Consider the following 72089-nt stretch of genomic DNA (forward strand, 5'->3'; position numbering starts at 1 on the left):
AGTTTTTTGTAAATTAAATATTGAAATTAGTATAATAAATATAAATATTGGTACTAACGTATTTTTTATTTTAAAATCTTATGTAATATTATTTTTTAGTTTTAAAATATTTATTACGTGGCATCAACTTTTTTAAAGAGAATTTATTTTAAAAAATTCTTAAAATATTAATTTTAGAACTTCATAAAATTTCTATAACATTTTTCACACAAATATTAATGAATACAAATGTTAAAAAAAAATATTAATTTTGAGAATTTTCTAAAATAAATCCTTTTAAAAAATTTTACGCAACATAATAAACATTGTAAAACTAAAAAGTAATATTACATAAGATTTTAAAATATAAAAAATAAGTTAATACCGATATTTATATTTATTATATTAATTTTAATATTTTAATTACATTTTAAGTTACGAAAAACTTTAATATAAATAAAAAAATTATAAAAATGTTAATTGGTGTATTGAAGTATGATGCATATTTCAAGTATTATTTTCTAAGCATTTTCAAATTATAAACTTTAGATTATTATTGCGTAGTACAATCATATGTAATTAGTGCAATTCGATTCAAAATAGTGTAATTCAGTTCAAAAATAGTACAATTCAATTCAAAATCAATGCAATCCGGTTCAAAAATAGTACAATTCAGTTCAAAAGGAGTGAAGTTTATTCAAAATCAATGCAATTCAGTTCAAAAATGGTTCAAAAACAGTGTAGTTAAGTTAAAAATTAGTGTAGTTCAGTCCAAAAATAGTGCAGTTTAGTTCTGACGTAGTGCAATTCATAAAACAGTTCAGTTTATAATAGTTCAGTTCAATTTATATTATAGTGCAGTGCAGTTCAGTGCAGTGCAGTTCAGTCCAGTTTATTTTTAAGAATAACATTTCAGTTCAGTTCATCTGAATTGTTTTCCAGTTCAGTGCAATTCATGCAAACAATTTTTTAATTCAGTGCAGTTTTTGGTAGTGCAGTGCAGTTTGGTTTATTTTGCCCAACCCTAGTTTCACCAATGCACGTCAAACTCCCTCCAATAATTTCACCAACGCACTAGCAGCTACTCCTACAAACTATTACACCACTAGCACTATTTTCTTCTGCAATTAGATCGAGTAAATCATGCAACATAAGTGCTCCCTTTATTTGAGGTTTCCAAGAACACAATAATTCTAAACATGTAGCATAAATAGGCATTGAACCTATTAAAATGTATAACTGACCAATAAATTTTCGGACTGCATAATCCATATTAAAATAGAATAAAATAATAGATTTGACTAAAGGAAACAATGTGTCAATGATCAAAAATAATTGCCAATGTTGTTTGTTACTCTCTCAATTAATTATTTTTCTAACCATGTCATTTCAAAGAAATAAATTATGGCCACGTAGGTATAATGATCATGAAAAGTGAATCTACGGTTGATTTCTTCCTAAGTAGAACTAATCAAGAATATAAAAAAAACTAATAACATGTATAAATGCATAGACTACTCAATGTTAAAATATTGAGCCAAAGGAAAGATATAAATTCTAAAATCCCTATGTTCACATTGATACAGTAAAGCCTAGGAAAAGATATCAACACTAAAACAACTTATGTTAAAAGCATATGTCTGTCATAGCAGGAAGAATTCCAACGTCCCATAGGTTTAAATAAAATAAGATCACACATCTTGGGACCAAGAATTCCTCTGTTCTGGAAGCTCTGCAGTTCAGGGAATTAAAGCTTAAGGGAAAATTGAACATCACCAACAATTGCATCCCAAACTAGAACAAAGCATACATGCCTTAGGATAAAGAATAAAGATCAAATGCAATTTTCATTTAGAAACCACAAATTAGAAACTCCTTTACCGGAAGTTAACCGCACAATATGTTTCACTTAAGTCACAAGATAGTGAACAAGTGAGGACCTAATTTCTTCACAAAAAAAAACATGAAAGAAAATCACTCAAAATTGACTTTTTGTTGACGTGGATACCACCATTTTAAGGGTATAACACTTATTATTGTTAGTTTTGAAATGGTGAGTTTAGCCAAGAAGGGGGGTTGAATTGACTTCATAAAACTTTTTCGAAAACTTAAAACCTTTTTCAATTGAATCTAATAGACTGGAATGTTTGGATGTAAATGCAGCAAACCAATACACTTTCAGTCGATTAAAATATAAAAACAACAGACTAAATTGTTCTAGATGCTATGAAACAATCGATTAAAAAGACAAATCAGTCGGCTAAAATACTAGAGAATTATACAGAATGCAGAATTCGCGAATTCAACTCAAACAACAATCTTTTACATACAAGACATGTTCCAATCAGTATTTATAACATGTATAAAACCTCAGATTACACAAGAACGCATTGAATCACACCAAAGATCAAATTGCTTGGTTTTCTTGATTTTTTAAAGAGTTTTAAAGAGAGGGAGATCAGGGAAAGAAGAATGTACAGCTGTTTTTATACTGGTTCACTAAATCATAGAGCTATATCCAGTTTTCCAGGACAACCTGAGCCTGGTTTTCCACTATATTCAAAAGTTTTACAAATCAAACATCAAGATTACACTTTTGAACACAAAGCACACAAGACTTTTGACTCACACAAAAATCTAGAACCTCATCCTACAAAAATCACAGTTGTAGACCTGAAATCACATCAGGCAAACCATCCAGAGGCACAAGAACGTCCAAACCTGATGGTGGCTGTCCCTAGCACACCATACATGTGTTCTTCAAGGTATTCACAAGCCAAAATGCCTCAAAGATCAACCAAGATCAACCAAGATCTTCAAACACGAGTTGCAGTTATGTATTGCAGAGAGAGAACGCTTCCTCGAGATGAATGACACGATTTCGTTCAGAAAAACTCAGATTCGCACCTCTGCTCGCGAAAACACAACTTATATAGTTTGGTTTAAGTGAAAACAATCGATTGAATTTTCCGTACAGTCAGCTGATTTCACCTGACTTAAGTGAAATCAGTCGATTGAAAATTAATTCAACTGACTGAATGCATTCATACCAGAAACTATATACAGCAAGCCTTTTAACTTGTTAAAACCCATTTTAACAGATTAAAAGAGACACACTAAGGCACACAAGACATCTAACCTATGTCATATAGCCTATCAACAATGTATAATACTAACACATTACATTTAACATGTTATATACAGATTTAACACACTAAAAACATAATCTTCAAATGGATCTTCATCAATCTTCATCAAACACTTAAGATCTTCATGCACGTGGCTTTATCAATTCTTTGCTTCAAGCTTGCTTGTGCCAACAATCTCCCCCTGAATTGATGAAGCCAACACCCTCCAGTTGAATTGATGAGCTAAGATCCATAGAGAAACCTGAAAAAGCTTTTGCATACAAGATATAAATATTCCAAATATACAACCAAGCAAAAGCACACAAGCATACATACATATCACACATGCATATGTTCCCCCTATCATTAATAATATGATTTAACAATAGATTTTAGATTAAGTTTGCAGTATTATATGATTCCAATATATTTATTTCAGATTTTCCAATTTTAACACAAATTTACTCATTTTAACTCATTTTTCTCCCCCTTTGGATTCATCAAATGAAAGTAAATGCATAGATCAATTTGGAAAGATGAAAATTTTCATTAAAGCATTAACATAGGGGTGTACTAGGCCACCTGGCACGAATACAAACACACCAGAACAGAAATAGAAATTACAGAACATCATGAAGCTAAAAACTGATATAATCAGCCGACTGAAATGAGAAAATAGCCAATTAAAAAACTGGAACAGACAGCAGACACATAAAATGCAGCATGAAAATGCAATGCATGACCTATGAGCCATCCCCTTCACTCATTCATAGGGTTGTCTCTGTTGTAGACATTGGAGAGGAGGTCATGAATATTATGGAGTTGGTCATCCAAGTCTTGGAACCTTGTTATGCAGTACATATGTTGTGCATTTTGAGCCATGTTGAGGTCTTGAAGTTGATTGAGAACCATTCTCTCAAATTAGGAGTATGTAGGTCCAGTATTCTCAAGAGGGTTGTACAACTCAATTGCCATTGGCTGAGGTTCATCTTCCTCTTGGTTTCCTCCACTTATTCCCGCTTCATGATCATTTGCTCCACCTTCAATGTTTGCACCTTGATCACTTTCAACTAGCCAAGTGTTTCCTACGTTGGTGAATCCCATCTTGTGCATATTCAATGTTGAAAAATGATTGAGAAGGCCAGTAGACTCCTCAAGCTCTCCTTCCACATCCACACCAAAATGCTCAATGAACTTGGAGATGAGCACCACATATGGAAGCTTGAAATCTGTGAGCCTCTTTGCTTTCATCATATGGTCACGGATTGTGTATGTCCAATCCACCATCGCCCCATTTTGAACGCAGTACATCACCACTAAATCACCTTCATTCAAGGTAGCATGGTTTCTCCCCCTAGGCATGATGATTTTGGTCACCACCATGGCTTGCAACCTTTCCTCTACACGAAGCCTTCCCATATGGAAATTTCTAGCTTGCTCACCTTGGTTTCTTACACATTAATTGAAGTATTGCACCTTGTTGAACTCATCCACTGCACTAGTTTCACCTTTGCAGACTTGCACACCTCTTTGCCTTAGGCCAACCACATCCTTTCATGTTTGCCTAGTGATTTCCATCTCCACACCTTTGACACTTGATTTGAGAATGCCATTGCTGAACTTGAGGTTGGCATAAAACACCTTCACCAAATCTGGATACACCTTACCCGAAAGCTCAAGGAAAGTCTTCAATTTTTGGGTTTTGAGATGTTGCTCAAGGTTGCCAAAATTCTCTGCCCTTAGCCATGACATACGAATCACCTTAGGAATAATGATTTGCTTCCTATTGATCTCAATCAAGAAGGTTTGAATTCTGTCCTCATGACCTTCAAACCATATCTCAAGTCTTCGTTGATTCATAGCATTTGGAGAGGATGGAGTAGGTGGAGTGGAGCTTTCATCATCTGAGGGGGCAGCTCGTGATCTTCTAGGCATGGTGAAAAGTAGGTTTGGCTTTTACTAGCAAATGAGAATGCCAATGCATGATGCTTATGCAAGTATTTATAGAATTAGTAGCTTGATTTTCAAAATCAGTCAATTTAATCGTGCAGATTTTCTGGTTTCAATGCAGTACAAGAAATCATAGAAATTAAATGTGAGGGGAATCTGAATCAGAGATGCAGTGATGTGTTTCCCATGCGTTTTATGAACAATCCACTCATAAATAATTCACATCTAATGCATACACATTGGAAATCATGTAATTAAAGCACTTTATGGTCAATACAATTTGAAAAGTTGATTTTAGCTGATGTAATAGCTGTTACAGTCGCTGCTATAGTCCAAAAATAGTCATGTGATGCATATTTTGACTGGGTCAATCAATTAAAATCAATTCAATCAATTCCACATCAGCATAAGTGATTCTAACACATAAAAATACAGAGTTAGTCGACTAAAATTGTACCAGTAAACTGATTTTTGGTGTAGTGGCAGTTTTAAGTGAAATCTGTGTTAAATTTGTAGTTTTAGCTGACTAAAAATTTCAGATTTCACGAAATTCACACCAAACCAATTTGAATCAAATATTTGTGATATTTTGTGAGATCACTAGTGCATTTTGGACTTTCTAACTCGAGCTTTATGCCTCGGTTATAGCGGAAACGAGGCATATAAACACGCGGTGGCAGTTTTATAATTTATGCAATGCTTTATGCCTCGATTGTTATTGACCCGAGGCAGTAAAGCAAGTTTATGCCTCGGTTGTTATTGACCCGAGGCAGTAAAGCTAGTTTATGCCTCGGTTGCTACTAACCCGAGGCAGTAAAGTATCAGCAATTTTTTTTTCTTTTTTTTTCGGACTCTATGGTTTTAGGTGTTAGGACCCGAGGCAGAAGATGGTGATATGCCTCGGTTTTCAATTGAACCGAGGCAAAAGGTGGGATAAAAATCTTCAAAACCAGAAACATTCCATCTCCTTCCTCTGGTGCGAAAAAACCCTAACCCTCATATTTCCCTCTTCGATCCTCTGCGTAAGTTTCATCAGAGAAGTGTAGCAATGGAGTGGCTAAAGCGTTGCATTCTAAATGGGTTCGTGATGTTGTTGTGTTCATGACTTTGGTTGCGGTGGTTATGAAGATCTTATGGAGGCGTTGCTATGTAGTGAATCTCGCGATTAGGGTTCGTGATTGCTTGGTTCAGATGTTGCAGCGTTGAGTTTTCTGGCGTGGTGGATGTGTAGTGGCTAGGTCCGTAGTGGTTCGTTTGCGTGGAAAAATCCATGGCGCGTTCTGGATTCTGGGTTCATTCCGTCTTGCTGCAATGGGATTTTGGTGAAGAACTGGTTCGTTTCATGAGTGCAGGACCGTGAATGAAGCTACACTAATGGTGGTTCGAAGGTATTGTGTCGTTCTTGATATGCCCGTGGTCACACTTCTCGAGTTGCTCGGTCAGCAATGTTTCGTCGTCATTCGTGTGGTGAAGATGGTGTGGAAGGTCGGAGAAGATGAGAGAAAGTTCATTTCTGCAATTTTTTTTTAATTTTTAACGTATATTATGCCTCGGTTGCCATCAGAACCGAGGCAGTAATGATGGGATATGCCTCGGTTGAGAACCGAGGCAGAAAGATGACCCTTTTTACCTCGGCTGCATATGCCTCAGGTCTTAAACCGAGGCCAAATGACCAAAATAACCGCGACAGAATGTCTTTCCTGCACCAGTGGATTTAGCAGATTGAAACAGTTCTAGAACACAAATTATGTAGATTTTGATATTTTAAATGAAATCTATGTGTTGAAATTGCAGATTTAGGTGACTGAAATTTTGGCAGTTTTCAAATTATGCAGATTTTTGTCATTTTAAATGCAACACACACATGATCTAATAAGATTAACAAGCCAAACAGATATCAATATACATTCTTCATGTCAAGAATACCTAATTCAGTTCTAAGCTTATTAAATCTATCACATGCAAGTGGTTTAGTGAATAAATCCGCCAATTGATTTTCAGTTTTCACAAACATGATTTCAATATCACCTTTTTGAACATGATCTCTTATAAAATGATGCCTGATTTCAATGTGTTTAGTTTTAGAATGTTGAATTGGATTCTTGGTTAGGTTGATTGCACTTGTATTATCACAATAAAGAGGTACCTTCTCTAGCTTTACACCATAATCCATAAGTTGATGCTTCAACCATATGCTTTGAGCACGTGCATGTCCAGCTGCTATGTACTCAACCTCAGCTATAGAGAGTGCTACACAAGCTTGCTTCTTGCTATTCCATGAGATTAGGCTTGATCTAAGTAGATGCCATGTACCACTTGTGCTTTTCCTATCCAATTTGCACCCTGCATAGTCAGAATCTGAAAAACCACTAAGAACAATGTTAGATTCATTAGGATACACTAATCCAACATTAGTTGTCCCTTTCAGATACTTGAGAATCCGTTTTGCAGCTTTAAAGTGTGATTCCTTTGGATTGGATTGAAACCTAGCACACAAGCAAACACCAAATTGTATATCCGGCCTACTAGCAGTTAGATATAGCAAGGAACCAATTAACCCTTATATTTGGTTGAATCAACTTGGTTTCCAGCCTCATCTGCATCCATAAGGCAGTGTGTAGCAATTGGAGTGGCAACCTCTTTGTAATCCTCCATTTTGAACTTTTTTAGTAGATCAAAACAGTATTTTGACTGGCTTAAAAATGTCCCATGCTTGAGTTAGCTCACCCATCATGGACATCTCAAATTCTGCCTGCATAGCTGCAACAAACTCTTCATACATGGAATTATTATTTGATCCAAAGATTATATCATCCACATATACTTGAACAAGTATTACATCACTTGCATGCTTTCTAATGAAAATTGTTTTATCAACAACACCTCTAGATAAAAGAAAGTTGCTCAAGCTCTCATACCACTGTCTTGGTGCTTGCTTCAAATCATATAAAGCCTTTTTCAATTTGAAAACATGATTAGGATAGAGGTGATCTTCAAAGTCAGGGGGTTATGATACGTACACTTCCTCATTTAAGAAACCATTCAAGAATGCACTTTTCACATCAATTTGAGAAATTTGAAATTACACATGCATGCATATGCTAACAATAACCTCACAGCTTCTAGCCTAGCTACAGGTGCATATGTTTCGTCAAAATCAATGCCTTCCTCTTTGTTATAACCTTTAGCAACTAGTCTAGCCTTATTCCTAACTATATTACCAATTTCATCCATTTTATTCCTAAACACCTATTTTCTACCAATAACATTCATTGCATCAGTTTTAGGGACAAGAGACCACACATCATTCCTAGTGAATTGATTAAGTTCATCTTGCATAGCAACAACCCAGTTACTATCACACAATGTATCATTCACATTCTAAGGTTCAATTTGAGAAACAAATGCAATATGTTGAAAGAATGCAAGCTTGCGTCTAGTGGTTACTCCTTGTTCTATGTCACCAATTATGTAGTCCTTTGATAATCCTTTAGGTTCAATCCACTCCTTGGGTAAATTGCTATCTGCAGCTTTTTCAGTCGACTAAATTTCCTTTTCAGCTGACTGATTTCTTGCAGCAGATTTTTTTTCCAGTGTTGTTTGTTCTTCATCTACAATCTTAGGCTCTTGATCTTGGTACACAAGGTTAGTTTCATCAAATACAATATACATTAATTCTTCAACAATCATTAGCCTCTTGCTGTAAACTCTAAGTCACAAATCCTTTATCATTTAACTCCAACTTTGTAATCTTGAACTTGTCATTTATCATGTGCCTCAAGCAACCACTATCTAGGTACCATAGGCCTTTCTTTTCATGTTTTATGACCTGCAAAACAAATTAATATTACATGGTACCCTTTAATAGTTTGGGTCCAACATGGTTATGCCTTTCTAGATCCTTTTGGGATCCATTTCATAATTCCCTTAAGTACATCATACTTTCTAACATGAAAACTCTTAAGAATATGACCTTTCTTCATACAGTAATTGCAAGAAATGAAGGGCATAGCATTTGGCTCACTCTTGGAAAAGAAACTAGAGAACTTTTTGGCTTTCTTTTCATGGATAGGTGTATAACCATGTCCAGCCTTTCCAAAAACACAATTTTGATAGCCAGGAACAGCTTCCAAGTTTTCTTTTCCTCTTTTGAACTTTGCACATGTTTTCAAAAGATATTTCACTTGATTTTTCAAAGTAGTGCAGTTTTCACAAGGTTATTATAAATCATTTCCAAATGTTCAAAATCAGTTTTTAAGTCGATTGTTTCTGATTTTAGTTGGTTAACTTTATTTTCTAGCCAGCTATTTAATCCTTTTAGCCGATTGTTCATGAGAGCAATTTTGTTTGCCTCACTATGCAACTCTTCAAAGTCATGCAACAATTGGTAATAGTCATTCTTATCTTTGGATGATAAGGAACTTACTTGGCTTGATGAGGATGATTCATATCCGGCCATGAGGCATAGGTTTGCTTCCTCACTTCCTTCTTGAGATGAAGTACTTATTGAATCATCATTGTCCTCCCAAGCTATGTAGGCACGTCTTTCCTTGCCCTTTTTCTCCTTTTTCCTATCATCAACCTTCTCCTTCTCTTTGTTAACATTAGGACATTCAATCTTGATATGTCCTTATTTTCCACAATTATAACATGAGAATTTAGAAGAATTACTTGAATCATTTTGTTTAGAATTGTACCTCCTTTGATTACCTTTGTTGCCTTTCCTCTTGAGATACTTCCCAAATTTCTTGTCTAGTAGATTCAAGTTCTCATTGTCACTAGATTCAGCAACCTCTTCCTCAGTTTCATCACTCTTCTTAGAGCTAGCCTTCAAGGCTATGGATTTTACGTTTTTCTCACTTGTTTCAAGCTCACTTAGCCTTTGCATTTCAATCTCATGCTCTCTAAGCTTACCAAACAGTGCAGCTGTTGTGATGATGGATAAATCCTTGGATTCAGATATGGCAGTCACCTTTGGTTGTCAATTTCTGTCAAGACACTTAAGCACTTTGATGTTTATCTCCTCTTTGTCAAATTCTTTGCTTAGACCCATGAGATGGTTGACTATGTGACTGAACCTCTTTTGCACTTCAGCTATGGACTCTCCTTTTTGCTTGAAAGCTCATACTCTTGAATCAAGGCATGCTTCCTTGCTCTTTTCACTTCACTTTTTCCTTCATGTGTAACCTCTAGGACATCCTACATTTCCTTTGCTTTCTTACATTGGGAGACCCTAAAAAATTCATCCATACTCAAAGATGAAGTGATGATGTTTTTGGCATTGTAATCATATTGAACTCTTCTACTTTCTTCATCATTCCATTCACTCCAACGCTTGTCCACCTACTTATTTTCAACAACACATTTAGGAGTATATGGTCCATTAACTATTGCATCCCAAATTCCTTTGTCTATAGATTCAATGAAAATTTGCATCCTTATTTTCCAAAACTGATAGTTTAGGCCACAAAACATAGGTGGTCTATGAATGGAGGCACCTTCAGCAAAAGGGAGTTTACTTTCAGCCATTTCAAAAAGATTTTTGATTAACTTGAATACCTTCAAGAACCTTGCTCTAGATACCAATTATTAGTTTTGAAATGGTGAGTTTAGCCAACAAGGGGGGGTTGAATTGGCTTTATAAAACTTTTTCAAAAGCTTAAAACCTTTTTCAATTGAATCTAATAGTCTGGAATGTTTGGATGTAAATGCAGCAGACTAGTACAGTTTTAGTCGATTAAAATATGAAAACAGCAGACTAAATTGTTCTTGATACTATGAAACAGTTGATTAAAAAGAAAAATCAATCGGCTAAAATACTGAAGAATTATGCAGAATGCAGAATTTGCGAATTCAACTCAAACAAGACATGTTCCAATTAGTATTTATAACAAGTATAAAACCTCAGATTACACAAGAACGCATTGAATCTCACCAAAGATCAAATTGCTTGGTTTTCTTGAGTTTTTAAAGAGTTTTAAAGAGAAGGAGATAAGGGAAAGAAGAAAGCACAACTGTTTTTATACTGGTTCACTCAATCACAGAGCTACATCCAGTTTTCCAGGACAACATGAGCCTGGTTTTCCACTATATTCAAAAGTTTTACAAATCAAACATCAAGATTACACTTTTGAACACAAAGCACATAAGACTTTTGACTCACACAAAAATCTAGAACCTCAACCTACAAGAATCACACTTGCATACCTGAAATCACATCAGGCAAACCATCCAGAGGCATAAGAATGTCCAAACCTGATGGTGGTTGTCCCTAGCACACAATACATGTGTTCTTCAAGCTATTCAAAAGCAAAAATGCCTCCAAGATCAACCAAAATCTTCAAACACGAGTTGCAGTTGTGTATTGCAGAGAGAGGACGCTTCCCAAAGATGAATGACACGATGTCGTTCAGAAAAACTCAGATTCGCACCTTTGCTCGCGAAAACATAGCTTATATAGTCTGGTTTAAGTGAAAACAGTTGATTGAATTTTCCGTACAGTCAGCAGATTTCACCTGACTGAAGTGAAATTAGTCGATTGAAAATTAATTCAACTGACTGAATGCATTCATACCAGAAACTATATACAGCAAGCCTTTTAACCTGTTAAAACCCATTTTAACATATTAAAAGAGACACATTAAGGCACACAAGACATCTAACCTATGTCATATAGCCTATCAACAATGTATAACACTAACACATTACATTTAACATGTTATATACAGATTTAACACACTAAAAACATAATCTTCAAATGGATCTTCATCAATCTTCATCAAACACTTAAGATCTTCATGCACATGGCTTTATCAATTCTTTGCTTCAAGCTTGCTTGTGCCAACAATTATTAATTTGGTCATTCTCTACCTTAAGAGATAATGGGAGTGGTCCCTATGTTCATAAATAAATAAACTAAAAAAGATTGAATAACCTTGACAATGTGCGGCCAAAGTAAATTGAACTACTGATATTAAACAATTAAAGGAATGAAATTAAACCAAAAAATCATAGGTAAATACTAGTAAAAAACCCTAAAGGACACAATTTGAGAAACACCAATGCGAGTATCACCACGAAAATGATGAATAGGAATCAGGGGCTGAATGAAAAAAGTAAGATGTAATTTAAAACAATAATTTATACCTTGGTCACAACACGAAAAGTTAAAACCACTTGAACCTATAAATCAAAGGAACAAACAGTTAGTCAATGTACCAAAAGGTAAAAAAATGTTAAAGCAAAAACTAATTAAATCCATAAATATGTGCAAGAAAATCAAAGCGAAGAAGAGAAAGTAAGTGGAAGAAGAAATTAGAGTGAATAACAAGAGGAAGATGAAGAAACACCTACAATAATGGAGGGGGTAGCGTCACATCTTTTCTCCTCCACGGAGGAAACAAGGAGAAGAGAAAGGGTTTAGGGAGAGAAATGAGTGATTGTGAAATTAGGGTGGTTCTTGACACCCTTTCCTCGTCATGGAAATAAGGTTGGAAATGAGAGGGAAATAGGGCAAAAGGTTAAAAATTGAAATCGAGAGGTAAAGTGAGGGAAAGTGAATAGTTAAAGGGAAACTGAAAAATCAAATATTAAGACTTATGGCAATTAAAACGTCATAAAATAATTGTGAAAATGTCATATTTTACACGAAAAATATGACGATTTAAATAGTGATAAGTAAAAACGTCATATCTTATGTGTAAAATGCGACAACTCTCCAAATGTCATATTATATTGTAAAAAGTGACAATTTTAAATAATTGTCATATTAAAATTGTCACATTATACATGATTTTTTGTAGTGTAAGCACTTTGATGTTTAGCTCCTCTTTGTCAAATTTTTATCCTAGACCCAAGAGAGGGTTGACTATGAGAGTGAACCTCTTTTGAACTTTAGCTATGGACTCTCCTTTTTGCATCTTGAAAAGCACATACTTTTGAATCAAGGCATGCTTCCTTGCTCTCTTCACTTCATTCATCCCCTCATGTGTAACCTCTAGGACATCCCACATTTCCTTTGCACTCTTACATTGGGAGAACCTAAAAAATTCATCCGTACTCAAAGATGAAGTTATGATATTCTTGGCATTACAATCATATTGAGCTCTTCTCCTTTCTTCATCAGTCCATTCAATCCAAGGCTTGTCCACCTGCTTATTTTCAACAATACATTTAGGAGTATATGGTCCATTAACTATTGCATCCCAAATCCCTTTGTCAATAGATTCAATGAAAATTTGCATCATTATTTTTCAAAATTGATAGTTTAGGCCACAAAACATAGGTGGTCTATGAATAAAGGCATCTTTAACACCTATGATCTTCATACACATGGCTTTATCAATTCTTTGCTTCAAGCCTGCTTGTGCCAACAAGCACAACCATGAAACATTAGTTAAACACATGAGAAAGGCCGATGCAAGTGGCATATTGGAATTTGATTGCAATGCAAAAGAGCGGTGTTGATTGAAGTAGAATCCACAAAAATGATGTATAAATATGGTGACTTTTTGGATGTGTCTGCCAAGGACTTGGTTCCAACAATTGATTACAAACACTTTGTTTGAGGAAGTTCCCTTGTTAGTGTAAGTAACAAGTTTCCTTGGCTAAGAAGTGTTATACATTGGACTTGTTGTATCACATACTTTGTGTGACGATGTTGCTATTTAGTTCATCAACTCACGAGCAAAGTAGGCTTTTAGAGACATGTTAAAGCCTCATGAAATGCTCTTGCTGGATCAAACTATGCTAAAATTCACAGCCCCTCCATCACTCCCGCACTTTGATCACCAAAAAGTTCAAGCCTTTGCCTATCATATTAGGAAGAAGTGACACCATTGTTGAGGAAGAGGGTAAATGCCATCTTGTTGAAGTTGACAACAAAACAAGTTGGGAAGTTGGAGAACAAGTAGTAAAAAGTGACACTTTCTATATTGGTTGTGGCCTTAACTGTTATGAAAGGTGAAACTTTATATACCAATTTTGAAACTAATATAAAAAGTTTTTTATATCGCCTGTATATATGTCAGTTCTAGAAAGAACATAGGACACTTGTTTTAACTGGCTTAAAAAGACTTTCCTGCACTAGTGCAAACTTTTTGGTGCCCTTTTAATCCGAGTAGTTTGGTAGAGTATATAAAAGGAGAAATAAATTAGGAAGTGTAACATCCCGTCCGGATATTATTACAAATTTAAATAAAATAAAATAGAAATAATATTAATACCTCATTTAATATAACTGTAATTCCCCAAAACGCAGGAATATTTAAAACTTGAATACATCAATAATTATTCAAAAATTCACCAAAATATAAAATCATATGCAAAAGCTTAAAAAGTGACACTTTCTATATTGGTTGTGGCCTTAACTGTTATGAAAGGTGAAACTTTATATACCAATTTTGAAACTAATATAAAAAGTTTTTTATATCGCCTGTATATATGTCAATTCTAGAAAGAACATAGGAAACTTGTTTTAACTGGCTTAAAAAGACTTTCCTGCACTAGTGCAAACTTTTTGGTGCCCTTTTAATCCGAGTAGTTTGGTAGAGTATATAAAAGGAGAAATAAATTAGGAAGTGTAACATCCCGTCCGGATATTACAAATTTAAATAAAATAAAATAGAAATAATATTAATACCTCATTTAATATAACTGTAATTCCCCAAAACGCGGGAATATTTAAAACTTGAATACATCAATAATTATTCAAAAATTCACCAAAATATAAAATCATATGCAAAAGCTAAATCCAATACATTAGTGATTACAAAGTCTTTAAAAATTTTAAAAAAAATTAATATTTTAAAAAAGTTTAAAAAATAATAAAATCATATGCAAAAGCTAAATCCAATACATTAGTGATTACAAAGTCCTTAAGAATTTAAAAAATTAAAAATTAAAAAAAAATCAAAATAACCACGTGTTAACACGTGGCACTTAATTAACACCGTTACTGTGCAACTAACGGAAAGGAACTTATTGCAACGAATTTTCCAAAATAGGAACTCAATTGAGTCAAATAAAAATGGGAGGGCCTACTTGAGATTTCGCTACAAAAATGGGGACCTCTGGAATGATTTAACCAAAAAGTAATTTAATAAAACTATGTAGAAAATCCACACGATGGCCCACGCTCCGACTCTACGTCTCACCAGATCCACCTGCAACATCTTTTGCTTTCGTGTACCGCGTACACGATCATCACCAAACACAAACAGATAGGGTGAGCTAACATTAAACAAACATATACAAATCATATATATAAACACTCAAACATCAAAGGAACTCCATCCTTTGATTGAACACCCATGGCCACCACCATGTTATCCATGATCTACCTCTTCAGATGAATACCTCAAGATGTCTTGCCACCACACCTACAAGCCACAACTTATAGAACACGTGTGGGAAACCAGCTATGGACCATACTCCGTAACGCCAGGTGGAGTTCCATATACAAACAAAGTTTGTAATGTCCCAAGACTACCAAACTAGTCAACCACAAACTAAGGAGGGCAATCTATCTAGACCCATTCGTACGAGCCAAAACTCACACACTCACACTGGCAACACTCGCCAACCCGAGCCACAACTCAAGAGTTCCTCATGTTCATCTGCCATCTCGAGCCACAACTCAAGAGATGTCATTCTGAGCCACAACTCAAGGAATGCCACGTGTTTAACCCCTATCCCGAGCCACAACTCAAAGGATACTCTCTGAGCCACACCTCAAGGAACATCCAACAAGTCGACCTTTAAGGTTTCACCAAAGCCTTGTAGACCACGTACATCTAAAGCAAACAAAGCTTCTACCTCTACATCATCGCTTAGCATTGCTCTAGAGTCGTCAGGCAAAACTTGCTTCCAAACCGCTTGGCGGGGCCTGCGCACCACTAGGCGCCAAGCGCCTTTAGACCCTCTGCCATTGCAAGTATCGCCTGACGAGATGCATTCCATCGCCAAGCGCCTCACGTTCGAAGACCTTCTATTTTCTAGCTATCGCCTGACAGTTTACACACCTTCGCTTATTGCTACACCAGTACTTGCACATTACTGGTTTTTTGTTCTAGTCTAGTCACAGTTGCTCACACACCCACTCATCCTTCCCACGAATCCAAAGTGCCACAATTCTAATTCCTTTCTAACCACACCTTTATCAATTATAATAACTCATCCATTGTACACTCATTCCCTAAATGTTCACTCGTATGTTATCTCAAGTGTTCACACTTATTCTTTCATTATTGATTGATACAAACTGCCTTCTTCCTTCCAACAAAACCATAACACTGATTCAACCACACTAATTTTCTTTTAATCCCTTGCCACATTCTATCACATTCTCACACTTGCCTTAAACCATGCCTAACTTGTCCACCAAAATATACCCAATTTCCTAATTCTCCTTATCCAGCCACTGCATTTCCAATTTTGGTTTAGTTACTATTTTTCCTCATTTATAATAACACAACTTTCTCACTTACCATTTGGAACCCAAACCTTCATATATTTCCTCATCAACACCAAGACACCCATGATCTGCCATTGCTCTAATTGGTTCATATTATTCCCTTAACAACGCATCATTAATTTTCTCTTGTGCCTTCCCGACCAGAAGTAAAACTACCACCCTGACCTGCACTATCGCCTAGCGGCAGATTAATTCCCGCCAGGCGGCATATCAGTTTCTGGGAAACCTAAATTCTGTTGCACTTGCCACAGAAATCCTAAAATCATCATCATCCTCATTTTACCAATTCATCCACTCTTAAAGCAATAAGTTGCACTCACGTGTTAAATTAACATCAAACAAATTCCTCTAAGTCCATTTCACACTACAATTAATTCTAAAACCTAAGAATTTCCTAATCCTAGTTCAAGAATATACCAAAATCATCATGTTCCCTCGTATTACCTCATAATTTCACAATTAACCCCTTCCCTTTCGTAAATACATGATTAGAACACCTTTTCCACTTATTAAAAACAACCTAGAATGCCCAAAGAACCCAAATCGAGCCAAAACCGCTTGTGTTGCCTGACAGTTGTTCATCACCGCCAAGCCCTTCATAGAAAACCCAGAAAATTAGGTTGTTGCACATGCGTTGCCTGGTGGCTAGTTCGTATCGCCAAGCGGTTCCTCTTAGGAACCCAGTTTTCAACACAAAAAGGGGTTGTGTCACGTGGCAGCTTTGAAGACCCACTAGGCAGTTTTTGGAAAATTTCCAGAAACTAAATGTAGTTCAGAAAAATGCGAAAAAAGGCAATCTTCCATCATATTCCATTTGAAATTATGTAATTAAAATATAAAATGAGAGTCACAACACACCTAACCTAGATATCCTTGCTAAAATATAATGATTTTTGGCTTCTTCCTTGATAAAAATGGCCTCTTAGTGCTTCCCCACTTTAGCTCTCCTTCTGATGAAGGATTGACCCCAACCAAAGATGGAGGCACATGCTTAAGAAGACTAAGCATGTTTAGAAAGGAAGTTCACTAATCCTTCATCCCTTTCATTTGTGTTTGTTATTTTTGATTCCCTAAGTTAACTTAGTTGAATCAACTTTAGTTGACTTGTTGACCTTTGACTAGGTTTGACTTGTTGACTATAGTTGACTTGACTTAAGCCAATATGCTAATCTATGTTTATTTGCTTTGTAGGTTAATTATGAGTAAGAAAGAAATGCTAGGTGGCACATGGTAATTGGGGAGCATAAATAATGTGGATGAGAGAGTAAAGCAGAGGCATAAAGCATAAAGTAAAAGGCATAAAACAAGTGTACCTATGTACCTTTGGTCTCCTTTGTTTTTAGCACACTTTGGCCACTTTTTGGAGACATATGAGACACATTCTTTGTCTCCTTTTGTGCTAGAACGAAATTAGCATTGCACACACCATAGTTGGCTCTTTTGTCTCTCATTTTTGTAACCTTATTTGACCTAGTTTCTAGAAGCTAGAGTTAGGTTTTTGTAGAGACATCCTTAGGTATCTTTTATTTGCTTACAGGCCCCTAAACTCTTCTATATAAGGGGTGCTCCTAGACATGTAAAAGGGTTGAACATTTTGAAGTAAATATACTCTTGTGTCTCAACCATTTGTGAGAGTTTCCTCCCTTGGGAATGAATACTTTTAAGCCTTATCTTCCATAGCAAGTGGTGGCACACATCCACTAATCTTCAAGGTTGCCATGGCTTCTAGCCTAGCCTTGTAGTGCTTCTCACATTTTTACCATTTCTTTCCTTTCCATTTTATGTTTTCTTCTTCCTTTAATTGTTCTTGGTTTTCTATGGTTTATGTGCTTTCCATCATCTTCTTCTCTTGAGCTTTATGAAAGGAACCTTAACATCTAGATAGCTTGCTATCTTAATGTCCAGTGGGGATTTCACTTACCTTTCTTAATCAACTCACACCATATTCAATAATCTTAAAAAGGAACAAGATAATCCTTCATCATTTATTATCTAGAGCATAAGTTATCTTGAATATGGTGTTTTTCATGTGCTAACCTTGTCTTGTTGCAGCTATCTTGGTATGGTTCAAATCCACTTCCATTACACACAAAAATAGTGTTGGCAGAACACATGACGATTTTAAAACATTAAATTGCACCTGCTCAGCGGTCTAAAAATTACATTTTTGGTGTCAAAAGAAATCTCTTTGAGTCTGGTTTCCAGAAAGAAAAAAAAAGAACCAACTCATTTGGAGTTCTGTGGAGAAAGTTATGATCAAATTAGTGAGCAAAGGTCAGGTATGCCAATAATACGTGAATCAGCGTTTTCAGGTTCTGTTGTGGCAGTTTGGCTACGGTGTTTGCACCTCTTTAAGCTCCTAAATGTGGTTGGATAACATGTCTTTAGATGCTTAGTCTTTGGGCCTCAAATCCATGAGTTTAAATGGATGATAGCTACATGTCTGTATCTTTGTGTATGTCATGTTGAGTCTTTAAATGTGTCTAACTTTTGCTTGAGTCATATGTCATATGTTAACTTGAAGTTTTCTTATTCTTGTTTTTCCAAGTATTTGAATCTTGCTTTCACTTTATGTCTTGCTTGATGTATGCTCCATGAAATTGATTTTGGCCTAAAACTTGAGGAACTAAGTGTCCAAGCCACCTAAAACTCTTTCTCACCATTTTATGAAACTAGTTGTGGAAAGAAGAAAATTTTACACCAATTTTTGCCTAAAAATCGAGAGCATCCTTGCTCCTTGATGAACTAAAAGTGTGTTTTTTCACTAGGTGTTATGCAACTAGTTTTCATACTTGAGAATTGTGTGATATTGGCTAATTAGTTCCATATTTTAACTTGGTTATGATCTTTCTTGGTGTGTGCATGATTTAAGACTTGAAGATGTTTGTCAAGTACTTTCCATAAAGTCTTTAAAATGTGTTTTTCTTGTTTTGGTCTTGTTAAAAGTTTTGTCTCAAACTTTTCTTCTTTAGATTTCAGCTTTCCTTGTTTTTGTGCTTTTCTTACTTGTCACTAGGTGTTCTTTGTTTTGTCTTACTAGTTTTCTTTTCTTGAAACTCTTGGGGTGTTGTGGCCAAATCATTTGTCTTGCATTTGAAAGGTTTTGCACAAGGTTTTAAAAGTGTTTTCTTCAATCCTTTGATGAATTTTAAGTGTTAGTCTTGCCTTGTTACTTAGGGAGTGTGATCTAAACACTTGGTTTGCATTTTCGGTTGGAATTGGTCTGGGTTTTCATGTTGTCTAACCCCTAATTCATTTATTTTGTCTTGGCTTTGAGTGTTTTGTTGTAGGAATCATGGCAAGTTCATCAAATGCACCTACTCCAAACAAAAACAATACATTGATGAGATTTCTTCGGGATTTGGAGTTGTCTAGGAAGGAGTCCTTTGAACAATTGAGAAAGGACAAGGAGCAAAGTGACCTAAGAATCCAAGAGCACATTCAAAGGCTTGAAGCTAGGGAGCAAGAAAGAGAGGCTAGGAAAGAGGTCATTCTAGGCATAACCCATTACAAGAGAAGCAAACTCCAAAGATTCCTAAGTTCAAAGGAGAAAATGATCCAAACATCTACATTGAGTGGGAACAAAAAGTGGACCAAACTTTTACCATTCATGTAGTTAGTGATCAAAAGCAGGTAGATTTGGTAGTCTTAAAGTTTGAGGATTATGTCATGACTTGGTGGCATCAATTATGTATGGACAATATTAACAAAGAGTCACTAGCGACTTCTTGGAGGGACCTTAAAAATTTGATGCGCGTTAGATTTGTTCCTTCCTACTATAGGAGGGAGACTCTTTTGAAGCTCCAAAGGCTTCAACAAGGGTCCATGTGTGTGGATGAATATTACAAGTTGATGGAGTCCATGCTTCTAAAAGTAGGACTCCAATTTGAAAGTGAAGAGGAAAAGGTAGCTAGATTTGTGAGTGGGTTAAGGAGGGACATACAAGATTTAGTAGAGTTATATGAGTACTCCTCTCTTGACAAAGTTTTACATTTGGCCACCAAAGTTGAAACTCAATTGCAAAAGAAAAAAGAGGCCAAGAGGAGTGGTTCATACAATGACTACTATTCTAGTACTTGGAAAGATAAAGAAATAAAACATGATAAATCACCACCCAAGAGTTCCCAAGACCCGCCTCCCAGGACTAATTCGTTTAGGCCTTCTAATGAAACTCCTAAAGGTACAAGGACAAGTCCTATGAAATGTTTTAAGTTTTTGGGATATGGGCACATAGCTTCAAATTGTCCTACCAAAAGAACCATGGCCTTGAACCTTAAAAAAAAAGTAGAGAGTGAACATTCCTCTCCCCCTTCCCCCAAATGTACTTCTTCCCACACTTCTTCCTCATGTGAAAGGATTAAACCCCTTGAAGTTGGATTGTTAATGATAAGGACCCAACTAAGACAAGTTTCGAAGGAACTTGACCCTTCTCAAAGACAAAACCTTTTCCATTCAAGGTGTCATATCAATGACAAACTATGTCCCCTCCTCATAGATAATGGAAGTTGTGTAAATGTGGCTAGCACAAGGGTTGTGGAAAAGCTTGGCTTGACAACTATCCCTCATGCCAAGCCCTACAAGCTATCATGGCTTAAAATAGAAGACATTAAAGTAACTCAACAAGTCCTCATTAACTTTTCAATTGGAAATTTTAAAGATGAGGTGTTATGAGATGTTGTGCCTATGGAAGCAACACATATTTTGCTAGGTAAGCCATGGAAATTTTATAGAAAAGTCTTTTACGATGGCCATGCTAACACCTATGCTTTCTCCTTCCAAGGCAAGAAGTTCACACTCCTACCTCTCTCACCCAATCAAACAAATGAGGACCAAAATAAAGTGAAAGATAAGAGAAAAGATGAAAAAGAAAAAGAGCAAGTTACCTCCAAAGTGTTACTTGCATCCAAAATAAGATTTCCAAAGCAAGATGGACATCACCATTCTTCCATCTCTTGCAAGGCTCAAAAGGAAGCATGAGAGGAAGAATGGTCTAGAAAAGAGGGATGGCGTAACCAAAGCTAGGGGTAGTACCCTTAGAAAGGATGGAACAAAAGCTCATAAAAGGGAGGCACAAAACCTCCCCCAAATCAAATCAAGCTCCATCTACAAAGGCTTAAAGAATTTATCGTCAAATTCTCTCCAAGAAGGGGAGGATGATGAAGGATTGACCCAACCAAGGATGGAGGCACATGCTTAAGAAGACTAAGCATGTTTAGAAAGAAAGTTCACTAATCCTTCATCCCTTTCATTTGTGTTTGTTATTTTTGATTCCCTAAGTTGACTTAGTTGAATCAACTTTAGTTGACTTGTTGACCTTTGACTAGGTTTGACTTCTTGACTATAGTTGACTTGACTTAAGTCAACATGCTAATCTATGTTTATTTGCTTTGTAGGTTAATTAGGAGTAAGAAAGAAATGCTAGGTGGCGCATGGTGATTGGGGAGCATAAATGATGTGGATGAGAGAGTAAAGCAAAGGCATAAAGCATAAAGTAAAAGGCATAAAACAAGTGTACCTATGTACCTTTGGTTTCCTTTGTTTTTAGCACACTTTGGCCACTTTTTGGAGACATATGAGACACATTCTTTGTCTCCTTTTGTGCTAGAACGAAATTAGCCTTGCACACACCATAGTTGGCTCTTTTGTCTCTCATTTTTGTAACCTTATTTGACCTAGTTTCTAGAAGCTAGAGTTAGGTTTTTGTAGAGACATCCTTAGGTATCTTTTATTTGCTTAGAGGCCCTTAAACTCTTCTATATAAAGGGTGCTCCTAGACATGTAAAAGTGTTGAACATTTTGAAGTAAAAACACTATTGTGTCTCAACCATTTGTGAGAGTTTCCTCCCTTAGGAGTGAATACTTTTAAGCCTTATCTTGCATAGCAAGTGGCGGCACACATCCACTCATCTTCAAGGTTGCCATGGCTTCTAGCCTAACCTTGTAGTGCTTCTCACATTTTTACCATTTCTTTCCTTTCCATTTTATGTTTTCTTCTTCCTTTAATTGTTCTTGGTTTTCTATGGTTTATGTGTTTTCCATTTCCTTTTTGTTTTGAATCCTTTAATTGTTCTTGGTTTTCTATGGTTTATGTGTTTTCCATTTCCTTTTTGTTTTGAATCAATCCATCATCTTCTTCTCTTGAGCTTTGTGAAAGGAACCTTCACATCTAGATAGCTTGTTATCTTAATGTCAGTGGGGATTTCACTTAGCTTTTTTTCTCTCCTCATAGTGCTCTACAATGGTAGAGTCAGAAAACCCTCCTTCTCTAGGATTATATTATCACTCATCATGATCAAGCATATTATTAAAATCATAATCAATTACATAACACATAAATGGCATACATAGGACTTGAACCCAAGTCCTCTCACACAATCAAGTACTCTTAACCATTTGAGCTAGTACTTTTTCACGTCACAACAATCAACATTTAATGTCATAAAGGCTCCCACTACCCGCATTTATTAATTAATTAATTATTTAATTAATTAATTAAATTTTGTGGGTCTTACAAGAAGTAGTTGTAACCTCCTACAGTTGTAACATGTTGTAATAGACTATTACATATAGTGTGAGTTTATGTTGTCAGGAGTATAGTCTTTCTATTGCTAGGAGGAACAGTAAAGGTGTCAATTTAGCCAATGGCCCATGGGTCAGCCCTATCCCACCCTTCATTAAGCCCCACTCTTAGGGAACCCCTTAATGAGGAAGCAAAGAAAAGTCTTAACACTCAAAGTCCCTTGTCATGTGGGTTAGGATTACGGCTAAGGTGGGTTTGGTCCCACTAAAAGAGTTTAATTAACTCTTAAAAATAATACTTTGATTCAGGTTGATTGTTGAGTCGGGTCTACTTAGGTCGAAGGTCATGACTAGTTGGTCTAAACCGTAGGTTGAGATTGATCGGTTAAAGCTGAAAGTCGAGACAGGGAAAAGGTCAAAATGGATCAACTTTTCCTAGGCCGAAGGTTGAGACGGATTAGCCCTGGTCGAAAGTCGAGACATGTCGGTCAGTGTCAAAGGTTGAGACAAACTAATAGAGACCAAAGGTCGATTATTGAGATGGTTTGGTAGCCCAAAGGTCGAGACTGGTCGACCTTGGTTGAAACTCGAGATTATTGGACTAGGCCAAAGGTCGAGACGGAGGGTCAAACCGAAGGTAGAGACGGGTCAGCCTGGCCAAAGGTTGAGATGAGTCGATCCTGGAAAAATGTTGGGACGAGTTGGCCTAGGATCAATGAAGTCCTCACACAATGAAATGACAAAAAGGAAGTGTAATTATCATCCTTACAAGTAATTGATGATAAGAGAATTGATGAACAGTTTATGGCAGAAGTGGGTACTATTGGTAAAGTTCATTATTTCAATCTAGTTCGCCTACATGGATTTTGGGTTTAGGGTTCCTGAACGAGCCCTACAAAAAATCACATACCTCAAATTGAAAGTTCTTCTTCCCAAATCCCTAATTACGTTTTCCCCCAATACCTTACTTTAAACCTAGATACCAGCTCATTGTACACTACCCCTCCACGTAAAACACATAATGGAAGACATAATATAAACAGTGTCACCTGTACAGTGCTTTGTTAGTCATTTAAACGGCATGACACAAAGGGATCAAATTAAACACAAATTGCAAAAATGAGGACTATTTTAAACATTTGAAAAAAATTAGGACCATCGACAACAAACATTGCGAAAATGTTGACCAAATAGCTATTCAAGCCTAATTTTTACCATTATCCAAGCTACATTTTATTAGCAAAAGCAACTATTCCATAGTTTTTAGTCTACGTTGTCGCAACCGGGGTCACGATGGGACGGTGAAAAATTATTTTAAAATACAGAGGAGTCGCCACCATAGTTTATTGAAGAAAACTATAGAAAAACCTTAAAAAGAGTAGTCTTCAAAACCAAGTTTCAGATCGGAAGCTAATTATGTGTAGGGAAGGTATTAGCACCCCACAACGTCCGTCCAAAGACCTTTTAATTAAGTGTGCAAAATTAATGTAATTTTTAAAATATTTGTTTTCCCCTAAAAAATCAAACCGACAAACAAATACAAAATGGTAAAGAAAATATTGTTGAAAATTTTAGTTGGGCCCAATAAGGATTTACCTTGCTCCTACATATCTCAATTCGTAATCGTTGGTATACTTCTTTTTATCTATAGCTTTTTCAAATGAAACAAAATAATATCCAAGTTTGCATAAGATGTTCTCGGTAAATATTCTTAGCATTGAAAGTATTACTTTTAATTATGAGTATAATATATTGAATCTAAGCAAGAAATACCACTGTATTTACCGTTCATCGTTGCGTGTCTTTATTGAGTGGAAGTGGGTATTGAAAACCTATTTTTCATAAGGTTAAGGAGGACTAAAAAAATGAACTCGAGGAAAAACACCTGAGAAAGGCCACGAGAATGAGTGATGTCAGTGATCAAGAGTCATCCTCCATAAACATTGTAGGTGCTTTAGATTTTTTGTATCATTCTCCCCTTTTTTTTCTCTGGGGTTGCTTTTCTATTTCTCAGTTGAGTACTCGCTTCTATTTTTCTCAAAGCTCTCTGTTTGATGCCTTTTTTCCTCCAAGAAGTCTTTTCAGGGTCTTTTTCTTTTGTGTTTGGTACCGTGATGTGTGATTCCTCTTTGTGAGTTGTTCTAGAATGATCGTTAACGGAGGTTGATGAGAGTGAAATCAAAAAAGGATATGTTTGACCTTCGGAAGAAGATATCAGTGGATAAAGGAGAAATGTCATTATGTGTTGTGTGAAAAACCTCTCTTTAATGAAATGGAGAAAGAAAAAAAAGAACTCGAGGAACGAGCGTGAGAGACTATGAGATCCTAAGACCTTACTTTACTTTTTTTAGCATCGTCTAAGATATTAACTGTGTGCGAAGGTTGAAAGAAATGGGGAAGGAATCTAAATTGTGGGAGTATTACCAGGATGTAGTTGAGTAACAGTAACATATAACAAATTATTTTGAAAAAAAATAACTTTTCTTACTTTTCCTAATTTTAATTTTATTTCTTTCTTTAGTAGAAACTATATATATCTTTTTTATTTTTTTTTATTTTTTTATTTTTATTAGCTTTTTGATATAATTATTAGTCTAATATATTTTTTAAAAATAATATTTTTATAGTTTTTTGTACCGTTATTTTTTTCCATTTTTTTATAATTTCAAAATTTATTTTATAAAACTATTTTTATTATTTAAAAAATATTTTTCTATTTTCAATTTTTATTATTATTATTATTATTATTATTATTATAAAACTCATTTTTTTATTCTTATTCTTAATCATAAAAATCGTTTTTATGTTTTTTTGTGTTTATCTTTTAAAAACTCATTTTCACTATAAAAATATGTTTCTTATCTTTTTCTATTTCGTTTACTTTTCTATTTAAAAAAAGTTTAGTTATGTTATATTATATATTTAAATTAGTTGTCTAGGAAAAAAGAAAAATAAGATTATTATTACTAAAAATTATTTTTATTTTTATTTTATTTATTATTTTTTCACTCGGACAAAATCGGGTGTTGACATATTGAATCCTCAATTTTATCTTACTTTTGTAAATAAATACATTTTGGATTACATTGATCTAAATATACCACTAATCCTCATTTTTTGTGTCTATTATAGATTGAAAGCTTTGTTCCAAAAACCCAGACAAATGAGTTACCCAAAATAAGGAAAAGATAAAAAAAATGTCATAAAAAGGAAGTAACAGGCACTGCCAAGCAGTTCAGGGCTAGTGCTAAGCACCAACCCACCTCTAGGGAGTTAGCGCCTGGCGGACAACGTTCAGCGCTAGGTGCCAGAAGGTTCAAGGGCATATTGCTTGGCAGCATCTAGAGACTGCCAAGCGGTTTCACGCAGATCCTCCTTTGTTCTTCTTGCGCTTAGCGATATGAGGCTTCTGCTAGGCGCCACTTTTGCTAATGTGGAAAGTTGGCCCTATTTCTTCATGTTTTCATGAGGGAAACTCATCTTGGACGTTTTGGATCTCAAGCAACATGTTTTGGAGCACTTGGAGGTCTGCTAGGGCTAGTGGGAACTTTCCCTTCTTCCTCTTTGTATCTCCTCCCTCTTCCACTTTCATTTTGTAAGCTTGTGCTCTCCATGACAATAGAGAACTAAGCCCATTTTGTTGGGGTATATGTAGCCACTAAACTTTCATGTATTTATGAATGATTTGAATATATATATGCTTCTTCCATTAATTGCTAGTATCTTTTTTCTTTACTTAATGCTTGCTTTGCTTTAACCATTCATTGCATGATTTAGGGTCATGAGGAATTGGAAAATATCTCTTCAAACCTAGACTTGGAACAAGATACCTAATGGAAGTAGTGTCTAGGAATGGAGCTTGACCCATTAGTTGTTTTAAACCCTAGTTTATGAAGCAGGTTTGCTTATTTAGGGATTCAAGGAATTGACCCTTAATAAGGAAACTTAGGCTCATTCAACTAAGGGATTAAGGTTTGAGTAGATTTGTGGGTTGACATTAGTAATTTAATGGAAAAGAGTTTTAATGTTTTATATGCATGAGAGTGAAGTCGGTGAAATCTAACCCTAACAATATCAATCATTGCATTTCTAGTCTTTTCCATATTCTAGAGTTTCAAATATCCAAGTTCACCTTTTACTTATTTATGCAAAATTTACTTTCATGCACAAAAACCAAAATTATGGATTCATTCTTTAGTTTAAATTAGTTATTAATTGCACAATTATTTATTATACACGAGTCTCTTGGGAAACGATATCCCGGTCTTACCGGTTACTACTTGCACGACTTAGTACACTTGTCAAAGTTTTAACAAGTTCATTGTCGGGGACTTGTGTTCAAACACAAGGCAATTTGAGTATTTGTGACTCTTTTAGACTTTATTGTTTGTTTCTTTCTTATGCTTTCCTTTATGTAGTTTGTCTATAGATGTTTATGCTTTCCATTGGTTTGGTTTGTGTTTAATGCTTGTCTCAAGGTACGCCTTAGACCATGATGTAGTTGTTGGAAGGTCCTAAGAATGGGATTTCAGCAGCCGAACTAACCAAATCAACCTAGATAATACAAGTCACTAGGGATGGGATTGTGTGTTTGGCCCCATTATTCTGGTTCTTAAGGCAAGTCTTCATGCATTCTTAAGTCAAGGGATTGGTTAAGGTGTGTCAGGCTTAGATATGCACAACAAGAGGAATCTGAGTGTTTTTACCTTGGAGGACATGGAAAGTAGTATTCATCATTTTATGAGAGTACTGAGTGATCTTGCAACAAGAGGGATTTGAGTGAGAATACTTGGAAAATCTGTTTTAATCATTCTTCATATTGGAATTGTTGTTTGGTTGGTGTGCTTGTGTTATGTTTTGCATTTTTCTTGCAACAAGAGGGATCTGAGTGAGGTTACTTGGGAAATATGTTTTAATCATTCTTCATATTGGAATTGTTGTTAGGTTGGTGTGCTTGTGTTTATGTTTTGCATTTTTCTTTTCTTTTTGTTATTTTTATGTTTTCTCCTTTCAATTATCTTCCTTTGTTTTTATGTTTTTCGATTTTCAATTCTCAAATCTTGGCTTCTAAAATGATTGGTTAACTTATTTGTTGGAGTATCTTTTGTGCCTTGTGAGTGCTAGGTATTGATGATGATGATGATGAGGAAGACACAAGGAGCAAAGAGATTTGAGCAGCAGATGTACTCGCCCAAAAATAGTTTGCTTTCCTTCCTTTTCTATTTTCATTTCTTACTTTCAATAATTAAAAGTGTGACTTGGTTGGTTTGAAAAATATGAATGCATTGGTTTTATGACTTTGAGTGAGTTTTGCATGACTTTGAGGAGAACCATTTGTGTTTGCTCATAAATTGAGTTTGGATTACATTGAAAGCGTGTTGTGGCCTTGTGAAAATCGATGCTTGTGGTTGTACTCATGTGTGTATGTTGAGAATGTTGTTATTGTTTTTATAGTGATTAATGATTGTGGAAAATTGTATTACAACCTTAGGACTAAACCAGGTGAGAGTTTGAGCCTCAGAGTTTTTATCTAATGAGAGATATCTCTTTTGGTGGACAATTAACTTTGCTTGATTTTCATTGCTAGTTGCTTTTCAATTACATGTCTACATCTAAACAAGGCATTTTCCCTTTCTTTCCTTTCATCATATTTTGACCCTAAAGGTCAACCTTGTTCTTCAAGAATACAACCCTTGTGCAACCTTTTGAGCATTTCAAATAAACTTTCTTTCACCGTTGAACCCTTGAATTTTGTTGAAAATGATTGATCACCTCACCTTTAGTGTGAGAGTAAATTTTATGGCCATTAGTGTGATTCAAGTGTAGGGGAAGTTATCAAAAGAGGGGAAGCATGAGGAACAAAATGGAGTTGGTTGTGGTTGATGTGATGCATTCTTGTAAATATGCCATCTTCAAAAGAAAAAGAAAAAGAAAAAAAATGAATGAAAAAGAGAAAAAGAAAAAAAAAAGAATAATGTGGCTGCAATATGGTGATTGGTTGTATTTTAGTTCAAATAAAAGAGGGGTGAATACAAAAATTTTGCAAGTTGATGTGATTGCACTCTTTACTCTTTCATGCTACATAGAAACACCATTCTCCTTCCTAGCCTTGGGAGAGGGCTTGCATCTTCTCTTTGGTTTCCATTTCTTCCCCATCTCTTCAATTTGTAAACCTTAGATTCTCCACCAATGAGAGTTAAACCTATGTGTTGAGATTAGATGTAATAAATTTAATCTTGTGTATTTTGTGATGTTAATCCATATGCTTTTCCATTTCTATGTTAGCATTTGATTTCCATGCTCAATGCTTGCTTTGGTTTAACCACCCATGCATGATTAGTAGTTCTTAAGGTGTTGGAAAATGTCTTTCCAACCTAGAACTGAAATTGAATGCCTAATGGAGCTTGTATATAGGGATAGAACATGATTCATTAGTAATATTAAAACTCTTGAACTTAATGCATGATTTCACTTCTTGAAGATTCAAGAAATTGGAACTTGATGAGTTATCATAGACTCAAAGTCGCTAGGAATAGGATTTGAATATTCTTGTGAGTTGATTTTGACATGAAATTGGAATTTAGATGTTTGTGAATGCATGAGAAGAAAGTGAATGCAATCTAGTCTTGACAATTGTATATAATCTATGTTAAATTTCTATTGCACACCAACTATTTGATAAAATACCAAAAAGAGTTTCTTTGTGTTTTGTGAGTTTTGTTGTCTATTTGAGTTATGAATTGTGAGACTTGTCATGTGTTGCACAAGTCCATATGGAGAGAACGATATATTTATTACTTGCTACGTGTGACCGGTGCATTTGCCATTTTTCACTTAACAAGTTTTTCAGCCTAGGCCAAAGGTCGAGATAGGTCGACGCTGGCCAAGAGTTGAGATGAGCTGGCGCGTGCCAAGAGTCAAGACGAGACGATCAAACTGAAGGTCATGACAGGTCAGTCCGGGCCAAAGGTCGAGACAGGTTGACCCTGGACAAAGGTTGAGATGATTCGGCCCAGGATTAAGGTATGGCAAGTCATCCCAGACTAAAGGTTGAGACGTATCAACCTAGGTCGAAAGCCAAGACGTACCAATGCGAGCCAAAGGTCGAGGCGACCCACCTGAGTCGAAGACTATGACAAGCCATCCCGGGCCGAAAGTTTAATAATATATTTTAAAAAAATAATGTCTTTTTCATGTGTATAAAGAAAGAATATGGGATGACACTGACCCATATGACTTTTGTGGTGTTTTTGGCGTTGTGGATTTTTGTTAATGGAAGGTTTTTCGGCCTTGTGGGCTTTTTTGGCCCCAGCTCACATGGGCCAAGACCAAGCGATGTATGTTAGGCCAAATTGACAACTTTAAGGAAGAGTTAAGGGGACTAGGGTCGTCTCGACAAACCTTTATGGTTGTTGTATCTTGTTTTATTTCCCTACCACATTGGTAGAGACATACTATGTTTACCTAATAAATAATTCATAAGAACAAGTCTTAGACTAATCTATATTGGTGTTTTTGGGACAGCAGTTAACGCTCCCACCAAAACTTGAATGAGTAACATGAGAAAGGAGATGAAACCCACGTTCAAACAACGAGCAATGCTTCAACACTCACGAGGAACTTGATATCCTAGATGGCAATGCACTCCAACAACTCGCCAATAGAAGACGAAGACAACAACACAACGAACAAGCAATGGAAAGGCATCAATGAAGGAAGACAACCACAACACCACACTCAAAACCACACGAATGCCCTGAAGAAGACAAAGGAAGAGATTCCCAAATTTTCACCATTTTGAATAATGTTTTCTCTACAAAAAGGAAAACTTTTGGCCCTAATACCACACGTATGAATGCAAATAAAAAATGAAAAACGAAATTAAAAAATAACACGTATGATGTGTCAAAATGAGTGTCAAAATGAGTAAAAAATGAGTTAAAATATCATTTTCTTAATTTTTCAAATGATGTTAGAAAATATTTTATTTTAATATAATTTTTCATCGTTACATAATTGGGTCCCACATGTATACACCAGTGCAAGAAGGGGATTTGGCCGTGGTTATTTTTTGCATTCTGCCCCGGTTTCAGAATCGAGACATATAAGGACAAGGTAAAAATGGGATGACTTTTGGCCTCAGGTGTAAACCAAAGTAGAGACCCACCATTTTGCCTCGGTTGTAATAGGAACCAAAACCATGTAGTAACGAATTTTAAATTTAATTTTATAATGCCAATAACTATCAGCTTCAGTTGTAGCTTGAACCGAAGCCATATAATGTGCTTTTCGGCCTAGGTTGTGGTCTGAACCAACGCTATAGGGTCATTTCTGCTTCGGTTGTAACTTCAATAGAGGTAATATCCACTATTTTCTTTAAATATTTTTTCTATTTTTGTTGATTCCCATATTTTTAAACTTGAATATTTTCAACAAACCAGCCAAAACAAAAATAGACAATACATTTTATAAATCCCAAAGGCATCCACAAATCAAATACATCTAAAAGTCTTTTATAACAACAAATATCCTAATAAATATTATTGTACATCCGAATTATAAATTTGACACATGCTGTCTAACAAAACTTTATGGACTTCATGTGAATTGGTGCAGTACTCTTGGATGTCTGCAAAATAAGACATTAACTTCAATTAGTATATAGAAAGACAATATTGTTTCAATTCAAATATATATTAATGTTTCCCAACTAGTTGTAATATGAGCATGCACAATGGTTGTCATCCATTGCATGACATAGTAACTGCACTCATAAGAGTCAGTTTGTCTATTACACTACAATATATAAACACCATTACAATTAATTAAGGAAGAAAATCAAATCAAACAACTATAAATATATTGATAAAAACACCAAACTGGGAGGGAACACCATGCAAGACATTTTTCCTTAGTTGTTGATCTCCCTAACAACGTTATGTCCAACAATTGAACTATGATAAAGGGAATGTGTTAAGATACTTCTATATAACAAATAATATTCATAAGATTGACATTGATGTTCTTAACAATCTATCACTTATCTAAGATGGTTGGGGGGAGGGTAGTGCAAAGAGCAAAACCACGCCGCAAGGTTCTCCTCAAGAAAACATCAAGTAGCTCCTAATGATGCCTAAGAAGAAAATAAATTAATTGTTATGTGCAGGGACGAAGCATAGTTGAGGCAGGGAGGGGCCACGACCCTCCAAACTTTTTCATTCTTTCAATTTTTTAATTTTTTTAAAATTATATATGTTTAGAATTTGTTAATTATTTATTTTTAAATTTTTTTAAATGCATATCTTTTTAAATTAGATAATAGTATATTAAAAAGTTAATAAAAAATAAAATTAGGTATTTTTTATTTCTATTACAGAGTATAACATTTAATGTTAATAAATTATAAAATATAAAATCAAATATAATAAAGAAAATAAATTATTAAGATAAATTTTATTTTTTATTCTAATTGTCTTTTTAGTTTTTCATATGTTGTATTTATCTCTCATTTTTACCTAATTTCATTTTGTTATGTTATGAAGAAACAAAAAAAGTTAAGATAAAATTTATTATCTATGTCCTCATTTTTTATATCTTCTCCTTCCATTCTTAAAAAAGAAAAAAAGTAATTTTCTCCAATCTCACTTGGTACTGAAATACGTTTAATATTTACCCTTTTATATATATATATATATATATATATATATATATATATATATATATATATATATATATATATATATAATTTATCATAATATAACCAATAATTGAGAGACATAATTACTAAAAATTATGGTAAACAAGTCACAATTAAAAATTGTCTATAATATATATATATATATATATATATATATATATATATATATATACATATACATATATATATATACATATATATATATATATAAATATATGTATATGTGTATATATGTACATATATACATATATATATATATATATACATATATATATATATATACATATATATATATATATATGTATATATATATATATATATGTATATATGTATATGTATATATATATATGTATATATATATATATATATATATATATATATATATACATATATATATATACATATATATATATATTTTATAGACAATTTTTAATTGTGACTTGTTTATCATAATTTTTAGTAATTATGTCTCTTAATTATTGGTTATATTATAATAAATTATTTTTTAGTTTTAAACTTGTTTTTTAAATAGGTATATTAATGAAAAACAAAAAAATAAATTCATTTTTTTAAATTGATAAAAAATGAGTGAAGATTAAAATATGACAATATGGTTACTCATCGCATACATACGATGGACAATCTGTTAAATAGTATAGTTTGTTTTATAGTTATAATTATACTAGAGTATTATTCATTTTCATTGAATGAGTGATAATAATGTAACGCCCCATTTAATTTAATGCGTAAAATTAAAGGAAACGTCACACAGAGATAACAATGTAGCGTAGTCCTAGGGTTCTGAACACAACCCCTACAAAAACCGGGCACACCACGATGCCAAAGGAAAACTGAAAACAAATCTAACAAAGAGTGTAGAGTCGAAATGCATAAGAGCTACATGGGCCATAGCCCTAAGGAAAACATGAAGAAAAAACTCCAGCCCAGATGGCTAAGCAGCGGAATCGCCATTCCCTTATTGACCACGAGAACTTCGCCCATCTGCTCCCATCAATCAGATTGATGATCATCACAAGAAAGAACAGCGACATACGATACAACCATGCAACAAAACGGGTAAGCTAGAGCCAACAACTCATTCATCATACAGTCAAATATATTTTCATCATCCCATGTCCATATAACAACCAAGCATGTTATGACTCTTCATTCAATACACTACGACTCGACTCGACTCATCCAGATACGTATAACTTGGTCGGATTCAGCGGATGCTTGCACTTGTGGTGGATACCTCTGCTCACCCCGAGCTGCTCAACCTCGAGCTATGTGTTACAAGTGTTACAATGAATTGAATTTCCCTCACCACAAGGTTAGCCCTTACTGAATTTCAGGCCTCCTGCTACTCTCACCACAGGAGTCAGTCCGCTCTAAGTGAGACTAACTGGCTCCTTAGAGTGTCAGGATGCAACCTTAACTTGAATCCTTACCTAGTTATACAGATGGGGCACCACCATGGACATCCACTAACAGGGGTCATGGAATTACGTCCCGACCACTGAAGTGCGACCCTGAAAGTCTCACCTAGAGACCCCAAGGAATTATGCACTGACACGAACCAGCATACATAAACAACCAAGAATTTATACATACGTCGCACATAAGATTTCAACCCAAAACCCATAACAAACCTTTGTTTCTCATGTATTGAATCATAACCAACTTGTTATTCCCGATCATGAGTAAAGTGTTTCTCCTCATACCAACCATACCAAAGGTTTGCCAACCACCAAGATTCATTATTGCTCATGCCAAGTTTGTGACCCCACACATATACATATGTAACCAACTTATCATATACAATTCATGTAGAGATCATGCTAAGCTCATAATTCCCCATATATATTCTCCTCCCAACATGCATACCCATTCCCCCCCATACCATCACATAATAGTACAATAGAATATAGTTCAGCCACCAAAAGACATGAAAACCCCAAACTGAACGCATCCTCGCTCAGGCTGAGGAGCCTCACCCAGGCGAGAGTCTCTCGCTCAGGCGAGTCCTCTCTGCCTAGGCGAGAGTTCGCGAATCTGGAAAAAGGGCCAACACACGTTCTCGCTTAGGCGAGACTTGCCTCGCCTGGGCGAGACGCTCGCTTGCTCGAAACTGAGCGAGTTGCCTAGGCGACCATTTGCGCGAGAAGGCCTGGGCGAGCCTCTGTTCGCCTCGCCTGGGCGAGTTTAACAGTCACCGCCACTGCCATGCCTGTAGCAGTCGTATTTTGCACAAACCAACAACAACACCAACCATTTCAAGCAATCTCCACAACATATAAGTTCAAGAATCATAAAGTGTACTGCAAGACAGTTTACAAACACAATAACAGTGAGGTTCTAGCTTCCCGTACCTGGACAAGCTAGCTGAAACCCTCGACACCCAACTATGGAGAACGAATAGCTTCTAGGAACGGACTCGAAGCTGGAAAACAGTGAGAGAATGGGTCATTTCGGAACCCTAACAACAACCTACGAAAAACAGACCAAGGAAGGAAACTACGAGTCTGAGAGCACTTACGTGAGCTAAGAACGGCCAAACGGGAGGCGGACTGTCAACATAGTGGAACCCTAACGGAGAGAGTGCGGTTGCGGCTCTAAGCACCAAGGTAGGAGAAATCTGAAAAGTGTGGAATTAGGTCAGACTCGAGTGGCTTTATCTTTTGGGCCAGCCCTAAGGCCCAATAGCCCAAGGGCAGCCCTTAAAGCTTTAGGGTAGGAAATCTGGGCCTTACAAATAATGTTAAATATATAAATTTTAAGTATATTATTTTGGCTCCCCCATAAATTTTGATCAAGATCCGCCACTGGTTATGTGTTAAAATGACAGATTATATTTACAAGATAACAAAGATACAAAGATGACTTACCCAGCAATATAAGGGACAAAATAAATTTCTTTTCCCCATTGAAAGCATTTGGTCAATATGTTTGGGTATCATTAAACTTGTTGCCTTCATGAATGAGTTGGGGTCTATATAGCAAATAGGTAGAGTATAGTGCAAATAAAAAATAATATCAATTTGGTGGCTCAACTCTTACCACGTTTTCTATAATATGCTTTGGATTGTTTTTAAGCTCATTTATTTATAGAATCTATGATAAGATATAGTAAGCATATATAATAACATCTTACAAACTAGTTTCAAATCAACCCATTATAGAGGGCTTCCAATATGAACTCGCAGTACAAGAAAATCTTTAATTAGAAACCAATTTTAAAAAACAAAAATAGTTAGTCACTATAGTGACCAATTAGATACCAATTCACAAAATTAAAAATTATTAGTTACTAAAATAGTCACTATTATAAATAAAAAATTATAACTAGTCACTAATTAATTAGAGACTAATTTAGAAACTAATTAATTTTAATAGGCAAAATCTAGGTAGCAAATTTTTATTGACCAATTTTTTTTTTGTAGCCAAAACTGTAGTAGCTAATTTTAAAGACCAATTTAGTGACCAATTATAATTTTTTATTCATAATAGTGACTATTTTAGTAACAAATAATTTTTAGTTTTATAAATTGATATCTAAATTTGTGACTATAGTTACACATAATTATTGATCACTAAAATTAATTATTATTTAGAAGTTTTCTTGTAATGGCGTACCTTATTATCAACAAAATTTTATAATAATTTTATTATATCATAATAAATAAATTTATACTTGGCTGGAAGTCTAAATAGAAATAATAACCCACAAAATTTTATTTGTATATTTTTTTGAAAACATTTTATTAATATAAATTGTCATCGTCGGAGAATTTATTGGGAGATGGTAAATATATATAAAAATTTGTGGTCCTCAGAGAATTATTGTCATCGTCATCGTCAGACAATATATGATAACAATTTGTGGTCCAAGTCGTACAACTTCTCTATATTTTAGTTATATATAAAAAGGGATTTATACCATGTAATTGAGTTTATAAGTTCATTCTCTTTGTGGTGTGTTGCAATAGAAACATTTTAGAAATGGTAACCATCAAAGCTTCTTACACAGTAGTTCCAAATGAACCAACTCCAGAGGGTTTTCAATGGCTGTCTGAGCCTGATCAAGTGGCGCGTCAGAGCCACACCCCCACCATCTACGTTTACAATGCAAAGCACAACCATGACGCATTAGTTGAACGCATAAGAAACTCTCTTAGCAAGATTTTGTGTTACTACTATCTAGTGGCTGGTAGATTGAGAAAGTTAGAAGAAGGTGGCAGATTGGAATTGAATTGTAATGCAAAAGGAGCGGTGTTGATTGATGCAGAATCCACAAAAACAGTGCATGATTATGGTGACTTTATGGGTGACTCCGCCAAGGACTTGGTTCCAAAAGTTGAGTACACAAACACCCTAATTGAGGAACTTCCCTTGTTAGTAGTGCAAGTAACAAGTTTTCTTGGCGATGAAGCGTTTTCCATTGGAGTTGCTATATCTCATACTTTGTCAGATGGTGTTGCTTCCATTCAGTTCATCAACTCATGGGCAAAGTTGGCTCGTGGAGAGACATTAGAGCCTCATGAAATGCCCTTTTTGGACCGAACTGTGCTAAAATTCACAGAGCCTCCACAATCCCCACGCTTTGAACACCAAGAGTTCAAGCCTTTGCCTCTCATATTAGGAAGAAGTGACACCACTATTGAGAAAAGCAAGAGGGTAGAAGCCATGACGTTGAAGCTGACGGCAGAACAAGTGGAGAAGCTGAAGAACAAGGCCAATGCTGATAAATCAAGAGAAGGGTCAAGACCTTATAGCAGATTTGAGGCTATTGGGGCACATGTATGGAGATGTGCGTCTAAGGCTCGTGGATTAGATGAGAATCAACCAACTCTGCTTCGCTTCAATGCTGATATTCGCAGTAGAGTAATTCCACCTCTCCCTAGGAATTACTTTGGGAATGCTTTGGTCTTAAAAACTGCATCATCACGCGCTGGAGAAATCTTATCAAATTCTTTAGGTCATGCAGCTCAGAAAATAAGGGAAGCAGTTGAAGAACTCACATATGAGTATATAAAATCACAGGTACATGGGACCATTTTTTTTTGGCACCCTTTTAATCTTATTTCTATTTCTTTCACAGGTACATGGGACCATAGTTTGATAGTATTTTCTTCTAACTTTGACGTGAAAAAGAAAATTAAAATATAATAGCATGAACAAAGTTCTTTAAATTTCTGTTTTTGTTTTTTTGCTGTTCTCAGAATCTCGTAGAAAATTTATTTCTGCATGATGCTTTAAACGCCTCTTGTTGCCTCCTAGCTAAGGGTGGGCATGGATTGAATATTTTGCCCACCCATTCTTCTTTTTATGTTCATAGCGCTCAGACGCAACTTGTTTACGTTTAAGCATTGTTTTTATCAAAAAAAAAAAAATTATAAGAGTTGTAAAGGAGGTATTACATCCCCTAATTACACCTACATATAGTCTTAGTTAGCATCTGATTATACTGAACCGTTGAAGTTGGAAAGTGTACATTCCCTAATCTAATATATCCTTGATTCCTCTTCCCTTGAACTTGTTCTCAGAATAGACCTACATTACCCTTTTGACTGTGTTCGGTTACTCACACCATAAAACTTTATAATTGATTAAGTAAAAATGAACTCCATAATAGTTTGGAAGAAATAACAAAATATAGTTATTTTTAAATGTTTAAAATAAATGAATTTATTAAACAATTTCTCTGTAAATATATCATTTGAAAACATATTATTTAATTTTATAAGTTATAATTACGTTAAATTTGAGCAGTTTTATTCAGTTCTTTTAATGCAATTCAGTAGTATAGTTTTGTTTAGTTCATTTTTCATAAAATAAAAAAAATCCTAAAATGAAGGTATGATCAAGAATATTTGAGTATTTATTTGAATTTCACATATTACTTTAATGGATAATTTATTTATTTAGATTGACCTCATTAGAAGTCAGGACGATATGGATGAAGCAAGGGCTTTGTCCTTTGGAATAAATGAAGGTAAGGATGCAGTGTTTGTTGGGAACCCTAACCTTCGTATTACAAGTTGGCTGAGTATGTCGATGAACGAAGCAGATTTTGGTTTGGGAAAGCCTATCTATTTAGGTCTAGCAGGTGGGACTGTACAAGAGAGGGCATTGATTACCCATAGTCCGGATGCTGATGCCTCTATTTTTCTGTTTCTACACTTTCAAATGGAGCATATTCAGCTTTTCAAGAACTATTTCTATGATGAAATATAATATATATATATATATATATATATATATATATATATATATATATATATATATCGAGAAGACTTAATACATGTTCTATGTTGTTTATTATTTGAGTGATTATGTTTGTGCTTGTATTATTTTTGCCGTTGAAGCATTACTTAAGGTGACATGAAGTGATTGTATTATCAAAGAACAATGTATTGAGTTTTTTTTTTTTTTTTATGAAAATCTGTTATGAATAATCGCATTGGTAAGATGTTGACTTTTACTGAATTTTTACTTTGTTTTGAGAGTTGAAACCAATTAAAGGTCAAGTTTTAGTGATTTTATGACTAATCATTCTTGTGTTGAATAATTATTATATATTGAATATGATAAGTGCACATCCAAGGGATAAGACTCCAAGGGAGATCATGAGAGGGTTGAAGAGAAGTGGGTGACTTTGGCCTTCATTATAAGAAAGTTAGCTATGACATATTTTCCTACGGATTATTTGTATGTAATTACCTACAGATTTATTCCTACGTAATTACCTACTAAGTAGTTTGAATCATCTTACAAGTTCATTTTCGTTTGTGAGTGTTGCAATAGAAACCTTTCACAAAAATGGTATCCATCAAAGCTGACCACACACTAGTTCCGAATCAACCAACTCTAGAGGGTATTCAATGGTCAGTACTGGCTCAAGGATAATTTTTTATTAAATTAATTATAATATTATGTTTAGAGATGACAAATAAACTTACCTCCGTGGGTATTGCCTTAACCCGTTCTTTTTTGATGGGAAATCCTACATTGACTAGGTATGGTTATGGGTATAGGGAATCCCCGACTTTTTTAATTGGGTATGGGAATAGGTATGGGGATGTACATATCCCCGCCATAATACTCGTCTCTATTTAAATTATTAAAATATTCACAATTAATTAAGTAATCATATATATATATATATATATATATATATATATATATATATATATATATATATATATATATATATATATATATATATATATATATATATATTATTTTTTATTTCTTCTAATTATTTGGTTTGTCATGAAAGTCATTTATATCTCAATTATATTTTTCATCTTATCATAATCTTTATGTAATTATGTTAAAAAGATGTATGTCAATTAAAATTTTTTGATGTCTCACATTTGAATATTACTATTATTTTTTAATATTTTTATTTATTATATATTTTCCTTTCACATGAGAATGTTTAATACCCTCAATTTAAGTATTTAATAGCACAAACCTTTCATTTACTAAGTAATATACAAGAAGTCATTTACTTATTATTATTAGTTTTTGTTTCATTTGAAGAACTCTTTTGTTTCGCTAAAACAATTTTGTTATTTTTCAACCATCGAGTATATATATATGTTGATATTTGAAAAGTTTTCTTAGATCAGCTAAGATATTTTTCAACTTATCATACCCTTAATTATACATTAGTTTTTCGATTTCTTTCAATAGTCTCTCAAATTGTTTGTAAACATTTGTTAATTTTTTAATATTTTTCTTTGTTGTTTATTTTCATTACGTAGAATACTATTTCGGTATATTTTATCTAATTATTTTTTATTTTCTAACTCATTATCAATCATACTATAATTTTTTCACTATAATTGTATAAATAACTTTTATTTACTATAATATAAAAATTTAATGTAATTGTCATGAATATTTTTTTATCACCATCCAACATAATTGAAGTTCAAAAGATATAAAATCTATGTTAAAATTTTATTATTATGATTATTATTTGTTCTTTGTATCATTTTGATCAAGTAATGTATTATAACTTTTATTAGTGTATAAAAAAAAGATTCGTTGAAATTTAAAAGATTGAAGTAAACAAACATTTAAAATATATTTTAATTTGAATATTTGTTTTCCTTTTATATTTTTTAAAAAATATTTTTAAAATTTAACACCTAGGTTTCATTAATGTTTGCAAGTAGGGATGGCAACGGGACGGGGCGGGGACGAGTTTTGCTATCCCATACCCATCCCCGTAAAAACAATTCATCCCCATCCCCATACCCAAATCCAACGGGTATCAAACTTTTGTCCCATCCCCATCTCCGCTGGGTAACGGGTATAATCTCGTACCCATACCCATACCCGTTTTCTTATACTTTAATATTAATTTTAATTAATTTTTATAAAACAATAAAATATTATGTAAAGGAAACATAATATTATCAAATATTCAATATTAGGATGATGATTGTTTCTTCGATATCAAATATTTGAAATAAATTATAATTGTTTACATTTTAGATTAGAATACCAAATAAAATTGTATGAGAACTAAAACATTTATTAAATTTGCAAACATTAATAAAACCTAGTTTATAAATTTTAAAAATATTTTTAAAAAAATATAAAAGGAAAATAAATATTCAAATTAAAATATATTTTAAATGTTTGTTTACTTCAATTTTTTAAATTCTAATAAATCTCTTTTTTATACACCAATAAAAGTCAAAATGATGCAAACAACAATTAATAAACATAATAATAAATTTTGACACAAATCTTATATCTTTTGAACTCCAATATATGTTGGATGGTGATAAAAAAATATTCATAGCAATTACATTAAATTTTTCTTGTAGTAAATAAAAGTTATTGATACAATTATAGTAAAAAAATTACAATATGATTGATAATGAGTTAGAAAATAAAAAATAAATAGATAAAATATATCAAAATAGTATTCTACATGATGAAAATAAACAATAAATAAAAGGCTTAAATACACATTTGGTCCCTATTTTTGTCAAAATTATTCAATTTGGTCCCTATTTTGGTTGTTTGTTCAATTTAGTCCTCGTTTTGGTAAAATTGCATTCAATTGAGTCCTTTTGACAGACGGAGTTAAAATTTTTAACGGCACAGTGACATGGCATAACTATTTGGACTACGTGTCAGTTTTTTGAATGCGTGATAGCACACGTTGACACAGTGTAACGTTAAAAAAAAATTGGGTAAAAAAGTAAAATAAATTAAAAAGTTAAAAAGAATTAAAAATTTACAAATGGTTAAGTGAAAAACAAGCAAAACGTCGAGCACCCAAGTCTTAGGCAATCAAATGTGGTTTTAGAAGTGATAACAAAAGGAGAACAATGAATTGAGTGGTGAAGGAAAGGAGAGCGAGATCGCCTAGGGTTTCTCAGGAAGGGGAAGAAAATTAGGGTTCGCATCAGTTAGGGTTCGCATCGGGTTCACATTCAAGTTTGGAGAGTGATTGCGGTTGAAGGTTGGACATTGTCGTTGGAGATTGCGATTGGAGGTTCGCATTCAAGTTTGGAGCGTCAACCAAGTGCAGGTTAGTATTCTTGACTCCTCTTTGAGTTGTATTTTTCGTTTGTGGTGGGTTTGCGTTGGGTTTGCGGTGGGTTTTATATCTTTGTGTTTGCGTGTGTAAAACAATGAACTTTTTTGGTTGATTTCTATATTGCCTCATCATTTGTGGTTGATTTGCGGTGGATTTTACAGCTTTATGGTTTATTTTGTATTGTATTGTCGCTTTCGATAGTGGGTAGGGTAATATTATATCAGTTCAGTGGTCCCCTTGTGTTCCCCATTGTTTATTCATTTTTCAGCTGTGGTCCCTTGTTTAATTGATAGCATATAATTTTTTTTTGTTTTTAGATGTGTGACGAGAGGTTCAAGGTTGTGGTCCACCATGGTGGACATTTTATTCATAATGGTGGGCTATTATATGTGGGTGGATTTATTGATGATTGGTCAAGTGACCCAGACACATGGGGGTATTTTGAGGTGTTAGACACACTTAAGTCTATGGGTTACTTAGAAATTAAAGAATTATGGTATGTTGTAGATAGACGATTGCAGTTGTTGTATGATGATAATGGGTCAATTAATATGATAAATGTTGCTAAGCGTACTGGAGAAGTCCACTTGTTTGTGGTTCATATTGTGTCAGAAGCAGTAGTTATAGATGATGATGTAGATAATAATTTGGAATATGCCATTGTTGAAGTTAATGTTGAGTTGGGACATGGTGGAGGTTTGAGTGAGGATGTAGTTGGAGATGGAGCTAAAGCTGATTTGGGAGGTGCAGTAGGAGAGGATGAAGGTGGAGATGGAGGTGAGGCTGACTTGGGTGGTGCAGCAGGAGAGGATGAAGCTGGAAATGGAGATGAGGCTGACTTGGGTGATGCAGCAGGAGAGGATGAAGGTGGAAATGGACGTGAGGCTGACTTGGGTGGTGCAGTAGGAGAAGCTGAAGCTAGAAATGGAGGTGAGGCTTAGGTGGGTGGTGCAGCAGGAGAGGATGAAGGTGGAAATGGAGGTGAGGCTGACTTGGGTGGTGCAGCAGGTTTGGATGAGGTGGATATTGAGGCAGAGGTTCACAGTTGGGATGAATCTGATACTGAAGATGAGGAATTTGTTGATATTCCTGTGAATATAATGGGGGACAGCAATACTTCTGATAATGATGTGGGTTCTGTTGCAGTTGAAGTGGGCATAAGTGAAGAAGAGAATGAAAGTGACAGTGAACACAGGGGAAAGATGCGAAAAAACATAGATAGAGGTCTTTCTGATGATCAGTGGGTGTCAGATGAATTATTGAGTGGTGCAGAATCTGATTGTGAATCAGAGGATAACAGTGGAGATGTTTTTGGGATGTTTGTGATGCCAAAATCCATGGCAGACCACAAGTGGGAAGTGGGAACATATTTCCTTGACAAGGAACAGTTCAGAGATGCTGTTAGGACGTATGCAATTCATAGTGGAAGAAATATAAGATTTGTTAAGAATGATAAGCGTAGAATTAGGGTGAGATGTGTGGGGGCCCAAGGAAAATGCCCCTGGTTAGCTTATTGTGCTTTGTTGACTTCCCATCATAACTGGCAATTAAGGAAAGTTGTTGATGTTCACACTTGCAGTAGGGAATTTACCATTGATATAATCAATTCTAAGTGGTTGAGTGGGACTTTGGAGACAGACCTGAGAGAAAATCCAAGTATAAAAATCAATGAAATACGTAACAAGGTTGTAAGAAAATGGAATACTAGAGTGTCTTGGTCTATGGCTCGCAGGGCAAGAGCCATGGCAACAGACCAAGTCCAAAGTTCATTTAAAGAACAGTTTAGGAGAATTTATGACTATGCAAATGAGTTGCTGAAATCCAATCCTGGGTCTACAATCAAACTGAAAGTGGAAGACGTGGAGGGACAAGCCACATTCAAGAGATTCTACACTTGTTTAAAAGCCTGTAAAGATAGTTTTGTGTCGTGTAGACCAATAATTGGGTTGGATGGCTGTTTTTTGAAAAGACGATATGGGGGTGAATTATTAACGGCTGTTGGTCGAGATGGTAATGACCAGATGCTGCCACTATGCTATGCGCTTGTTGAAGTAGAAAATAAAGAAACATGGACTTGGTTTATGGAGTTATTGATTGAAGACTTAGGTGGGCCAGAAGTATGTCAGTCCATCACTTTCATGTCAGACCAACAAAAGGTAAATTCCATTACTTAATTAATTAAAATTTTGAAGTGTTTGAATGGTTGACTTATTAATTTCACATTCTGTTTTTTGACAGGGACTTATGCCTGCTATACAGGAACTGTTACCTGGAGCAGAACAAAGATTCTGCATGCGCCATTTGTACGCCAATTTTAGGAAAAAATTTGGTGGGAAGAAATTGAAGAATTTAATGTGGCGGGCTGCTGTGAGTACATATCCCCAAGCTTGGGAAAGAGAAATGAGAAATATCAAAGAAGCCAATCTTGAGGCTTACAAATACCTCATAGCCATTCCACCAAGGTTTGTGTTTATCATCCATATTCACAATACTGTTACACATTATGGTGTTGCTAACCTTTGTGTGACACTTTCATTTTCAGATTTTGGTCCAGATCTAGGTTCACAAGTCAAGCCATCTGTGACACTCTAGTAAACAACATGAGTGAAGCCTTCAATAGTGTCATAATTGATGCAAGGACTAAACCAATTGTATCAATGCTAGAGGACATCAGAATTTATTTGATGAAGAGGTGGGCCAAAAACCGGAAGAAGGTGAAAGCTTTTAAAGGTTCAATCTGCCCAAGGATTACAACTAGGCTGCGAGAAGAATCAGCCTTAACAAAGAACTGGATTCCAAGGTATTTAAATAAGCATTTTGACACAATTAATATTCATCATTTATGGAATTTGCTAACCTGATATGCTTTGATAGTTGGTCAGGAGAAAAGATTTTTGAAGTCAAGCACATTTCACTTATTGGAGAGAAGTACAAAGTCAACATTGACACACACCAATGCACGTGCAGGAAATGGATGCTCAGTGGTATTCCTTGTTGCCATGCACTTGCTGCAATGAGGTTTTTAAATTTAAATGCAGAGGAGTTCATACCACACTGGTTCAGAATTTGCACTTATGAAGAAACATACCACTCCATAATCTATCCAGTGAATGGGCAACTACTGTGGGAGACGACTTCCTACAATGATGTCCAACCCCCCCTCAAAAGGAGATTACCTAGGAGGCCAAAGAAAAAGAGGAGATTGGAACAGTGGGAATTAAAGAAAAATGATACTGAGTTAAGGAAAGGTGGCCATCAAAAGAGATGTAGGGTATGTCGTTAAGTGGGACATAACAGAAGTAATTGTCCACAACTCCCTCAGCAACCGCAACCTACAGAGCAACCACCACCACCATCAAGTCAGCAGTCCACACAAGCAACACAGCCTACACAACAACCACCACCATCAAGTCAGCAGACCACACAACCAACACAACCTTCACAGCAGGCACATGAAGTCTCACAACAGACTGGGGAACCAAGCTGCAAGCAAAAATTGCAGATTCGAAGACCACCAACTTGAACATCATTTTATGTGCTATAATTAGGCCTACTTAGGAGACAACTTTTGATGTATTTAGGCCTGTTTTGGTAGTAATTTTGTAGTAATTGGTACTATGTTTGTTAACTTTTTTTGTCCAGCACACTTTTGTTGAACATCTGAATTCCATGACTTCAGCACATTTTGATTGCACTTGAATGAATACTGGTCTCCAAGATTGGAGTTGTGATTGGAATTTGGACTTGTGTGATTGGCAGGTTGTGTATGTTCAATATGGACTCAATTATATGTTGGTTTATTTTCCACTTCTATTTGGCAGGTTGTGTTATAAAACAGGGACTCTATTCAACAGTTTAAACTTAAAACATGGACCAAATTAAACATTTTAAACTTAAAATAGGGACCAAATTGAACATTTTAAACTTAAAATAGGGACCAAATTGAACATTTTAAACTAAAGTATGAACTTAAAATAGGGACTTAAATTGCACATTACTCAACCCTGCTTCATTACAAACAAACACAACATTCATAAGTTACAGCTCTGCTTTTTTACATTCATAACTTCAACACCAACAAAACATCATCAACACCAACAAATCATCATCCTCAACTACAAACATTGAATCTTAAACATTATTGGCAGCATGACTACAAAGATTACAACAACAACAATAACTAATCGTAACAAAAATTGATTCGTTTTCTTCATAGCCCTCACAGAAATCTCAAGTTCAGAAATCTTCATTCTTTGCTGGGCTATAATACCATCTCTTTCATCACAAAATTCTTCATCACACCACTTGAAGTAGTTACACCACACATTATCACTGCAAGCAGCACTCTTGAACTTAGAACAACCCCAAAATTGTCTGCCATTATTCTTCAAAGTTCTTGCCACTCGAAGCACTGCAGCTTCTCCACATTTGCAAATGGGGATTAAACCCATACCCTTGGAACCACGAATGTGAGACCCACCGTAACTTTGTTGCCCCCAACTGTTACAGCAAGAGGAGGAAGACGAGTGGTGACGAGACATACCTCTCAAACGCCAATTTCGAATCACACACTGGATGGAGTGAAACAGCTGGATTGACCACAATTTTGCTTCACACCTCTCAAACCCTAATTTCTTCCCCAAATCAATTTCCCTAAATTTTAAACTTCCAACGGCTATATAAGTTTACTGTGCCAACGTCACTGACCAAAAACTGACACATAGGCCAAACAATTACACCGTGTCACTGTGCCGTTAAAATTTTAACTCCGTCTGCCAAAAGGACTCAATTGAATGTGATTTTAGCAAAACGAGGACTAAATTGAACAAACAACCAAAATAGGGACCAAATTGAATAATTTTGACAAAAATAGGGACCAAATGTGTATTTAAACCTAAATAAAAATATATAAAAAGTTAACACATGTGTGTCTTAAAAACAATTTGAGAGACTATTGAGAGAAATCACACAAAGAAAAACAAATGTATAATTAAGGGTATGATAAGATGAAAAATATCTTAGAGATCTAATAAAACTTTTCAAATATTAACATATATACTCAATAGTTGATAAATAACGAAAATTGTTTTAGCGAAACAAAAGAGTTCTTCATATGAAACAAAAATGAATAATAATAAGTAAATAATATTTTTTTTATATTACCGGTTGTCAACACCCAATTTCGTCAGGGTGAATAAATTTATTTTCGAAAAAATAAAAAATAAAAAAAAAACTAAAAAAATAAAAAAAAGTTTTTAGTTAATGGAAATAAAAAAATGTGGAACAAAATTTTCTTCATAGATTTTTCGAACTGTAATTTAAAAAAAAAAAGAGAGAGATGAAAAAAAAAGAGTAAAAAAGAAGAAGAAAAAGCCCAAATTGTTTTTAATTATCGCACTCCGTCATGAGCCCAACAACTCAACATGTGGTCTACCTTTTGTTTCTGTAAGAGAAATTAGTGATATGATTCTAATAATTAGAAGAAATATTTCTTCAAATGATTATAATCAATATTACTATTTAGGATTGATTTTGTGCTCTGATTTGTTGATGATTAGAATCAATTTTCTTAATCTTGATTGATTTTGTGCTCTGATTTTGTGCGATTTGATCTCATAATGTGTTGCTATCATGACCAATTCTTTTCTTATATTGTTCATTACAATTAAGGCTGAGATTGCATTAATATTGCAATATGTGAGTATAAATATGCACTCTGTCATACGGAAATGGGGACCGAAAACAGAAAAAAAGATTCTCTACATTTTTTTAATCCTTTCCCATCACCACTCCCACATACACACCTCCTTTCTGATCTCTCTTAAAAAAACATATTGAAGGAGGTAGAAAAAAAAGAAAACATTCTTTACACTCTCTCTTCCTCTCATTACCACCCACATAGATATCTCTCATCTTTATCTCTATTGGAAAAAAAAACACAAATTAGAAAAGGAAGCAAAAACAAAAAATAAAAGGAAAAAGATAAGGAGATATTGAATTTTTTTTAAGGTACGTCACTCTCAATTCTTTCAGCTTTTGATTTATTTTTTTCAATTTTCATTCTTTTTTTAATCATAAAAAATATTTTTTCCCATTTCTTTATTGTCTACCCGACCGCTCGCATCGCATGATATCCAATTTAGACTTTTGCTTGTTCTAAAAATATATACAGATGATTTAAAAATAAAATATAACTTTCTTTGTTTACTCTTTTATATCGATTTGGTTGTTCATGTCGCAATGACATCCACAACTACTCTAAAACAACTTTAAAAAAATATTAAAAATTTATAAATGATTAAAAAAATAAAAAATAAAAGATTAGAAAAAAAATTATTTGAAGTGTCCATCTGGCCGCTCGTGTCACGTGACACCAATTTTAAAATAATACTAAAATTTAAATAAAAAGATTTTCAAAATTATAAAACAAATTAAATCATTTTCAAATAATTTTCCAAATAGATTTTTCAAAAAGAACTACGTAACCCTGATTCTCCATTTATATGGAGATACGTAGGAGTGAGGATTAATCCTTGTCGGGCCCAAAAAATCAAAAAAATAGTTTTGTTGTTTTTGTACATTCTTTTATTAATATTTTTGGGGAAAATTAAATATTTTGAAAAAACCACATAACTTTTGCACATAACTTTCGCAGACCTTGCTCTTTTTTATGGTTTTCCATAGTTTCCTATAGTAACTATGGTGGCGATTCCAAAACTCTATATTTTTACAAATTTTTATTTTTGGTTCGCCGTTCCGTCGCAATTTCGGTTGCGACAGATGGCGACTCCACTGGGGATGCTAGAGAGTCAGGCCATTTATTTAGATGTGCAAGATTGATGTGGTTTTTCTTCATATTTTTTATTTCTCATTTCTTTTTCTTTTTGGGTATTTGTATTTTTATCTATTTTTATATTTAATAATAATTATATGTGTATATTCTTTGGTATTTTGAATAATTGTCAGGTGGGGGTTTGGGTATACATTGTGTTCTCCCTTCACACACACACATTTTATTTATTACATGAGTGGGGCCCTATACCCGGGTCTGAGTTGCTTAGAATTAGAGGGGATTGTGTAGCGGTGTCACAGTGGATGTACTTCCCAAGTGGTCATTGTGAGAACCCCAACTAGAGTTTGTTTGCTTCATTGGTACTCCCACTTCTTGTTGTTTACCAACTGTCGTGGGAAATGCCATGAAGTGGGCCATAGCTCTAGTGACCTTGATGTTTAGGTATTAGGGAACTATCCTTGTGAGCACATATACTTTCCCTTAAAACTTTAAGCATCAAATCCATGTTAAATAAAGGCACTAAAGGGAGACTATTTGTTTCCTTTACCCTCACCTTTCCTTGTATATAATAATAAATTTATCACAATCACACCATTATAAAAAAATAAAAAAAATACTTCCTTAGGCATAAGCATACATTTCATTAACATATCACATGAATAAGTGCTCTGCGATGCACAAACATGCATTTGCATTCCCATTCTGTGGTCATCCATGGTACCATGTTCATAGTTTCAACATGCATATGCATATTTTAAAAAAATAAAAAACAAAAAAATTTGCACTACAATAAGTTCAAATTGTTTCCCACTTTTCTTATCACCAAATTCTTGGAATCTTTCTTATGAAAAATGATGAAAAATAATAAAACATTCTTCGGTCAAATCAGTGGATTGAATAAAAAAATAAAAGTTTGTTTGTTATCATGTCTTTTGAAGCATCATATAGTCTTGCATATATGAAATTGCTCAAATCTATCTTCCTTTCCATCTCTCTTCCACCATAAACCTTGTTTTCTTTTCCATGGAGAATTATCATAAAGGGGACACATATCTTAAAAAGCATTACTATAAATTCTCTGAATACACAAAAAAACAAAAGGAAGAAAAGTTCGCTAGACTAACAACTTTGAAGGACAGTCTAGGCAAAATATAAGAAAAAAAAGTAAAAAAAAGAAGGAACAAAACAAAGGACATCATGTTACATGAACTAAATTATTTTCCTCTGAATTAAATTTTTTGTTGAGAAAAACAACCATGATTTGAAATGATGTGTGGCCATGTTTTTTTATAAAAAATAAAAAATAAAAGTGATTATCCTTTGCTACCCAATTTGAGCCTTCCAAAAAATTTCTTTCAAATTACCCTAAACAAGGATCACCCTCCCACTGAGGGTTGACATAATGTTTGCATTTGTTTCATCTGACTAGTAGTTCATCATTACAAAAATATAAAAAAAAAGAAATATTATTGGTCATATCAAGAAAGATATAAAAAAAAGGTGAACAAAAAGAAGTCAAACAACTTTTGAATGAAACATTATTCAAATATCCTTTTCAAAACAACCCTCACATCACTTTTTGGACCTTTACTAATATTTACTTCCATACCCCTGGCCTTAGCCACGATACAAGCCTAATAAAGTCCACATAGATCAAAGATTGGTTGTTATCTTTCGAAGGTTTTAATTTAGAGGAAAATTTTGATTTGCTAACAGGGTTGTTCTAAAAAAAATTATAAAAAAAAGGATTGAAAAGTGTGTTCAGAGATTTTCTTTTAAACACCGGGGCAATTTATGTTTGGTTGACATGTTTTCAAAGCTCCAAAATTAGCACAGGCAATCAAGCAATCTGTTTAAATTTGGGTTGTCCCCTTTCAATTCATTCTTCATGAAATTCCTTTTTTGCTCATACAGTATCCTCCGCTCTAAGCCTAAACCTTGACCAACCTTACATAGTCCATCTTTATCAATCCCAAACCTAAACTGGGGCAGTCACTTTGTTTGCGATTCATATATTCCCATCATTCGTTTTGATTTGGGGCATTTATTTACATTGAAGATTGTAATCACATTAGGGGCAACTTGTAAAGACCTCATCATTTTTTTTAATCTCCTCATTTGGGAAAAGTCAAACATACTTTTGCACCCTAAGACCATCCTATCTCTCATACTAAGGCAAATTTTTGAAGTCCTCATCATTTTCTTCATACCATCAATAACTAGGGAAAACCCAAACACATTTTGTGCTTGAGACCAATTCAAATTGGGGCAACTACCTAGTTAATCTTCATCACCTCATCCAAGCCTGCGGTTCTTACCAAAAACCTAGAAATTGGGTTGAAACACATGCATCGCTTGTCGGCCAGTTCATGTTGCCAGGCGGTTCTTCTCTAGAACAAAGAAATTCCACAGAATAATGAAGAGTCGTCTATCGTCTTTGAAGGCCCACCAGGCGGTTTCTGGAAAATTTCCAAAAACACGAATTTGCACAGAATTAACAAAACTTAAGCAGTTCATTCATCATACATCATGCAACCAATAACAATACAATTAAATTCACATAGTCCAACTCCCCTAACCTAGATTCCTTGCTTAAAATTGATGAGTCTAGAGCTCCTCTTTGATCACCAATGGCCTCCTTTGCTCTTCCACTGTTGAAACTCTTCCTTTCACTCACAAACTCAGTGTTTTGCTCTGAATTTTTCTCTTCTCACAGTGCTCAACAATGGTAGGTGCTTAAACTCTCTCTCTCACTCTTAATTGGACACTTTACTAAGGCTTAATTATGCTTAATGACCAAAAACGAAATTGTCATTAACAAGGGCTTAATTGCTATCATGATTCATTATTTGTGGTTTTCCCATCCCTCTTAGTTGCTCCTAAGGCAGCTAGGGTTTCTGGCCTTTCACATTCATGCCAAAAAGAAATTTGACAAAAAGAAAGTTATTTTGCGTAAGCCAAGATTCAAACACACAACCACACAATTATCAAAGTCAATGCACAACCAATTCATGTTTCGTGATAATTCCTATAAATCTAGGATTATATTATCACTCATCATGATCCAACATATTATCAAAATAAAACATAATTAAAATAACACACAATTTGGCACACATAGGACTTGAATCCAAGTCCTCTCACACAACCAAGTACTCTTCAGAAGTGGATTCACACCAAAATTGTTGTTGGAGCTAGGGTTGCTTGCTACCATGATGAAATTAAACTTTCCTTCCCTGCTATGTGGACCCCAATGCACCACCTTCTATTTATCTTCCCATGCTCAATATATTAATTGAAGCAGTGGTGACTATTTTCTTTTCATTCCTTGTAGTGTCTGCGATCTATGTGTGGTGCCAATGCTTTATCAAATGATGTCACTTTATCTTATTAATACCACTTTTTAACGACAAAAATGGACTTAAATAATGGTATATAGTAAAACAACATGAGTGAGCTTTACTAAAGACATGAAAGAAATAATATAATGGGTTTTTCGCAACTCTAGAGTTCACTGATTTCTTATTTCAGTGGAGAACGAAAAGGATGGTGTTTATTATTTGAATACTTATTTCATTTAACAGGTTGCCCATCAGCGCACATAATATTCCTTAATATTGAACATCAGCAATCTAAATTTTACAGGATAGTAGTTTGTTAGTTTCTAAATTCTAACTACAATCTTGATAGTGCAAGTTCATCTAACATACTCTCACTACTATAAGTAAATTGGTTTTAATGTGTTTATTCTTACAGTTGTTGAATCATTGTGATAGGTATCCAGACTAAGACAGATATGTACAATCCCTGTATGATCTTATTATGGCTATTGTTCTTTCACTTGAATAAGAATAGTAACAACAAACGTTTACAACTTTAAAGGTCTTTCGAGAGGACCCCCTTCTCTCCTAATCTCCCACACTCCAAAACAATTCAAAAACTCCCCACCAATCCTAAAACACAGACTATTTATATTAGTCTGTCTGTAGGAGGTTATAATTGCAAGAGGTTATAACTGCATCTCTGCTTTATTTCTCCTAGTGTAGACCTTGCCACTAAACCTATCAATACCCCTTCCATGAAGATTCACCTTGTCCTCAAGTTGAAATTCAAGGAACTCCTTGATGATGGTTGCTGTTGTTTCCCAACTATTTTCACTGTTTGGAAGATGTTGCCATTGGATTCAAACTTCCATGTCGCCCTGGCTATTAATTTGTGTATCCAACAGTGTTGTAGGGTAAACTTCTAATATCAACTCTTCCGTAAGCGTTGTGGGGAATGCCTGGACATGAGTGGCCGGTTGGATCGTGCGTTTGAGCAAGGATACATGAAAAACTGGGTGGATTTTGTTGTGATCAGGTAGAGCTAGCTTGTATGCAACCGTCCCCATGCGTTCGACAATTTGGAAAGGTCCGTAGAACCTAGGACTAAGCTTTTGATTTGGTCTGCATGCAAAAGATTTCAATCTATAAGGTTGCAGTTTAAGATAAACCCAATCACCTATTTGATACTCCACATCACGTCTATGTTTGTTAGCCTGCACCCGATTTTGCTCTTGAGCTTTGCATAGGTTCCTTTTCAACTCCTGTAATAGGTCATCACGTTCATGTTGGAGTTGATTAACACTTTCGATTTTAGATGGAATGGTGGTTCCCTTTAAAAGTAACAGAGGGTCTCGTTCATACAAAGCTTTGAAAGGAGACATTTTTGTAGAGGCACTATAATTTGTATTAAACCAAAATTCAGTCCATGGCAACCATTGTGGCCACTTCTGTGGTTGAGAACCTGTCATACAATGGAGGTAGGTCTCTAAATAGCGATTTACAACCTCTGTTTGGCAATCAGATTGGGGATGGTAAGTTGTACTGTATTTGGTGCCTGCGTGTCTAAACAATTCTCACCAAAAATTACTCAAGAATAATTTGTCTCGATCGGAAACTATGGTGGAAGGAAATCCATGTAGTTGGACAACTTCGTTAATGAATAATTGAGCTACCTCAACTGCTGTGAAAGGGTGAGCCAAGGCAAAGAAATGAGCATATTTGGTGAATCTGTCCATCACCACCAGAATAGTGTCTTTTCGCTGTACTTTGGGTAACCCTCCAATAAAGTCCATAGAGATGTCAGACCAAACTTGGGTGGGAATTGGTAATGGCTGTAAAAGTCCAGCAGGCGCTAACGTTTCTGTTTTGTTGCGTTGACATATCTCACATTGCATTACAAACTCCTTAATGTCTCTTCTCATCCCTTCCCAATAGACTACACCTGTTATCCTCTTAAAAGTGCGAAAGTACCCGCTGTGGCCCCCTAAAGGAGATTCATGCAGCTCCTTAATGAGGCAAGGTATGCGAGAATATTTCTTAGGTAGCACCAATTTCCCCTGATAGAATAATCTCCCTTTCCTTAACTCATAACCTTCTCGAGCTTTAGAATTCACCAACAATTCTTGGATTAAAGAAATCAACTTAACGTCCTGCTGAATTTCTTCCTCCCAAGTCTCCCATTCATCAGTTTGGAACATAGACACAGCACTAAAATACTCTCTTCTAGATAATGCATCAGCCACTTGATTCTCTTTGCCTGATCGGAAACGAATTTTGAAATCATACCCAATGAGTTTGGAAGCCATTTAAACTGTTCTTCTATCAATAACCTCTGCTTAGTGAGAAACTTTAAACTTTTATGGTCTATAATGATAATAAAATGGCTACCCATTAGGTAGTGTTTCCATTTTTGGACTGCTTGAACTATTGCCATCAACTCCCTTTCATACACAGACTTCCGTTGACCTCTGTCTGACAAAGCTTGGCTCCAAAAAGCAAGGGGTCTACCCTCTTGTAACAACACAACCCCCAAACCTTTGCTAGAGACATTTGTCTCCAAGGTGAAGGATTTAGAAAAATCTGGTACTGCCAATACGGGCAATTGGGAAACTGCACCTTTAAGACTGTTAAACGCCTATTGAGCTGTTGCAGACCATAGAAATCCCTCCTTAGTCAATAATTGTGTAAGAGGTTTGGTAATCTTACCATACCCTTGCACAAATCTTCTGTAATAGCTGGTTGACCCCAAAAATCCTCTCAAAGCCTTAACATCCTTAGGAACAAGCCAATTCCACATAGCTTCAGCCTTCTTTGGATTTGCAGCCACACCTTCCTTGGAAATTATATGGCCTAGATATTCCAAACTCAGTTGTCCAAAACTGCACTTCTTTTGGTTGAGTTTCAATTTATGCTGTTGTAATACTTGTAGGATTTCCTATAAATGTTCCACATGCTTGTCCATAGTAGGGCTGTATATCAAAATGTCATCAAAGAAGACGAGCACAAACTTCCTTAAAAGTGGTTTAAGGATATGGTTCATCAAGGACTAAAAGGTGGCTGGAGCGTTAGTTAAACCAAAGGGCATGACTAGAAACTCATAATGGCCACCATGAGTGCGAAAGGTCGTCTTCTCAATGTCACCTTTTCGCATGAGAATCTGATGATATCCGGATTTTAAATCCAATTTGGAGAAAGTAGTTGCCCCAGCCAATTCATCTAGCAATTCTTCTATAACAGGAATAGGGAATTTTTTGGAATAGTTATTTTATTGAGAGCCCTATAGTCCACACAAAACCTCCACCCTCCATCTTTCTTTTTGACCAATATGATTGGGCTTGAATAAGGACTGATACTGGGCCTGATGATTCCAGCTTGCAACATCTCTTGCACCAGTCTCTCGATCTCATTCTTTTGGTGGTGCGAGTACTTGTAGGGCCTGAGGTTAGGAATAGAACCACCTTCTTGAATATGGATGGCATGATCATAGGTGTGGTTAAGAGGTAGGCCAATTGGATCATGGAAAACTTCTTGATTCCCTTTCAATATTTCCACTATTTCTGTAGGAACCTTGATGCCTGATGCCTCTTGGTCCTGGTCCCATGTAATGAAATAACATGCTTCTTCATTTTTCAAATCATGCAACATGGATTTGAAGGAAGATTCTGATTTAGACAGTGTGGGATCACCCACAAAAAGTTTCTCCTTCTCACCCTTACCAATTGTCAACCTCAAATTCCTGAAATCAGCTCGCACCTCGCCAAGAGATGCTAACCATTCCAGTCCTTAAACCAGATCAGCACCACCTACTGTGAAAATAAAAAAAAAATCTTGTTGAATTTTCAGGCCCTTAAAATCCAAAATGAACCCTATACACTTCCCTTGGCACTGTACCTTGTGCCCATCTCCCACCTGGACCACGTAAGGTCGAGTCTGCTCCTATTGTAATCCACATTTAGATATCAATTCGTGTGAAATGAAATTATGGGAAGCACCACAGTCTAATAAAACCACCACGTCCTCTTTCCCAATTGATCCCCACAGTTTCCAAGACTTCTTAGTAGTAAGGCCAGCCATGGTACACATTGATAATTGCAAGGTCTGGCCTCCGTCCTCCAATTCTTGTGCTTGATTGGAATTCCTGTCTGGCAAGTCGTCTAATCCTGATAATTCCTCTTCCGACATAAGCAACATGTGTAATTGTTTATTTCTGCACATATGGTTGGGGCCAGATTCTTCATCGCAACGAAAACATAACCCTCTTTTGATTTTATCTTGCAACTCTTCTTGGGTTAATTTTCGAAAAGGAGCCCCTCTTGGCCGCTGCATTCCCGAGGTACTGCTACATGTACTTGCAACTTCACTGCCCTCCCTTCTTCCTTTATTGGAGCCATCCAGAACTACTGAATTTCCTCCTTCTTTGGAATAACTTCTGGTTACTGAAAAAGGTTTGTAAGTGTTGTTGGTTTTGTTAACCACTGGTGGTATTATTTTTGCTATCACCCTTATCTTTTCTTCCACCATTTGGGCCTTCATCATTAACTCAGCCAGATTTGCAGGTTTATACAGTTTTACCTCTGCCTTGACCTCTTCCTTTAATCCATTCAAGAAAATACCGACCAAGTAATCTTGGTTAATTCCCTTCAAGAAACCGACATATTGTTCTTATTTCTCAATGTAATCCTCCACACAGCTTGTTTGTCTCAACCCAATCAGAATTTCAAAAGGGTTTTTTAACATATTCGGTTGGAATCTACGCACCACAGCTACCTTGAATGCATCCCACTTTGGATTGGGGTTGCATGTTTCCCACCATTGGAACCAATTCAATGCTTTTCCTTCTAAAGCAATCATAACAACCCTCATTTTTTCCTCATCACTGACTTCTTTTAATTTGAAATACCTTTCCAGCTTATTAATCCACCCATAAGCCTCTTCTTCAGCAAATACTGGAATATCCAGTTTTCTCCATGTGGAAGAGAACCCAGATTGCCCTATCACGTCCTCATCGTCCCCTATTTTTCCTTCATTGACCACAAAATTGTTATCAGAAGTTTTGTCCTTGACTGAAAGCTTTTCCACCACTACCGTAAGCCCCTTGATCATGTCTTCCAGTCTTTGAAACCGTTCATGTTGTTCATTTTCATTATTGCCCTGATCTTGAACTAAATCTTGAATCATCCTTTCCAGCCCATCAATTCTTGACTCCATTCTGGAATTCACCATGCCCTGTCCGTCCTACTCCACAGAACTAAGATCGTCGCTGTTGATACCAATTGATAGGTATCCAGACTAAGACAGATATGTACAATCCCTGTATGATCTTATTATGGCTATTGTTCTTTCACTTGAACAAGAGTAGTAACAACAAACGTTTACAACTTTAAAGGTCTTTCGAGAGGACCCCATTCTCTCCTAATCTCCCACACTCCAAAACAATTCAGAAACTCCCCACCAATCCTAAAACACAGACTATTTATATTAGTCTGTTTGCAGGAGGTTATAACTGTCTCTCTGCTTTATTTCTCCTAGTGTAGACCTTCCCACTAAACCTATCGCATTCCTTATTGGCTGCTGCTTTGAATAAGAGAATGTCAATCTGTACCTTTTTTTTCATTATTATATTTGTTGAGTTTGGATTTCGAAGTCAAAGACAATTTGACTTTTAATGCACACCTGTCACAAAATGAAAAAGGACAAAGAAAAATAAATAAAGGCCAGTATTATCATATGCCATCATTCAGTTGATGAATTTGAGGCATTTACTAGGATCTATTACCTTGGCTGATTCATTATATATTGTCTAGCAAAATGCATAGATTATCATTAGTGTGTTATCCTAAAAGACCATTTTTTGTCCTGTATGTGCTTTTCAATGATCCATCTGTGTGGTCATTCTAATTACTTACTATTGGCTTTTAATTTAGAGGCCTAGCTGGGGAAAGAAATTTAATCCCTTCGTCTCCCGTTCCGAATCAAGGTGATTATAAGGAGACTGCTGATATGACAGTCATTTGTCATTCAAACCCAGCATTGCTGAGTTCCACTGAAAGCTCTGATGGAGGTAATAAGAAGCCATATTTCATCCATTTAGTTTCATAACTCTTGTGAAGCAAAAAGGGATGATATCGTAAAATAACCCATTTTCATAACCTGTGTTTGGAATTTCAAAACATGTCGATTTTAATGTTGACTTTATTGGCAGTCCTATATTCTAGATGACAAATATAACTTCCGATGAAAGAGATTCTATAGGTTTGGTTTGGGGATCGATGAGAACTCGACATTGGTCTTAGAAGACTCTTCACACGAGACTGAATCTGTGGAATCAAAGCAAGACGAAGGTGTTGGGATATCTTTAACAGATGGGCACTGCAAAACACAGGAACATGAAGGAAGTGACCTGTTAACTGAAGTTGTAACTGATGATAATGACAGCAGCAGTAGCCACCATGGAAAAGAACAACTAGAGGAGGATGAGGAGAATGATGAAGTGTTTGGTAGTATATTTGCCTTTTCCGAAGAAGGTACTAAAGGTTGCAGTTATAGCTGCATCTATCCAAAAAAATTTGTCCTTTTTTTTCTGGTATCGTCCTATTATCATCTGCTAGAGTATTACCAATTAATTCATTAATTTCACGCTTTAGGTTGATTACAATAATCGAGGAATAAGTCACATCACCTATGAAGTCATCTCCTCATCTCTGGTGGCTGGAATCATAGTTAGGAAATATAAAATCAATGTAAATATTGTGAATAAGAAATGGCAAATGACCACCAATTTAGTTTATTTGCTGCTGATTTGTGCAGTCTCGGTGAGACTCTCACACTTACATTCTAAAAATGGAATTCAAGTATTCATGGGCTTCCTAACTGATTCCTAGAATGTGGAAAGTTATGGAGTATATAAGGGGTAGATGTGTTAATTTGGCCCAATCCACAGGGTTTGGCCCTGGCCCATGTGGGCTAGGGCCAAAAAAGTCCACATTGAAAAGAAGCCCCCAACAAAGAAGCCCACAGAGCCAAAAACCCTACAAAAGCCCTGTGGGCCAGGGCCAACCCATGGGCTTTCATCTTTCACACGAAAAATATATTATTTTTTAAAATATATTACTATCTATGGGACAGGCCCAACGACCCGAATAGGTCTAACGACTCGGACATGCCCTATGACCTCGACAAGAACGACGACTCGAACGGGCCCGATGATCCAAATAGGCTCGACGACCCGGACAGGCTCGATGACCTGGACGGGCCTAATGACCCGGACAGGACCGACGAACCTGACAGGCCCTATGACCCAAACAAGCCCGACGACCCGAACGGGCCCGACGACTCGTATGGACCCGACGACCCAGACGAGTCCTACAACCCATATGGGCCTGACGACCCAGATGGGACCGATGACACAAACATGCCCGATAACCCAGACGGGCCGAACGAGCCAGATGGGCCTAACGACCAAGACAGGCCATACGACCTAGACGAGCCCGACAACCCGGACAGGCCCAACAACCCGGACGAGACAAACGATATGAACAGGCCCGACGATCCGAACGGGCCCAATAATCCAGAAAGGCCCAACGACCCGAACGGGCCTGGCGACCCGAACGGGCCCGGTGACCCGAACGGGCCCGACGACCCGAACGGGCCCGACGACCTAGACGGGCCCGAGGACCCGAACGGACCCGAGGACCCGGACAGGACCAACGACTCGATCGGGCCCAACGACCCAGACAGGCCCGATGATCCAGACATGCCCAATGACTCGAACGGGTCGTCAGGCCCATCCGAGTTGTCGAGCGCGTTCGGGTCGTTAGGCTTGTTCAGGTCGTCAGGCTCGTTCAGATCGTCAGACCTGTTCGGGTCGTCTGACACGTCTGGGTCGTCGGGCCCATCTGGGTCGTCGGGCCTGTTCGGGTCGTCGGGCTCATCTGGGTCGTCGGGGCTGTTCTGGTCGTCGGGCACGTTCGGGTCATCTGGCACGTCTTGGTTATCGGGCCTGTCTGGTTCGTCGTGCCCGTTCGGGTCGTCTGGCACGTCTGGGTCGTCTGGCCCGTTTGGCCCGTTGGGCTCGTTGGGCCCGTTCGGGTCGTCGGGCCCATTTGGATCGTCGGGTCCATACGAGTCGTCAGGCCCGTTCAGGTCGTTGGGCATGTCTGGATCATTGGGCCTGTCTGGATCGTTGGGCCCGTTCGGGTCGTCGGCCCGTTCAGATCGTTGGGCTCGTCTGGGACGTAGGCCCATCTAGCTCGTCTGGCCCATCCGGATTTTCGGGCCCGTTTGGGTCGTCGGGCCCGTCCGTGTTGGCTGGCATGTTCAGGTTGTCATGCCCGTCTTGGTCGTCGGGCCCATCTTGGTCGTCTGGCCCGTTCGGGTTTTCGGGCCCATCCATGTTGTCTGCCATGTCCAGGTTATCCGGCCCGTCCTAGTCGTCGGGCTAATCTTGCTCGTCGGGTCTGTCCTTGTCATCGGGCCCGTCCTGGTCATTGGGCTCGTCCGGGTCGTCGAGCCCGCTCGGGTCATCGGGCCCGTTCGGGTCGCTTAACTTAATCTTTGACTCTAGCTTAATGTAGTATTATTTGGGGGGCTAACCCACCTTAACCCTAGCCCTAACCCACTAAAGAGGGGGCTTTGGGGGCTGGGGCTTTTTTTTGGCCCCCTCATTTGGGGGCCCCCTAAAAGGGAGCTTTATGAAGAGTGGGCCAGGGCTGGCCCATGGGCTAGGGGGCCAAATTGACACCTCTAATAAGGGGTATTTTAATTTTGAAAATATGATATACTTTGCAACGGTTCTTAACCGGAAAAAATGTTATATTTTGTGACAGTTTTTAACCATTAAAAATATGATGCATTTTGTAGTGATTTTTAAGCGTCAAAATATAATAAAATATAATCAAATTAAAATATATTTTGTAGTTATTTTTAATGGTTAGTTTTTTTTTTTTACAACAATACTAGCAGTTAAAATATTTTTGCTACAAATTGTTTTTGATAGGTGTAATTTTGATGGTCTTTTAAACCGTTAGAAATGTTATTTGTGATAGTTTTTAATCGTTAAAAATTGTAATTTTAACCTTCACAAATATCAATTTTTTGTAGAGACTCATAATTTATTAATTTTTTTAAAATAGAATAATATTGTCATTTTAATTTAAAATCAAATTTATTATTTACATAAATTTAAAAGTAGTTGGTTCTTTATATATGTAACACCACATTTAATTTATAATCATGATTAAAGGAAGTGTCACATAGGATAATACAGAAACACAGTCCTGGAGTTTAAACACTACTCCATACAATAACCAAGCCACACAACTATGTCACAACTAAACCAGATACAATGTTCATCAGTAATCAAAATAGGAAATTAAAAGATAGACTATTACATGGGTCATAGCCCAAAAAAAGAAAGTCCAAAGTAATAGAATCCAGCCCAAAAGTCATGGAATTACGTCCCGACCATTGAAGCACGACCAGGAAGTCTCATCTAGAGACTCGTGGATTTACGTACTGACAAAATACCAATCACATTCCAAGCAAACAAATAATATTGATCATGCATTTAACACCTCACGCCATCCTTTGTAACCCATCCTCATTCATATTCCATGTTGATTTCATACCATCCCATTCTTCCCAATTCGGGGATATAGAACTTCACCTCATACCAATATCATGCCATCAATGTAACATTATTGTTCATACCGAATTCATGACCACATATATAACCAACCATTTCATTGAAATCGCATGCCAAGATTTATCCAAGTTCATCATTCACAATCCATGAAACACATCATTCATGCAAATTCATTCATCTTATATTTTATAAATGCATACCAAGACATACATATATCACAAAATAGCATTCATCCCAAATAAATGAGTGCCAACATTTAAGTACCTGCAATTCCATACAATAAAGCACAACCCACAACCATAATTCTTACACCAAAATTCCTAAGAAAATTTATTATCAATAAACCAAAATCACTGCAGTAATGCGTGACACATTTCTCAAGCTACATACATCTAATTGACGATCCAACCGGTCAAACCATAAAATAGCATGTTATGAACCAAATGTCAAAATTTGAGCTCAATACAACGGTTAATGAGTCGGGAAAGTCAATTTTACTAAAACTGCGCATATTAGAAAAATACACAGTCGCCCAGCGAACAAGTAAACTTGCCCAGCGACTGCGCGACGCATCAGAATACGAGAAATAACGTCAAATATCACAGTTTCATGAATATTTGAAACCCTAACTCCGAAATATACCAAAAACTAGCGTTTTCCCCAATCTTTTCTCATATTTCACAAAACATTAATTGCATAAAATAGAAATAACGTAAAACCCTAGCTTCCCTTACCTAGAAATAAGCTAGTGGAACGTTCCGACACTTAAGCGAATGAGCACTACAGCTCTAGGAGCAGGTTTAAGAGCTGAAAATCTCAATACAGAGGGAGCACGAGATTATTACGAGGAACCCTAACGACAAGCACAAAGATTAAACTAAAGGGGAATAGTATGCATCGAAAGTAACTTACGTGAGCGGAAGAAAGAGGTTGAACTTAGTTGAACTTGGATATATCCCAAACCCTAACACAGTGTTCTGTTGAGAAAGAGAGAGTGTGAGGGAATTGTGTTTGCAAGAATGCAACAATGAGAGGGGGTTTGGCTACCTTAGGGGCCTTGGACACCCTATGGGTCAGACCTTAGGCCCATTAGATTAGGGGCAGCCCTTTAAAATTATGGCAGAATAAAAAAAAAAAGAGGGTTTTACGTTTTCCCCAACAACAAAAATTTTCGTCCTCGAAAATTCACCGATGGGATAGGAAGAAAACTATGTTTTCCTCATGCCCTCCGACACCACCGCCTAGACATGATAGGTTTGATGACTCCAACACCTATAGCTACTGGAAACTTTGCCTTTGTGCTATGCGATATGTGTTCAACAATGTAGATTGGTTTAGTCACTACACTCGAACTAACTTCCAACTTGCAACCTTAACACTAGAATTCTCCTTTATACCTGTCCAACTAACTTGTATCTGATATACTAACTCATCCACCATATGCGCTCCACTACCTCTCAGATCATTGTAAGTCTCAAACTAAAGCATGTTCGTTATCAGTTCCCATCACCTTGTTCACTCCTTTATACATCACTCCACTAACTTGATCACGATTGAGTTCTAGCCTACTGCCTCACCATCAACAATCTTGACCACTTTTATGCATAACGACACTCATTACATCTTGCCTCCTTTACTGACTTCCACCAATGGTAACAAGGTCCACAACCAAGTCATTCCATTTCCAAATTAAACTTTCCCCTGTTACAACTACCAAATTCATTTCGGCATCTCACCTTCATTTCTGATCTACTAACTTGTAACCATCCTTCCCCAAAAGCTTTAGAACCATGTCTTTCCTCGACTTGAAATTTCTAGTGTGATTTATACCTATCAACTCTAAGATACTTCTCAAACTAGGATTTTTTTTTTAATTGCTTTTTTCCCCAACCTTGTTGAGAGACTCACTAGTTCTAGTCAGATGACTAGACCAATGAAATCTCTTCACATCTTCTCCTCCTAACTCAAACACTTACTTCTCCACCAACTCCTTACTCTCACCTCGTCAAACCCCGATCTTGAGTTCCCTTATTTGGCTAAGCACCTACCCCTTCTTCCGTACTTTCAGGTTGGTACCCTAACTTGAAATTATAACTCAAACCATCTCCTACTTCTCTTGCCCATCGTTCTCTGAGTAACTCCATAAATTCAAACTTTAAATGATCACTGAACATCCTTACTTAATACTCATAAGAACGACACTTTCACTATTTATGAAGAACTGGTTGTCATAGAAATCACTAGGTCATGAGTAAGATAGTTCTTTTCACGCACCTCTTACCCTTCACAGGTATCACTTCCCACCATCCCATTGCGCCACTCTGATCAACTCACAAGTCACTCCTTCGTTCACTCAAAATGATGCTCCTTTCATATCTACCGTGACAAGGAGGCAATCATCGTTGAGAAACCTTCCTCCAAAACCTCTATGGAACTTGCAAAACCCTCTGTACTCACCCTTTTATAGTCTTAACGTCCCATTTTCTCAACATTGTATCCACCCTTTTAAAACCACATATCCTACTCACTCCAACCTCTGCCAATACCCTCCTTGCACATTCTAAAGACTATGTTCGCACTTGGAAACTCGCCGCTAAGCCTTGATCATGCCGTTACCCTATTTGAAATTTCTTACCTTCATCATGTTTCCACTCTTTACAACCATAGGCCCCAAAAAGCCAATCTTCCATTATCCAACGTTTACCCTTGAGCAGTCTATCCTACCACTATCTCTTCTCTAAGCTTCACCAAACTTGCAGTCATCCTTATGGTTATACTTAGTATAAGCCACTACTTCTCCAACATCTCATCCACTTCCGTATTTACTTCAAATTCACAGTAGTAACCATTCCATTAGGAACTATTGTCACAAGTTCTTCCTCAGACACCAACGCAAAAGTGAACTCCACCACACCAAGGTCAAAACTCTAGTACTTGTTTCGGAACACGTCTATAATCCGGCTCTTAGTCCCAATATCACTTTGTAAGGTGCATCTCTGGAGGAGATTATTCGTGCTAACCACTTTAGCATCAACCATCGGAGAGACCATGTCAACCACTCAAAACTTTTCTTTCCACTCCTTCCATCATTGTGCTCAGACATCAGTTGGGTTGCCCTTACATACGAGAATAACATTTAAAGGTGTGCCCCTCCTTCCTTCTGGTACGTGAAATCTTCCACTTTATACCCAAGGTCAAATGTCCTACTCATGGGAACTACTTTTCCTTGAAACATCCCACTATTAGTTTGAAAAGAGACATCCTCACCTGCTGACTATTAATCCTAATATGAATCTCTTATGCCACTTCTTCCCTAACCATAAATTGTTCTTTCCCCCACTTAGGAACGTCATCTTTCCTGACTGATCAGTGAACCCTTATCCATCTCAGCCTCTCACTAGAGGTTTGCCATCTTTTCGCACTTCATGGTCTCCTCCTTTCTTAGCTTTCCGGTTGCCAAGCAATCTCTCCACTTTTTGCAATCTAAAATTTGCCAATTGTTCCTCTTCCACTACTCCAAGAAGCACTAGGTGTGACCATATGACTATATTCAATGACACTTATCCTAACACTGTATGCATTTGCATGCTCTAAACTTTAACATTATCGGGATGTAGAATCAGGTTGACTTTCCTTAAACGATGTGGCACTTCCATGCACTGATACCTTTCAGTGCTCTAAATCTTTGAATTCAACTTCTTTTAGAAAATTTGTAGTATTTGTTTCTGAGAGTCTATCCTTAAAGTTCCCTCTAACCAAACGTTATTTTGTGAACTCTAGCATCTTCTTCGGGTGTCTTTGCTGTGTAGTGTTGATGAAGTATGATGAGTGATCAAGTCATCAAAATAGTGAAAGAAAATCAAATAATGAACATGTAAAACAAGAACATAATATATATCAAACCAAGTGTAGTACAGAGAGTTTAGAAGTTACATCTAATCCCAACTGAGGAAGAAGCTAGTTGTTCACAATGATGTATACAACAAGAATATGTAGTAATTTTCCTTCTTCCATAGCTTACGAAATATATACAATATAAACCTAAGCTAACTATGATGTTTCTGTCTCTAAAATGATTTAAAATTGAGGCATGCTTTGCATTTATAGGATTTTGAGTCTGCTCTAGCTCCAATCCAAGTAGGTCAGCCATGGGGGTTTCCATCATGAATGGGTTTGTTTCCAAGCTTGGGTAGTCATCTTAGTGATCAACTATGGAGCTTTCCATCCCATGAGTTTTTCTCTTGATGCTTAGCTGCCATTCTAAAGCTCAAGGTTTCCTTGTAGTGAAAATTTCCTTAAAATGTGGCTTATAAAATTTTAATTTTAATTAATTGATTGATATTTATAATTAATTGATATTTATAAAATGTGGCTTATAAACAATAAGAAAGGGGTCCCCATACCCACTTTCTTATTGTTTCAATTTTAATTAATTGATATTTAAAAAATAATACCAAATTACGATAAAGGAAACACAATATTATCATATATCCAATATTAAATAGAGGTTTGTTTTTTCAATATCAAATACTTAGAAATAAATTATACTTGTTATATTTCAATTGTATACATTTCAAATTAGAATATCAAATAAATTTTCATGAGAATTGTACATACCCAGTCCAACAAATGTGTAAGTGATGTGGCCCAATAAGACACATTTAGCTTCATTGACCTAAAGTGGTTTAAAGATATTCTGAAATATATTTGTTGGTGCAAATATTCATATATTAAAATTATATGTGACTAAATCTCGGCAGTTTGATTACATCCTTATATTCTTTAATACAATATATTTACAGAATATTCAGTATATCAGGTAAGGGGTCACATTATTATTATTGTTATTATTTATTTCAGGTAAATTGTTTATTTTATTGATATTGAATAATATTATATTACCTGTTTTATCATATGGATCAAAGGCCCAAAAAACCATATAAATACACATAGTATTTCACTAAGAAATACATGATTCTCGTACTTATTCTTTATTCTCTCTTACTTTAAAATATCCAAACTCTCTTACTCAATTGAGCGTTAGAGAGTCTTTTAGAGGTATATCTTCCCCCTTTGAAGCAATCGGGGATTGGATTCCAGTCATTAGGAGAATTCAAGTCACCACTTGGATCTTGCCATCTGTACAAAGGTCCATGCTCCCAATCCCAATAAAAACATTTGACGCCAAACATGAGGCCCAGGTAAAACTTTATCATGCTTCCACATTTTATATCATCCTCTCACATAGCCGTGATCATGTTGGTATTCCCAATAATGTGACAATATATCATTATTTAAATTATAGTTTGGGATATTTTGTGATGAATTTTCTTTTAAGATTATTTGGTTTCTTACGAAAAATCAAGTTGAAGGCTTCTTGTATGCATAGAAAAAGTTGTTAATACCCTCAAAAATATTATTTTATAAAAGAAAATATTGAAACGCCTTTGAAATGCATCCAAAAATTAATTTTATTAACTTTATAAAAAAGAAAATATTGAAATGCCTCCGAAAATTAATTTTATTAATTTTACAAAAGAAAATATTGAAATGACTTTGAGAGGCATTATTTGACACTTCATCTAACTTCTAAGTTAATATTTCATTATGAAATAAAATATTCAAAGTTTGTGATTACCAATAGCATGGAAACAATATTTCCTTTGCTTTTCACTTTTATTAACACGTGCCGGAGCTTTTCTGGTACATGGAAAGCAAGAAAAAAGAAAATTCGGAATGTTATTCATTTGTAAGTTGCATTCTCTCTCCTACCCATGTTGCTTTCTCGGATCCCAAATTCCGGGCTAAGTCGTGATCCATGCATTTTCAAATGAGTTCGTGGTCCCACGCATAAAAAAGTAAGTATTCTCGTGAGTCCCACTTGTTGCATGTAAGTAAGCTCACCTATGGTTCTTGAATGTACAATCACGGTGCAAAGCTAAACAAAAGTGGAAAATTTTCATATTTTATAACAACCTGGAAAGTGATATCTGAGAGATGCAAGTGATAACAACCTAAAAAGTTCACATCTTCAACTTCTATTGATGAAGATGGATATCCATGCTATAGAAGACTTGATAATGGTAGATTTGTTGAGAAGAATGGAATTAAGCTGGACAATAGAAGTGTTGTTCCTTACAATCCACCACTTCTAATGAGGTATCAAGCTCACGTGAATACAAAGTATTGCAACAAGACCAATTCAATAAAATATTTGTTCAAATATGTGAACAAGGGTCCTAACAGAGCTACTCTTAAAATAAGCAACAACTCTGCACAATGTGACAAAGAAAACATTATTGATGAGATCAAGAGGTATTATGATTGTAGGTATCTATCACCATGTGAAGCCGCTTGGCGAATATTTGCTTTTGATATCCATCACAGATGGCCTCCTGTTCAGAGATTGACATTCCATCTTCCTGGACAACAATCAACTTTTTTTAAAGATAATGATGATATTAATGTGATTTGCAACAGGTACGAAAATGCTAACACAATGTTTCTAGCTTGGTTTGAGGCTAACAAAGTTTATACAGAAAGAAAAGAATTGACTTATTTTGAATTTCCAAGCAAATTTGTGTAGTTTGCTAAAGAAAAAGAATGGAAACCAAGGAAGAAAGGCTACAACATTGGTAGACTTACTTATATTCCTTCGGGCTCTGGAGAACTTTATTATTTGAGGATATTACTCACCATTCAAAAAGGTTGTATTGATTATGAAAGCATTAAGACCATTGATGGGAAATTTTATGAAACATACCAAGATGCTTGCTATGCTTTGGGATTGTTGGCTGACGATAAAGAATATATTGATGCAATAAAAGAAGCAAGTGAATTTGCTTCTGGGTATCAACTTAGAAGATTATTTGTTACTTTGTTGTCCATGAATACAATTTCTAAACCAGATATAGTTTGGAATTCTACATGGAGTATCTTACGTGATGGAATTTTGTACCAAAAGAGAAAGGAGATGAACTTACCAAGTAATTTATATTGTTATTTTTTTAATTCAATAGAAATATAACTTTTAATTGCATTATTTTGTTCATGCAGGTCTTCAAATTGAGACTACTGAATTACAAAAAATATGTCTCATGGAAATACAGGAAATGCTAATGTCAAATGGTAGATGTTTGAAAGATTATCCTATATTACCTCAACTTGATATTTTTAGATGTACATACATTCAATAATAGATTTATTGTTGATGAGCTGCAATATAATAAAGAAGAGATGGCAAAAGAACATGACATTTTGCTTAAAGCACTCAATGATGAACAAATTCATGTATATCAGGATATCATGACAGCAGTTGTTTCAAACAACGGAGGATTCTTCTTTTTATATGGCTATGGTGGTACAAGTAAAACTTTTATGTGGAAGACATTGTCAGCTGCTCTAAGAAGTAAGGGCATGATTGTTTTGAACGTAGCATCAAGTGGAATTGCTTCTTTACTACTTCCTGGTGGAAAAACAGCACACTCTACCTTCTGCATCCCACTATTAATTAATGATGAATCAACGTGCAACATAGCTCAAGGTAGTCTCCATGCTAAACTTCTCATGGCAACCAATTTAATTATCTGGGATGAAGCACCAATGATGAATAGAATGTGCTTTGAGGTATTTGATAGAACACTAAGAGATATTATGCAAAATGTTGATGATGCCAATAATGACAAACCATTTGGTGGCAAAGCAGTTGTCTTGGGAGGTGACTTCAGACAAATTCTACCCGTTATCAAGAAAGGATTTAGGTTTGATATCATCAAATCAGCAATCAACTATTCAGAGTTATGGAATTGTTGTAAAGTGCTCAAACTGTCCAAGAACATGAGATTAAGTACTACAACAAACAATCAAACAGCCAATGATATCAAAGAATTTGCTGATTGGATATTGAAAATTGGAGATGGACAAATGGATGTAAATGAAAATGGTGAGTGCATGGTTGAAATTCCAGAAGAGCTGCTGATTATAAATACAGATCTACCTTTATTGTCATTGGTTGAATTTGTCTATCCTCAATTTGTGGTTAACATGATGAAGCCTAATTATTTTGATGATGGAGCAATCTTGTGCCCAACTAATGATTCTGTAGAGCAAGTCAATGATTTCATGTTGTCTTTATTAGGTGGTGAAGAGGTCACTTATTTAACTTCAGATACACCTTGCCAATCTGATGAACAAGATGAAGTTCAATCTGAATGGTTTACATCTGAATTTTTAAATGATATCAAATGTTCAGGGATACCAAATCATAAACTCAAGCTCAAAACAGGTGTGCCAATTATGCTCTTGAGAAATATTGATCAAGCAAAAGGTCTTTTCAATGGCACAAGATTGCAAGTCAACCATTTGGGTAAAAATGTAATCTCTGCAACTGTAATTACTGGAAAAAACATTGGTGATAGAATTTTTATTCCAAGAATGGATTTAGTGCCATCTGATTCAGGATTGTCTTTCAAATTTCAAAGAAGACAGTTCCCAATTTCCTTATGCTTTGCAATGACGATTAACAAAAGTCAAGGACAAACACTTTCTAGAGTGGGACTTTATCTTCCACAACCTGTATTCACACATGGCCAACTATATGTTGCTATTTCTAGAGTCAAAACCAAGAGAGGATTGAAAATACTTATATTGGATGAAAATGGAAATATCACAAACACGACTAAAAATGTTGTGTACAAAGAAATTTTTGAAACTCTTTGATAATGAACACATTATAGGTATGTAATTTCTAATTTTCTTTTAATTTGAAAGTTTGTATAAATATAGATGCAGGATCTATTGTTATAATTAAAATATTTGTTATAATTTTATTGTTCAATGCAGGATCTATTGCCTAAAGTCCAAGGCTTACAATGAACATCATGCTGATTTAAGAAGTAACCAAAGTTGTGTACAAAAGGAAGTTATGAAGTTGATTAACAAAAAACACATTATAGGTATGTAATTTGGTCTTCTTTTATTGTTATTTTTTTAAAGACATTATATTATAACCTTATAGGTTAATAAATATCACAAAATAAATTGCTATTATAAAAAATATTACATTTAAAAAAACATGTGCGTTGCACGAGTAGAAAGACTAGTTTTATAACAACCTGGAAAGTGATATCTGAGAGATGCAAGTGTCGTCCCTTCACATGGACCACCTCTCAGCCCCTCTACCAGGTCGTCGTTATCTCCAAGGTATATCAAGCTCAAGTCACAAAAACACTTAGCCTGTTATTAATATAGAGTTTCTCAAGGTATAGCAAGACATACAAGCCACAATCAAAAAGCCTGATGATCATAAAGAAAGATTACAGAGTCATTCAAAAATTATCTCAAATGCACAAGCTCGGAAAAAGTCATTCTAGAATTATCTCAAAGGCGTAAGCTTAGATGCTAAATATACCTATTTCATCATCTTATTAAAAATATCATTAAAATCAGGAGAGTCGGGTGACATATGTATTATCGTAGGAGGATTGAGATGAAATCAGGAGAAGAGGAGAGGAGATTGTGAAGAGGAGACTAAAAAAAAAAATTGATTATTATTATTAATCTATAACAATATATAAAGAAGATTCTCTCTTTTGTGTGCATATTTCAAAATATCAATTTTATTTTTTAAAATAAAATTATTTATTAAATTTTTGAAAATTGACCATTACTTTTATAAAACGGTCTATCTGTATTTTTTTTTATTTTCTTTTATTTATCAACGGTTATTTTCTCATCTTTTCTGATATATTTCACTTTTTTTTTATAAATATAATTTTATTTTATATATTAACTTAATAACATTACAATATCATCAACTACTAACATAATATCACGCATATTAAAAAATGCGTACACACAAGCGCGATAACGCCTGCGTTTACACTAATTATTAAATAAAAGGATAGAACAACTATTTTCAATAGTTCGGTAGGTGCAGGAGAAAAAACAGGATGAAGAAGTAAGAGTCAAAATTTTGATCTCAATTGCATGTTACTCTAACCTTTTTTTTTACA

The 72089-nt window shown here is 35.5% G+C and overlaps 3 protein-coding genes and 1 pseudogene across 3 annotated transcripts; 3 read left to right on the top strand and 1 right to left on the bottom strand.

Annotated features, from left to right (window-relative positions):
- Nucleotides 1-13388: 13388 nt before the first annotated feature.
- Nucleotides 13389-13969, top strand: LOC114188439 (hydroxycinnamoyl-CoA:piscidic acid hydroxycinnamoyltransferase-like; annotated as a pseudogene).
- Nucleotides 13970-36733: 22764 nt separating this feature from the next.
- On the top strand, nucleotides 36734-39179 carry LOC114187600 (spermidine hydroxycinnamoyl transferase-like). Its single transcript, XM_028075885.2, has 2 exons — nucleotides 36734-37789; nucleotides 38675-39179. Exons 1-2 carry the CDS (start codon nucleotides 36749-36751, stop codon nucleotides 38981-38983), a joined length of 1350 nt encoding a protein of 449 aa, XP_027931686.1. The 5' UTR covers nucleotides 36734-36748; the 3' UTR covers nucleotides 38984-39179.
- A 4463-nt stretch (nucleotides 39180-43642) lies between these two features.
- Nucleotides 43643-45600, top strand: LOC146885745 (uncharacterized). The gene is made up of 4 exons (XM_085675075.1): nucleotides 43643-44473; nucleotides 44556-44779; nucleotides 44860-45117; nucleotides 45192-45600. The coding sequence occupies exons 1-4, from the start codon at nucleotides 43643-43645 to the stop codon at nucleotides 45598-45600; spliced, it is 1722 nt and encodes a 573-aa protein (XP_085531201.1).
- A 7693-nt stretch (nucleotides 45601-53293) lies between these two features.
- LOC146885746 (uncharacterized) lies at nucleotides 53294-57656 on the bottom strand. Its single transcript, XM_085675076.1, has 7 exons — nucleotides 57192-57656; nucleotides 56426-57071; nucleotides 55787-56215; nucleotides 55140-55283; nucleotides 54822-55019; nucleotides 54022-54690; nucleotides 53294-53895 (listed from the first exon to the last, which is right to left on the bottom strand). The coding sequence occupies exons 1-7, from the start codon at nucleotides 57654-57656 to the stop codon at nucleotides 53294-53296; spliced, it is 3153 nt and encodes a 1050-aa protein (XP_085531202.1).
- Nucleotides 57657-72089: the final 14433 nt, after the last annotated feature.

Source organism: Vigna unguiculata, chromosome 6 (genome assembly GCF_037176805.1).
Source record: "Vigna unguiculata cultivar grain cowpea cultivar isolate G323 ecotype 2 chromosome 6, ASM3717680v1, whole genome shotgun sequence".
Classification (NCBI taxonomy): domain Eukaryota; kingdom Viridiplantae; phylum Streptophyta; class Magnoliopsida; order Fabales; family Fabaceae; genus Vigna; species Vigna unguiculata.

Bases quoted from the DNA above. Each gene is read 5' to 3' on its own strand.
- LOC114187600 (XM_028075885.2), top strand. From the start codon at position 36,749: ATGGTAACCATCAAAGCTTCTTACACAGTAGTTCCAAATGAACCAACT. The intron at 37,790-38,674 runs GTACATGGGACC...TTATTTATTTAG, and splicing joins ATGAGTATATAAAATCACAG to ATTGACCTCATTAGAAGTCA.
- LOC146885745 (XM_085675075.1), top strand. From the start codon at position 43,643: ATGCCAAAATCCATGGCAGACCACAAGTGGGAAGTGGGAACATATTTC. The intron at 44,780-44,859 runs GTTTGTGTTTAT...TTTCATTTTCAG, and splicing joins CTCATAGCCATTCCACCAAG to ATTTTGGTCCAGATCTAGGT. The intron at 45,118-45,191 runs GTATTTAAATAA...ATGCTTTGATAG, and splicing joins ACAAAGAACTGGATTCCAAG to TTGGTCAGGAGAAAAGATTT.
- LOC146885746 (XM_085675076.1), bottom strand. From the start codon at position 57,656: ATGGTGAATTCCAGAATGGAGTCAAGAATTGATGGGCTGGAAAGGATG. The intron at 55,284-55,786 runs GTATCAGTCCTT...TGGAATATCTAG, and splicing joins AGCTGGAATCATCAGGCCCA to GCCATATAATTTCCAAGGAA. The intron at 55,020-55,139 runs GTAAGATTACCA...CCGTATTGGCAG, and splicing joins AAGATTTGTGCAAGGGTATG to TACCAGATTTTTCTAAATCC.